The sequence below is a fragment of the Catharus ustulatus genome, chromosome 2, assembly GCF_009819885.2.
Source record: "Catharus ustulatus isolate bCatUst1 chromosome 2, bCatUst1.pri.v2, whole genome shotgun sequence".
NCBI classification, from domain to species: domain Eukaryota; kingdom Metazoa; phylum Chordata; class Aves; order Passeriformes; family Turdidae; genus Catharus; species Catharus ustulatus.
Window position 1 is genome coordinate 46383687 of NC_046222.1, and position 66272 is coordinate 46449958.

The 66272-nt window shown below is 40.8% G+C and overlaps 2 protein-coding genes across 4 annotated transcripts; both read right to left on the bottom strand.

The window, feature by feature from the left end:
- Positions 1 to 15474: 15474 nt before the first annotated feature.
- Positions 15475 to 27154, bottom strand: POGLUT3 (protein O-glucosyltransferase 3). The gene is made up of 8 exons (XM_033052757.1): positions 26938 to 27154; positions 22089 to 22286; positions 21407 to 21693; positions 20420 to 20636; positions 18873 to 19069; positions 18120 to 18314; positions 17065 to 17169; positions 15475 to 16204 (listed from the first exon to the last, which is right to left on the bottom strand). Exons 1-8 carry the CDS (start codon positions 27152 to 27154, stop codon positions 16079 to 16081), a joined length of 1542 nt encoding a protein of 513 aa, XP_032908648.1. The 3' UTR covers positions 15475 to 16078.
- Positions 27155 to 30276: 3122 nt separating this feature from the next.
- Positions 30277 to 65992, bottom strand: EXPH5 (exophilin 5). Of its 3 annotated transcripts, none has more exons than XM_033052443.1 (6): positions 65830 to 65992; positions 49694 to 49851; positions 45383 to 45527; positions 40766 to 40814; positions 39268 to 39394; positions 30277 to 37711 (listed from the first exon to the last, which is right to left on the bottom strand). In XM_033052443.1, the coding sequence occupies exons 1-6, from the start codon at positions 65946 to 65948 to the stop codon at positions 32376 to 32378; spliced, it is 5934 nt and encodes a 1977-aa protein (XP_032908334.1). In that variant the 5' UTR covers positions 65949 to 65992; the 3' UTR covers positions 30277 to 32375. The 3 variants fall into 3 exon arrangements, with proteins under 3 accessions (XP_032908334.1, XP_032908336.1, XP_032908335.1); XM_033052445.2 differs by lacking the exon at positions 65830 to 65992 and adding an exon at positions 65260 to 65358; XM_033052444.1 differs by lacking the exon at positions 65830 to 65992 and adding an exon at positions 61535 to 61664.
- Between the last annotated feature and the right edge of the window lie 280 nt (positions 65993 to 66272).

The window sequence follows — 66272 nt, forward strand, 5'->3', positions numbered from 1 at the left end:
AATACTAGCAAAATGACCACTTAGGATTTGTATCCATTGGAAAAAGGTCTTTCTCAGAGAAAAAGTGAACTTACTGGTCTTACATCTGGTCCTGATATGAAATCTGTTTCTCTTTCTTGAAAAGGAATAAAAGCTTCTGTTCCACTGGAGTTATAGTGTGGATATGGATAATGTTGTGAGTTAAATGGAAGTCTGAAAAATAGTGGAAATGTGAGTACATATATAATTTACATCTTTGAAACTACATTATACATATACCTGCTACATATCCTTATAACACTAACTTTAAAACAACCAAATAAAAGCAAAGCTAGAGACAGTTCTATTTGTGCTGGAAAGATGGAGATATAAGCAAATTAAATTTCCCTAAGATAGCACATCTAACAAAGTAGTTTCTGTAATTATGAGACATATCTGATATCAATGCTCTGGTGTTCAAGCCTCTTTTTTTTCTTAATAATTTCCACTTCATATTGCTCTGTTGTTTAAAATACAAAATTATTTCTCACATAATGTTTGTTGGCCGACTTTTTTTTCTAGACAGCAGTGTGAGTCCTAAATTACCTCTAACCATTTCAATCATCTCAGTGTAAAGGAAAGGAGAATCTGACTCTCTATATGATTTTGTTTTGGTTTTTAGACTTGCCTCACTACCCTAATCAGTTTATTATGTTAACACACCTATGCATTGCATAATGTGTAAGTAGAGGATACACACTAAGAGCCCCTTGGCTATGTCAAAACACAGAAACTGATGCCCTATCAACACACCGCTGTCCTACCAGTGTAATTAAAACCAGTTTTAAATCAATTTATTTAGGTCTGTGAAAACCACTGTGGGTGCAACCCTCCATGTGACACACATCTCATTATAATTATCTCTTATCTGTTCCCCTTAATTCTGTCTTTTACACACAAGGTCTAGTAAAACACTGACAATACACGAGGTATTGTGTTAAGGCATTATGTGCAGAAAGATAAACACAGACCTTTGAGCCTCTGCTTCTCCTCAGGATATGCAAGGATTACTTAAAGCAAAAGTGTCCTGTCATCATTCAGTTCCAAATTACCAGTTTTACTCCATGTAAAACATGGAAGTCAGCTTGTGGGCTCCCTGTTCCTCACTGTTCTTCTCAACCACTTTTCTTCTCACTCCTACGCTACTTTTTGAGCCTTTGTTCTAATGCATATAAAGTACACTTTTTTTTTTTAAGTTTCAAAACCCCTTACCGAATGTGGCTCTCAGCCTGTCCCTCCCCTACTTCTCTCATTGTTTTCTGGTTTCATTACAAGCATCTGCATTACAGTTGTAGCTGAGGGGTCTCTTTATAGCTTGTTGCTGTGAAAGAACTACTCATCTCTTAATTACAGGCATGCTTGAAGCTTTTAAAGTTAAATAATGCTTTAAGAAATTGCACATCTATAAAACCATTATAAGAAACTAACATGATTGTATTAAAAATATTTTTACATCTCTATTGCATTTTCCAGTTACTCTTTATTAGAAACATGAGTATCTCAGTACAGAAGTGATCCAATTGACTATAAACCAAGGAGTTTAATGGATTTCTTAGCTGGAGGAGGAGGCTGTTACAACACGTTCTCTATATAAAATAAGTAATTCACTTTTATTGCTGGCTGCCACAATGCATTTAATATAGCAAATTTATGAATAACTCATTATTTTGATATTGGTCTCCAAGTCTCTCTATGAGGTAACTAGAATTTACTGAAAATGCATTGTCATCCACTATGAAAAAAATCAGAGCTCCCTTGTAGAATTGCTCAATTTTTTATGATCTGAAAGTGATTCATCCTTGTGGATTAAAACAAACCAAATGTTTTTCCTGAAAGATTCGTGACACCACTCCCACATATTGATGTGTAGCCTTTGTCAGTTGGTTCTTTTTCTTACAAGAAGACACTGTTTCCTAATATTGGAAGTATTACATAGAAGGAAAGTGCTGCAAAGGACTGCATTTGCAGCCATTGAGGAATTTTTTCTCTTCAAAAAATAAAGTCAGAACCAAAATAAACTTAATTCTAAAATAACTAAGTGCACATGCAGGGGTATTACAATCTTGCTTTAAAAAAAACCCTATGCCAACAATAAAACACAATAAAACCAGTTAAATCCTTAGAGTAATTCAAAAGTATAGATGTGCCTAATGCTTCATTTTCCTTGGGCATAATTTAATTGAGGTATACTAATGACACATGTGCAGAAGGCAAAGTTAAATGAGGAAGAGGTTTGAGACAGAAACTAAGTCATAGAAGGAAAGCAGAAATTTAGTAAAAATGCCAGACATCTGGGCAATGAACTAGCTTCCTGCCAGCAATTTCAGGTGAGGTAGCCATAAAACTTAGTTAAATACCCTAAGAACATTACACATTTACATAGGACTATAATTTTTCAAGTTATTTACATGTTGTCAAGAGACAAACATTTTATGCCTAGATCAGAGTAGACACATGAACTAAGATACTACAAGTAGAAAGAATATTTAAGTACTTTATACCTTTTTTCCATCTCTCTGTAGCACCCAGGTCAGAAGCCTACACACCATAGTCTCCCTCAGTAGCTACCAGAGCTGCAAAGGGACTTCCCCACAGCAATTTTACAACAGCCAAGACATTATTTGCCCTGCAGAGATCCCAGTTTCTTCCTGCTAACTACAGAAGAACCTTCAACAGCTCTTGCTTCTTGGTGATATATCTCTACCAAGAAGCCAAAGACAGGTGGAATAAATCTGGCCACTGAAAGTCTGGCATAAGAATCAGATGCGGCTGAAATCAACAGAAAAAACTAAGATTGAGCTGGAAAAAATAACAAAAAAAAAAGCTGTGGTTTAGTAAGAGCAAAACCCCCACTAATCTCTAGGTCAATAACATTGACAAGTGGTTAGCACTGCAGAGATTATTGTGGATTTAGGAATCTAGTTTTATCCACTTTGACTTGCTTTGCTGAACACATTTAGTGAATGCAAATATTCTTAGTGCATTCATGCAGTGGCAATTTTGTGCATCCAGAATGAGTACCACAGAGAATACCCCATATGGTGAAGTGATACTTACAGTACCTAGCCTGATTTTGATGACAGTGCCTGATGCAACACCTAGCAACTCTGTCTGCAAGTGGAAAGATAATGATCTGTAATACTTGCATCCTAGAGAGAAATTAGGTCAGAAAGCACATTACTGTGAATATTCTGTTTCAATTACTTGGCAGTACTTGCAGAAACAGGCTCTTGATCAGGTTTAGGCCCTTTAGTAGAGAAACTGGAAAACTTGCAAAGCATAGTGAGGTTTTTAGCAGGCAGACAAAGCTGCTTAAAGAATACACCATCTATAGTGTCCCAAGAATAAGCAAAGGAAGTCAACTTGGCCTATAAATATTTTTATAATTGTCAAGCAGCTTTCAAGTGGCTTGTAAGAAATGAATTCCAGTCCATCATAATTAATTCTCAAAGCCTTCTGTGGGCTTAGTTTCTTCTGTTCTTCCTTCCCTTTAGTTTTGTCTTTACTTTGATGTTCAGCTTTGTTTTCCCTTGGATCACAGTCTCAGTTGTTTTCAACCTCACAGTGCATCCGTAACTGTGGGACCCAGAAAAGACTGGGGGGCAATCAAAAATAACTGTCCGATTTAAATTACTGTAATGAGCCTTATTTTACAGCCCTGTGCCGCATCTCTAAAGCAGTAAGACAGCCAGCAATGGAACCCAGCAAGCCTCTACTAGAATTTATCTTACTTTGCACTGCACTCCCTCACTTGTACAGCCCTCATCATCTGAGGATAAATGCTCCTCACCAGAAGAATAAGATCTGTTCCTCTGACACCTACAAGTTCTTTGTTATAAAGGAATATATGGGCATCCTGTACAGGAATGCAAATATGCAAGAAAAGGTCTTTGTAACTTACAGTTGTGGAAAAAAGCTGTGGACAGGTTCTCCTGTTCCAACCTTAGAGGATTTAAGAACTTGAAATGGTTTAATAAATTTCATTCATGTAAGGGAAACTGAGCACATTTTTAGAAGAAATAGTTTATTTTTATATTAGAGTAAGCTAACAGTGAAAAAGCTTTTAGAGAGAAGTATGTATGAGTATAAAATACAGTCCCACATTCACTACATAGAAAGTACAGTAATTTCACGACCATAAGGCGCACCGGACTATAAGGCGCACCCCTGGGGAGTCGGCAAAATTCACAACTTTGTAGATCAGATAAGGCACACTGGACTATAGGGCGCACTTTTTTTTTGCAGTGAGGCTCCGCCCCCAGCTCCCGCCGCGCGGTTGCTGGCCGAGGCCCCGCCTCAACCCGGCAGCCATTGGCCCCCGGCCCGCCTGTACCCAGCGGGGCTGGGCTATGCCTGTCGCTGCTCCGTGCCACCTCTCTGGGGCTGGGCTGTGGCCGCCGCCCCTCTGTGCCCCCTGCACAGGTCCGGGGGGTGCCTGTGTAGGGGCCGTGCCGCCTCCACGGGGCCAGGGTGTGCCTCTGGAGGGGCGGCTCCACCTCCACGGGGCCGGGGGGTGTCTCTGGAGGGGTCGTCCCGCCTCCATGGGGCCAGGGCGTGCCCACCGCCGCTCCGCCCCACCTCCACCTTGCAGCCATGGCACTGCCAGCTCCCCCCACGGCTCGCAGCTCTCACTTCTGGGTAGGCAAATTTCTGAACTTTGTCCACCAGATAAGGCGCACCGGACTATAAGGTGCACTTCCGGGTTTGGGGAAAAATTTTAGTCAAAAGGGTGTGCCTTATAGTCGTGAAATTACTGTAGGTTGAAACAGCATCTAGATCCCTACATTTATTTTTCCTGAAATAACCACTGGGTGAAACTCAGCTCTTTTTTCCCACCTTAGAATTTACAGAGATACTCTGAAAAACAATGTTTTAGTCCTACACAACCTTCTTTTTTAATAAAATTAGGTCATCATATCCATAGCCTTTCTTGAATTCTTTTCTAGCTGTAAGGAAGTACTTGTGAGCCTTGAATAATTCTTTTCCTCCTCCTTTTTAAGTAATGAGAGATTATATGTATATGATCGATGAATTAGAGCCATCTGTTGGACAAGCAAGCACGTAGGACAGGTCCTCACTTCTGGAAGAGTGACCTCTCTAAGTACATGATCCTGAATTAAAAACAAATGTGCATAGAAGGAAAAAAGCAGGAATAACAAAAGGCAAAAGAGGCAGGAGCAGGTTTGTGAATGGCCTTTCACAAGAGCTGGTCCAGAAAACAGACTTGGGTACCATGACAGAGCGAAAAGGAGATGAGAGGTGAACCTGAGGCTGAATGGGATACCCGTGAAAGTCTGGAATAGTTCTGTGATCATCCTTGAGGCTGGGACACAGACGATTGTGGGCTCTCAGGCACTGGGGTGACTCCTGGGGTGTCCTGCGCAGGGCCAGGAACTGGACTCAACGATCCTTGTGGGCCCCTTCCAACTGGCAGCTTTCACGAAGATCACAGAAAGCCATCAATCCTTGAACAATGAAACTACCCCCATTTTAGATTCCCGAGTCCATAAATCTTTCCGCAGTGCTTGCTCCCCCTCAACCTGACACTCAGGTGTAAGCTGCAACGCAAGCTGAAACTCATGTCATGGCTTGACAAATGTGCTTCCCACCAGCTGGGAATGAGCAGAGAAATCTGCCTTTTTCTTTGAGGATCAAGCCAGGAGGAGGGGGTGACTCACAGGGAGCTGGCACTCCCACAGCAAGCCCTGTCTGCTCCAGGCCTGGAGAGTCTGGTGCCTGCCAGGGAGTGACTCTCAGTCATTTTTAGTATCATGTTTAGTATGATACTTCTCTTACTGAATAGTTCTAGAGTTTAAATTAAAGTTGCATCAAGAACATTCAGGAAGGTATCCTCCCTGTCAGAATATCCAATTACTTAAATAATAGAAGAAAAAGAAAATAATACCTACTGCCAACAAAATAGATTTTGTCACTGACTTCAATGACAGTTGAAGACATGCAAGTGAATCTTCCAATAGATTCCTTTTAAAATGGATGTGTATGTCCATTTGTATTTTTATATAATGTCCATCAGTTTAGTAAGTAAGCAAAATCTTTAAATCTCTTAAACCAGACATTACCAGATAAGAAAATAAATATGTTTATTTCTGGATAGCCTGTGACCAGTCAGATATGGCAGCAGCATGTGTACTACTTTGACTTCCTTTGTCAATAATGTGAAGACCTGAGAGATGACAATCATATTCACATTGTTGATCCAGGCCCAGGTAATGGGAATTTTTAAATGTGTCAGAGAAAGAAGAAACTTCATTTCATTTTAATTTATTAATCCTTCTTATAATGTAGCATATTATCCTGCATTATTTACTTTATCACAGGCAAAAAATTCAAACAAACCAAACCCTAAAGTTTTTTCTTTTTATTTTAAAATAAACCTCTCAGTGCTGTTAGATCAGCTAGATGGATAAAATCAGGTAAATAAAAGAGGAGAATGCCTGTACTGATTAAGCCAGGAGATACTGTTCCACAAAACCTTCTGCCTTTTATATAACAAGAAGTTTCAAAATCCTTGATTGAAGAAGAAGGCATAAAGCACAAGAGAAAACACACCCTAGATTTGCTGATGATACTGCAACTTGATTTCAAAGACAAAGACTTTGAAACAGTGATCAAAAAGCTGTGAAAGTTATATAAAGTCTGTTTGAAAGCAGCCCAACTTATTCACAAGATAGTTTTTGAAACTACTCAGCCAGTTTTGAGAGCAGCTCTTGCCAGAGGCCTTCATCCCCATCAGTACTCCAAATTAAGATTTATTACAGAAAGCAATTACATGTAATTTAACATTAAATGAAAATGCAAAGCTAAATCCAGACAAGTATTAGTCTGACAATACAGGGAGAATACAAATGTAGGTGCAATATTATACAAATGAAGCAGCTATAACTATAAATACAGTAATAAATATAAATATAAATACATTACATTGTTCCATGAAAAACAGAGAGGACCCTGTAATAGGCATTGGTTTAACTGAAAATACAGGGGCTGATCTCCCTGCTTGATTCTGGGAAAGTGCCAGGAAAGCTATCACAGCTGTCAGACCTTGAGATACCAAGGGAGTACTGCTGGCTCCAGGACAGGAGCAAGTGTTCCTGGGAAGTTGAAACACTTATTTTGTAACTCATGATTTGTTTTCTTTGCTAGCTTTCTTTCTCAAAGGAAAATCTGTCTCAGCAATTGGTGAAACTACTGATCCTTCATGAATTGATTTTTTTCAAGAGGGGAAGAGGAGAAACTTATAGGTTGAGATTCAACTCAATATACAATTATTTTGTGTGAAAGAGAACCTCAGCTTAGTTTTTTTTTGTCTTCTTTTCAGGCAACCACTTTTAACTCTTAGAGCACTACCAGAATATATTTATTGAATCAGAAAAGATTTATTTCCCATGCAATTGCTGAGTATGGAAAATGTTAACCATTTATTTACTTGGGATAATGTAGCATAGTGATCCACTTTAAAATTAATAATATGCTTAATTAACACAGATTTGCAGTAAAAGCTAGACCATTTCAATGAGAAGCTCCACAAAATGTCTGAATTTTTTCTTACTTATCAAATTGTGTTATTTAAGTGACCAGTGTCATAACCTATTTTTGCTTTTTCCACAGAATTAAGAATTTTTCAGGAAAAGACTACAGTAATTTCACGATTACAAGCCGCACCATTTTGACCAAAATTTTGCTCCCACACCAGAAATGCGGCTTACACTCAGGAGTGGCCAATATGTGAATAATTTTCTGACATTTTAAACCCCAGAAGTGCAAACCGAGTCAGTGCAAACTGCCAAGTCGAGCACCTGCCAGTAAAACCCGGCATTTACACGATTGTTACAAATTGATTATTGTGTTGCGCGGAGGGTGGAGCCAGGCCCATGCAGGCAGCACAGGGTGGGGAGAGGCGGGGGCTCCCTCCTGCTGGCCCTGCAGCTCGGGGGGAGGCAGGGGGCTCCCGTCCCCGCCTGCCGCCACCGTGGGTGCCAGCAGGCTCCATCCCCACCTCCCACCACCGCGGGTGCTGGTGGGTTCCATGCCCCCCTGCCACCGCGGGGCAGCGCCGGGCCGGGGTGAGCGAGCCCAGTGGCAGCGGCGGCCAGCCCTGAGTGGCCCTGCCGAGCAGCCCCACCAAGCTGGGCCACCTGGCCCCGTTGGCAGCCCAGAGCCCGCACAGCCTGAGCTGAGCCAGTAAACCCTGCCATGCCGCGATTCTGTTACTATTTGGCAACTTTGTTGCACGCGGGTCCTCACTGCGAATGACAGAGCGACTTATAATTGGGTGTGGCTTGTGTATGGACAAAGAACGAAATGTTTACCAACACCCGGCGATGCAGCTTATAGTCAGTGCGGCTTGTAATCGTGAAATTACTGTATTTTGGTCTCAGAAACAAGTAGAAGAGTACAATCTGATGTGATGCAATTTTCAAGGGCCAATTTAATGAGTTCAGAGGGTGTTGCCTCTGCCCTGAAAATGACAGTTTATCATCCACAATTCATTGGGCTCTTCATATCTGGGCAGAGGTTGTTAAAATTTTACTTGATGATGTAACCATGAGAAATAAATCTAACTGACAAGGGACTAAATTTCATCTCCATAGCTTTTCCAGTTATACATATAATTTATTTGCTTTAGGGTTTTAGCTAGTCTTGACAAATTCAAGGGAACTGATTTGAGGGGACAAATTGTTAAGCTATTGAGTTCTTAGAAATAGGAGACTGCTTAGCTAGATTTAGATGTCCTGTGTCTTAACCCTAAAGGTAAGAAAACTAATTTTTCATTTGTCAATGAACAGTAGGGGCTTTTCCCTTAATTTTTTCATTGGATCAGGTACCTTCAAGACCTTATCTGTTGTTACAAATCTGAATGGACTCAGCAAAAATCCAGTGCTGTTTACTCTAATGGGACCAGAGTCTGGCCTTTCTATGTGAACATAATTTGTATTCCTCATCAAAAGTGATTTTTAATGGCCTCCTTAACAAGATAATCCATCAAAGAACTGGTGACAATTGCACCTAGTAACCTACTTAACAGATCCAGTTTGACAACAATTCCACACTACTGCATGTCATCAAGGCAGGGTGTAGCATGATATTAAATACAGCAAACACATTTGACAGTACCATAGCTGCCTGAGAAGGTTGACGGTGGTGACTTCTGAGCAGAAGAATTGTTGGCTTTGGGGTTGTACCAACTTGGGACTGGAATGGAGAAAACATCCACTGCATATGAGAGTAGTGCAATCATCACCAGATTCAAGTAAATGCTTGAGTTTTTGGATGGTACTCAGATCTGTGTATTCATGAAGGACTTCCTGAAGATTTTATTTCATTAGATTCATAGGACAGGCATACGATGGTAGAGGAGACCTCATTCAAATTGGCATCTTAAGTGAACATGAACATATTGCCTGTTCTGAGTTGATTGGTTCAAATTTTACAGGGAAAAGCCAATTTTCCCATGTCTCTCTCCATTTCTAAATAGAAGATCCAATTGATAGTGTGTGTTTCTGTGACTGGAATGGAACTGCAATGAGGGAAATACATCTATATCTATATCTATATCTATATCTATATCTGTATCTATATCTATCTATATCATATATATATATATCTTGCAAAAGAGTAAATAGCAATAGCCATTAACAATTCCAGTGAACAATTTGCTATACATATAGTATTATTAATATTCAGGAAAAAGTGGTTTTCTGGATCTTTGGAAATATTTTGATTTGAGACAACACTTTATCACAGAGAAACTTGCTGTCCCACAGGTAATCAGAATTTGGAAACTATTTCACAAGAAATACCAAGAAATATTCTGCATCTTATCTATGTACTACCCATATTTAAGTATTGCCAAATATTTACAATTGTTAGAAAGTCATAATCTATGTGATCTCTATCACCTTTAAATGTTTGTGCTTTTTTTAAAGAGCCAGAAGATAATTTAGTACAAATCAGGTATTTAAAAGTCACACCTACATTTCAGGTTGAGTTACAGGAAGTTTGGGATCATTGTGTTGGTTCCCTTATAGACACAAATAAATCTTTCAGGGAATAGAGGAAATACCAAAGTCTAAATAATATGGAATGGTTGCAGCATAAAAAGGCATGCTGGAATTTGTCAGTGAGGTTTAGACCACATTTAAAGTACCTCTGTTCCTAAGGCAGAAGAAAGCAGAATTTATTGGCAGAGATGCAGCTTCTAACAGTAACATACATTCCTGACATTTTCTAAATAACTCACCTTGCCAAAAAGCCTAAATAAACTTAAGGACATTTGGCACAATGAGTTGAATCTCTTCACTACAGGATTTTGCTTGAGTGCTTATGTCAGAGGCGTAGTGTCTTCTTGATTCTTTTGTATCTTATGTTTCAGCAAATAAAACCTTACTGTATAATCTAGGATCTTATTTTCACTGTTTTGAATTATCTATCTTGGATACCACTATCAGTGTAGAGTAATAGAGGATAGCCTGTTCCTAAAATATCCCTTCAAACTCATTTTGCTTATAGAGTTCAGTTCATGCTTTGCCTTCACTACAAAGAACATACCAATGTATCTGTAAGAGGTATCTTTTTAAAAAGAGTAACAACTTTTACCTGCAGAGTGTTTTTTGTTTAGTTTGGGATAATAATATTTCCTTTATTCATTCATCAAAGAAATTAACTGTGCTGACAAAACTACCTTCTTCCTAAGGTAAAAACTGATGGTCCTAAGCAAAAAAACCCAAACCATCATTTGGAAGCAAAACCAGTTTTCATTCTGAACTATCTCACTCTGAGAGCAGATTTACATGTTAAAGTTAATAAGATAATCAAATACCTTTCTGTTGCAACAGTGAAAAATTTGGTGAGAGTGACACGCAAGATGAAATCAGGTGTTGGACCTGCAGGATATTAATGTGGTAGCAACCATTTTGGTTTATCGTGGGTATCAGTATGAGATGGCAGATCTCTGCAACTGGAGTGGAGAAACAGCTTGGCTGGGCAGTTTGGGAGGCAAAGAATAGCTGAAAGTGTGGTTACTGTTCACCCAAAGATAGGCAAAACCATCTGCTAATGGTAAATGACCTCCCTGAGTTTCATAAGCTCCAGGGGAAGTCAAGGTCTGACAAGCACAGCTTGAACTGATGGTCTTTCAGACAGGTTCCATCCAGGATAGTGTAGTTTGTGGGTTTTCAGCAGGCAGGTTATCAAGTTTCACATGTCTTGTATGGATAGGTCCTCCTGGCATTCTGCTGAGCTGTCTTGAGTCTCTCCAAACTCTCCTGTGAACCTGTGCTACAGAAGAATCCTGACTGATTTTTTTAGTGCTGGGAGTGAGACAGGGATATGTCACGCTCATTCACCAGTGGCCTACAGAGTATGCTGGCATTTAAACACATGTGTAACTTATAAATACATTTATGTTCTCATTGACTGCTTAAAATCAATTACTTTGATGGTTCATAACTGTATTCACAATATTTTACAATTGTCTCATACCTGTGAGGTATATATTCAGCTTCTTGAAAGAGCAGGTCTTGCACTTTCAGTCCAGGCCTGTAATGCAAAATTCAGTGTATCTCACTTCTGTCAAATCTTCTGTGTACTGCATGACTAGGATAAATTGTGATAATGTGTATTACTAATTATTATGTTATACCTATTAATATTATAAAAGTGTAATTAAATATTAATATATAACTTCATAGCCTTACAAGCCAACACAAAAATAAATGCAAAATGTTGTCAATATTATCAAGGGAGACATAACCATGAATAGTGTCAAAAGTGTCAGCACAGAAAGGCTACATTGCCTCTTGGAGACACTCAAGATCTTGGTTCATCCTTCTGCTATGTGACTAGATAAATGCTTGCGTGACTGAAATGTAGGTCATAGAATAATGAACATCTGGAGGTTGCATAGACCAAGCTTTATCTCCTTGGGGATAGCAGTTCAGGATTCTTTTTCCCTTATCTAATTGGAATTTGTGTCTGTTGTTAGGATTTCTGCTGTGTCCCTGTGAGAAGTCTTCTCATTCTAAGGCTAGCCTAACCCTGCTCACTCAGCTTTTCCTCACACACCACGGGCCCCACTGCCTTTACCACCCTGGTGGTCCATGTCCAATGGATTTCTTGCACAGGGGAGCCCAAAACTGAATACAGGACTCCAGCTGCAGTCTCACAACTGCCTAGCAGGTGGGAAGAAACACCTGCCTTGACCTGCTGGCCACACTTCTGCTAGTACACCTCCTGCTTATCACTGATCACATGATGGGACTCAATTAAGCAATGTGCTACAGATGCCTAAAATGACTTCAAACAAACATGAAAATGGTCCTTTTCCCCTTATTCTCAGAGCAAAATCCAAAATTAGTGCCAAAACTGCCTGCAGTATAGATTTTCCTATTAACAACTCAACACAGAAGCACTGTACACAAAACTCAAGCATTATTACTCATATAGCCTCATCAAAATGCTATAAAACCTCTCACAGGCAAGAAGATTCTAGCTGTTAAATCCTGTGAACTTAAATCTTGCACTTCATCACCGCCCTTACAGACAAAATCTTTGCAAAACTGCAGTGCTAAAGGAGCTGATAATATCATAAGTTTATATAATGCTTCTTTTCCTTATTATAGTTTCTTTGCAAGCTTCTCAGACGTGCTCCAACAGGTGATGTATGTTTTCCCTGTCAGCTCTCCTCCCTAACTAAATAATTTACTTTGTAATGTAATAAATGTCGGGCGTATGCTTCCCAGTGTGGATGCTGGAATCTAACATTCCATCAGATGAGCCGTGATTACAGGGTTTTTTAAAATTATTAATCTACAAGGCGGGCCTGGCACAATTCTGTCACGAAACCAGTGTGTTGGTGATCTTGAGGTAAATGTAAAAAAAATACAGTCTGAAAAATATATGAAACTGTATCTCCTTTATGTCCCACAGATCGGTTCTCATCTCAAGATGAAATTGAGGTTGGGTATTTCCAAATGTGCCTAAATATATTAGGACATACATATGACAAAATAAAAGCAGTGTTCACTATATGAAGCTACTGTTAAGGTTAAAGAACCCTAGGTAAAGAGCCTGCCTTCCCAACATTTCTGGAAGTCAAACCCCTTCTCTGCAGATTCCTGTGTTTGAAAACATTGCCCCTGGGCTTTAGGACACACTATTTCAAACAAATAAACCTGTCTCTGACATCACTGGTAAATCCCTGATGAAAACAGAGCAGGTTTTACTCTCTATTTAAAAACTGAAATGACTATAGCAAAATTTAGTACTGTGCTACAGTAACAGTTTTCCAAAATTACCAAGAGATATTTACACCTCTGAACAGTCGCTGTTCAAAAACTACCACAGAATAATACAAAGTCCAGTCCATGTATGCCACTTACAAATTCTGTTTAATGTACGTATTACACTTTACTTCCAAAACCAGGTTTTACTCAGTATTTAGCATTTCCTGTAACACAGTAGGTCAATGGGTATCATCCTCTCATCATCAAACTCAAATATATCTGACATCTTTTCTGGCCTGATGGGGCAATTGTTGTGATTGTTCATTCCAATTTAAATTGCATATAGTAGCACCAATGGAAAGAAGAGAGACTATTCCTTATCTTCTTTTACCTTTGGAAGAGTTATAGTTAGAAAATGAACAAGATTTTCTCAAATTTCTATGGACTTGTAGTAAAAGTCCACCATCTCTCTCCTCTTTTTAAAATTACAGCAAGAAGATGAATGCAGTTGTATTTTTCAGGGTATTTCTTGCCTGTAAGCTACAAAAGCATCTGTAAGGCACTCTGTTGACAAACTAGTCTTTGATTTGAAGTGATGCTTATTACAAAAGCAAGGACTTTTTTTGGCAGAAAAGAATTAAGAATAGTTTCTTTCCCTTTTTATGAGGGAAGAAAGGAGGGATAAAATATTCATGTTTACTCATAATTTAAATTTTATCTGATTCTTCTTTCAGTTTGAAAGACTTCTGTTTCAAGCTAGGCAAGTTTTCCTACATAGGTATTTCCAAAGAACCATGAAGTATGCGTCATTACTCCCCCTATTCTCTCCCATTTAAAAAAATATAAATTAATCACTTTTGGACTCCTGATTTGAAAAAAAACCTTGAAACTTTGTTGTTCAAATGCTTACTTGCCTTTGCTGAGCACACCACCTCCGTAAACACTGGTGAATATAAAAAGCACATAGCATAATGGGTAATTTCCTAAAGTAAGACATGTAATACAGTAAAAATGACTGTACACATAGAAGAGAAGTGGAGCACATACTCTGTCTTAAGGGTCAACTTCAGCAATGGAACGCTGTTCCTGAACTTCAATGCAGAAAATTTTGTGTCAGATGAGTGGAACATATATTTGTAGCCTGAAGTTCCGATTTTCATGCTAAATCAAAATAAAAACACTGTAAATACAAGTGTCAGAACCAGAACAAAGAGGATTATGGGTAGAACAACATGATACAGTTTTTTTTCTTAACTGGCATAATGTAATAAATGACTGATGGACAGTTGCATTGACCTCCTTAGAAAGCCAAAGTTATTTCCATATTTAGCACACTGCCTTTCTTCCTATTCTAATGCGGACATTTTATGTAATTTGTAGAGTAGAACCAAGAACGAAGCCTGCATGATGTGTAGAGCACTAAATTTTGTGCACCAGATCAATCAGACAAGTCCACTGTCTTGAAGCCATCTCCAGTCTTTTTAGTGTAGGGAGAATCTGGTATCCATGAAAGCTTTTACCTGACTGTAGTGAGTCAGGAGCTGCTCAGGCAGGCTGCATTAGCCAAGATGAAAACAGAAATGGGTGCTTGTGGGCACTGGTCTTGGTATTGGTCCTTCCAGGACTATTTATGCATTTTGAAGTAGACAAACTTGGGCAAAAATCAACACAGTTATTTGGAGCTGCATCCAGGACTAGGATTCTTCTTCTGCCCCATCCAAAGGCAGACTTTATCACAAAGATATTACCAGATCCTTCTGTCCTTGTGAATTTTGCATTGCAAGCTTCACAACTGCACATGAACTTCAGCAGAAGACCTAAAAACTTCTTGTCCAGTCTGGAGCTAAGGCACATTCTGGAAAAAAATGGCTTTGAATTAAACCAAGGAGGACAACCTGCTTCCCAACTGCTTTACATGGACTCTAACCCCTAGACTACTGAACAAAAGTTAAACCTAGGTGGTCTAAAACTCTGCTAACAAATTTCAGATTTCACATTGTCTAGAATACTGCAGACTGTACGGTTGAACTAACACACCAGTGTTTCCCATGCCTGAAATTCCCAAGTACTTTTGTGGATCTGTGCCTACATTCACAGTCAAGTCACTGTCAGGGAACAGGTCTTCAGTGTTGACTTGGCACCCAAAGCACTGTGATTGTGATAACTACAGAGTCTGTTTTAAAGCAGCATTTAATTCTGGTGATGCACAGATTTTTCTAATCTATCCCCCTCCTCTCCATTGTCCTCTAAAATTGATGAGTGTTGTATCATATTGTCTGTTACCCGTCATAGACTAACCCCAAAATAATCTGAAAGCATGATCAGATTTGATATCTGTAAATCTCAAATATTCATTTTGTCTAGTTCGAAAATTGTTTTGTATACAAGAAACAATCTAACACTGAGGTAAACATTATGAAGAAATCATAACACTGTTTCAATGTATCACAAATGCTCCTTTAGAATAACTTGCACTGACTCATGGCAAGATCTTCTGCGGTGACTAGCTCCTCATAAAACTTTGGTAAATAGGTCTCATCTGGAACACAAGCAGTTCTGTGCTCTTCTTCCTGATGATGCAGTACATCAAACAAATCCCCCAGACTGCACTGCAGGCTCAGTGGCTGTCTGGTGGTGGTCATGGAGTCAAAACTGTGAGAACCAACATTGTAGATCAGAATGAGCGTGAAAAAGGGTATGAAAATACAAGAAGAATATATAACTAAGCATGTCTGCTACTGCATAAGAGTCTTAGATTTCACAGCTTAATTCCTGTTCTTGCATTTTAAGTGGGTAATTTTCTCCATCCAGTACAGTTACAGATCTTCCCTTAAAGGCTTTTTCCTGTGGCAACTGCACACTGAGTCCCTGTCATCAGGCTGAGGTACAAGTTCCATTCCATCCCGTATTTCAGGTTTGCTGGCTTGGCGCTCGGCATATTTCTGAAATATGTAAACAACATTTAAGAATGCTTTAAGCACCAACATATAATTCATGAAGCAGAATTTTCCTCCTCCCTTCCACTCAGAAGCCTACCTTTATCCAGGTTCCTTATGTCATTGTTTACAACCTCTGCACAAGGTGCCTTTGTAACACACCTACTAATAGGCTACATTGCCTCTGAAAACCTCCTTTCATGCTTCTGCCTATTATTATGGTAACTTGAACATTGTCATCATTTGTGCCTCACCACTTCATGCAGATAATGCATAAAAATGCCATTTTTGTACACTCAACAGAACTATTCCAACCTTTATGTTAACCTGTGGCTCATGAAGGTGACATCTAACAGCACAGCAGCACAGGAAAAAGAAATCCATACTTTCAGAGAGGAGAAACTTCTTTCACTAGAGATTTGCATTTTCTAAGGAAGAAATTACTACTGGCCTGCTTTATCTCCTACACTACTAGTCACACTTCTGGAACTTATTTTCCATATATTCATTGTTTTGTAGTAGAGTAGCTCATGATGTAAGTGTGAGAAGTAGAAAGGGAAAAAGAAAGAAAACTGGATACACAGATTATCTCCTACAGAGATCTACTGAAAACCAAATACCAAGTGACAATGAAAACAGAACTGACTGGGAATGGGAGCAAAAAAAAATCCTGACTCTGTAAAATAACTATTATGTCAGGCAGCTTCTTTAATGTGGAAGCAGGGTTTAGTAAAGCTCTTCACGCTGATCTCCTATGAATAATATGTACCATGTCTGCTATTGATCTAAGTAAGGACTGAATATGAAATTTGCAGCATCTGTAGGAGTAGATGGGGGCGACTAATAAAGTGATCTATTGTACTCACCTGGAGCACTTTATAATAGTAGCAGTAAAACCTGTGAGGCTGAAGTAATTCTCTTGCCATTAGTTGTCCTTCTTTAGCAATTTTTCTTGCTTCCTCATCATTTTCCTGGAAAATTCAAATTAAACAAATTAATAACAGAGCAATCAGTGAGCTACTCAAAGCCTGACTAGCATTAGAAGTTTTATTAAATGGGCTATTCAAATCTGAAAATTTAATGCAATTACTGGTAGATTGCAAAGGCATGATTAAAATTGCAGATTGTTTTAAATACTGGATTGCTTTTTACTGCTACCTTAGGGCTATCAATAACAACTTTCATGACTAACTGTACAATATTGAAAACTCAGTTGATTACTGCTCTAATGTTTTGTCCAAGCCACAAGCCTCCTCAAAATCAGTTCTGATATCCCCCAGACTGACTTAGTTGTTGGACAGGTGTTGTCCTGTCCAATGCAATGGAATTCAATGTCTTATTTTTAAAAATAACTGCATGAATTCATGTACTTACTCTCAAGCTTTTTAGGTCTATGTTTCAAAGCTTCTAGTAATCTCTTCTGACTCCTCAGGCAGAATTAGGGTACTCTCAGGAGAGAAACTCCTGTGGTTTTTTTAACCTACAAATGGCGTTTTCGATCACACAATTACATCTGTTTGCTTACAGGATCCCAGCCTCTCACTCTGGGCACGTTACAGAGAGCAGCACATTCAAACAGAACAGTAACTTCTGGTCTAGTCAGGGTCTAAAAGAGCTATAACATTAATTAAGTAGTATCTAGGAATCTGATTGTTTCTTTCACAATTACCTTACTCAGTATACCAAAGTTCTGACTCATGAAGTCTTCTGCCCATACCTAAAATGAACACTTAAGTATTGCCCTAAATAGAGATGGTTACATCAAATAAGGCCTTCCCATTTTATACTAACAACAAAATGTACTTCCTTTATTCCAGGATCTGAATAGCATTCATGTGTAAATACAAAAGAAGAGACTACTAAGAGAAATTGTTTACGTGTTTGTTTATCACTTTGAACTTGAATCAATAATGGAACTTACCTTAGCCCATTTTATCTTCTCTAGCAAGTCCTCTAAATTTCTCTTAACTGGAACATAATGTTTCCAAGGTTTTAATCCAATATAAAAGTGTTCATAGTACTGGGAATCTTGCTTCAATACCAGGCTGTCACCCAGCAAAAGGTATGGAAACCTGTAAGCTGCTACGGTCCCATCTACATTCACCTGGTATTTGTACTACAGTATGTAGAGAGAGGAAAAAAGGGTGAAACGTTTTGTATCAGAACGGGAACACTGCATAAAGTATTATTTTAACAGGCAAGAAATAATCATGTTTATTAAATTTAATCTTCAAACTCATTTCAGCATTAAGCACATGTAGTTTCACGGTCTTCTGGATAACATAATGGAAAAAGGATTTGTTTTCAACATGAGACTTCAACACAGTCAAGAACCTTTGTGTCACAAGAACTGCCTGATGGGTGTCCTACTGAAGAGTCCTGGGACAATCTTCATATTTACCCCAAATAAAAGAAACCCTGATGGTGAGAAATCCAATTTCTCAGTCTATTAAAAAATAAAAACAAGCCAAGATGTCTCTCTAAAGGTCCTTCTTGGCTTTCTTTGCAAGTGTGTCACACTATGACATGGTTTATCTAGCCTGCATGGACCTGTGCGCCCACAGCAGCAAAATTGTTTTGTTTACTGAAATGAATTAACAAAAGTAAGCCTTGTCTTTTCAGTTGGTAAGAACTCAACAGCAAAATTAATCCAAAACTGTGATTTGATTGCTACCTTAAAGAAGTCAAAGAAGCCCATCAGCTGAGCTTTCCCCAGCTCTTTTTCTTTTTCTCTGAAGAAGAAATATCCAGTTATTCCAGCATCTAGTAGTTCTGGATTCTCCTTGGATAACTTGACAAGATGGAGACGTTCTTCTCGGCTGTCTCGACCTCTGAATAAAGCACGCTCAGTTTTGTTTTCCCAGAAGGGGCCTGTGAGCAGTGAGTGATAAGGCAAAAGCAAACAGCAGTGAAAGGTTCAGGATCTGTTCAATGCAAATAAGAAACCTGGTTTGACAGTGGCATTACACTTGGAGACATGGTAGGAGAGACATGGTTTCCTGTCACCACTTATTAATCACAGGGTTAAACTCACAATTCTGGTTTGAATTTTGGAACGAGAAACTCGTAAGAGAAAAATCAGAGAATTGCTTTTCCACTCAACAATTTTTTACTTCAATAATTTCAACTATCTTGAAAGCTACATAAGGAAGGGATTATAATAAAATATGTAAGGAAAACACTAATAATTAAAGCAATTCTCCATCCATAAAGTCTGCCACAATAAGCAAATTTCTTCAGTAAAATCCACTTACGTTACCCAACAATTCAGAGAACCACTTAATGATGCCCTAAAAAAGAAAATAAATGGCTATGTTGTGTCCTCTAAACATTCAGCAAGAGTCTGAAAGATTTAATCTCTGCTTACTGCCTGCTTTTAAAAACATTAACTATGCCCTTCCTTACCTTTCTGCTGAAAATTTCCCTAAAGGACCTACTAAATCGAGTAGTCTCTTACTGTCTCCTAATTGGAAAAGCAGCTGTATTAAATAAGTAAACACACAATGCCTCAAACTAATCATTTAATTGAAATATTTAATTAAAAAACTAATAAAGAAAAGAGGAACTGAGAACTAATTAAATAAAAAGAAATAACTTTCCACTCCAGTTTTACTCCTTAGGTATTGCTTATACCATTTGTTTGATCCCTAAGTACTCTTTAATTTCCTGAGGGGTAGGAAGACACCTGTCAGTAAAGCTGACTCTTCTTTCCAAGCCAGAAAAGCAATTCAGGAGATCTCACTCTGAAGTATTTTTTCATATAGATAATGTTTTCTCATTTGAAAGAGGCTGCAGCATAGCCTTACTTCAGCTTACTTCTTTCAGGATTCAAATTAATTTTTTTGCAAACAGAACACTGGGCCACAACACAGTCAGGAAAAGGGTTACTATTTGATTAGAAGAAACATATTTGAGGAGGAAGGAAAAAGGCCTTTTAATTACATTTAGTTTTCCTTTGCCAGGTCACAGTAGGTATCTTCTGGATATCTTTAATGTAAAATTCATGTTTATTGCAAACTGGACTTCTTAAATTTTGGTTCTAAACGATATACCTGCTTAGTGGCAGCGCTGAAAAGTGTTTGCAATCTGTAAAGACTAAGCTGCTTGTATTGAGAGATGTCCTAGGGCACTTTGAACTGAAAATTTTAACACATTATTTGAATGCAACTTGCTTCTTCGATGGAAATCACAAATTCCTGTAAAATCCAGTCTCTAATTCACCTGTATTTCCTTGAATGGAAAGGAGATCATTGGTGACTCCACGCAGGGTTTCCAGAGTGGAGTGGGTTACATCATACGTCGGCAGGACGATATCTCTGGAATCCACAGAGCCACACCAAGAGATGACAGGTACAGGACCAGGTGTATCATTAGCTTTCCGATGCTCAACTGGCCAGTCTCCAACATTGAGATAAAATTCCACGTCAGGAAGGTGAACCTAAATGTGTACACAAGAAAGAATAATAACACAGAGAAGCTGTTTGTCACTCTTACATACATTCTTCAGCTCTTCTATGTCATGCAGACTCAGTGCACCTACTGGAGAGTTCACAGATTTAGCTGTGCTTAATGTATGAATTCCAAGCTTCTGCCCTGCAAACAAGAATGAAGGAGCACCCTGAGGCCACAAAACAGCTCGCAGCTGGGCCTTAGCCCTTGGAGCTGTCCAAGCATTTTTATTACTGCTAGGGCCAGCCCTCACACAGTACTCCTAACACAGAGTCTTGTCTTGATGGAAAAATGAATGTCACATCTTATTTCAGGAATTATACATCTGAAAATACAACAGCGGCAGTACTGCCATATTTAAATGTGTTTAGACTGGACAAGAGATGACTGAGAAGGGATTGTATCAATGCTTACCAATATCTTAAAGGTAGGGGTCAAGAGGATGGGGCCAGACTCCTTCCAATGGTGCTCAGCGACAGGACAAGGGGAAACAGGCACATACTTAAATACAGGAAGTGCCATCTGAATATGAGGGAAAACTTCCTTACTGCGAGCATGATGGAGCCATGGAGCAGACTGCTCAGACAGGCTGTGGATATTCAAAACCCACCCCAGAGGTGATCCTGTGCAACTAGTTCTGGGTGAACCTGCTTTGGCAGGGGAGTTGGACTAGATGTTCTCCAGAGGTCCCTTCCCACCCCAACCACTCTGTGATTCTGTGATACTGCCTTAACAGTCTGACATGATCCAAACTGATACCTTCCTGGCCAGTGACAGGAACATTTCATCAGAGAACATTTTGAAGTCTGTGTACTTCCCCAGGGAGCGCCGGTAGATGTGATTATCCAGAATAGTGTAATGAACAATAGCGCCTCTTGTTTGGCTGAACTTGGCTGGGATTTCCTTAAGCATTCGCTGCAGGTCAATGGTGGGAAATGAAATGAAATCTTCTGCAATCTGAGGTTCTTGGGATGGACAGGACATCAGGTCCTGCCAAACCTCAGGGTCTTCTTCAGGACAGTCACAGTATTCATGATAAACTGGTCCTGTGGAAAACAAAGCACCCAGAGTCTGTATTTGTGATTTTACAGCACACGTAATTTATACGTTACACTGGTTTGGCATTTTTTATACCACATTTTCCTGGGAAATCATCCTTCCTATAATTTCTGGAATGTTGCAGTGTAACTGAGAAAACAGTAACATTCTTCTCTTTTCAGAAATACAATATTCTGAGTTATCATTATGATAATGGTGAAATTACTCTGCTATATTAAGCTCCACTTCTGTGGAACACAGACCCCCTGCCTCCCCCAAAGCACATGGGGGATTCAGAATTCAGAACTGTGTGAGCTCTTCCACAGCTACCACAGCCCAGGTATTGCAGTTTCAAATATATCCCAATTCAGAACTTTGACGTTATATCAAAAAATATCCTTACCTTTCAAAATATAAGGTGACTGAGCCACATGCTGATCACCATAAAGTATCTCAATTTTTAAGCCTTTTGTGACACTTCCATACATCCGATACCGCATAAGGAATGTACCATCATTTCTATCCAAAGGCCGAGGGGTGTAAATTCTGGTGACTTCCTTGGGAGAAAGTGCTTTAATTATCACTTTAAACTGTGTTCTCCCTGGCAAGAGGAAAATAAAACCAGACAAAATCACTTTAAGCTATTAGAATCACTTCTAGTAAATAAAGGTAAGGAGCAAACTCCACTGAATTAAGACCATGGAATTTAATTTATTTTTCGCTACACATTTTTAATTATGCCAAGTTGGTAAAATTAGTTTCCAGCGATGAAATATCATCCTACCAAATATTCTTAGTCATTGCACACCTCTAAATGGAACACCTCCAGGTGTAGATAAAAAAATTAAATATTTGATTACAAGACAGAAAGAAAGGTTAACAGTATTATAAAGATAAGATTAGGTTTTATTCTAAGTTTTCAAGTTAGTACTCTGAGGAACAATATTTTCCTCTAGAGTAAGAAGGACAGGAAACCAAGTTAAAGTAACAGGAGAAAAGAATACTTGCCAGCTTGTGGGAAGGCAGTTGCAGCATGCAGGAGTCACATACAAATTGTTCAGCTTTGGGCTGCTGCTGACTGTTGCACATTTAAAGTCCCAGCTACTGAAAAGCAGGGATAAGAGAATGATAGTAGAGATGTTCCCTGGACATTTGTCTGACCTGTGCTTAAAGATCACCAGCACTTCATCATTAATGCACTAAGATATGGAATAACTTATGGAAAATATGAGTATACATAAACATAAATCTGTTATATTCTTTAATTCTATCACAAGTGGTCACTGTCAACTTTACTAATAAAAAAAGAGGGGGACATATTATTCATGAAGCGTGACAGACTAAGCATTGTGAACCAAACAAATACAACAAATGCTACCACCAAGTAGTAGACAGAGATAAATGAAACTGAAAAAATCCAGACAAAATCAAGATGTTACTAAAATCTGAATATGTCCCAACAGCACTAAATAACTGAGATGTCACAGTTAACTCTATACTTTGCATCCACAGATAAATGCACTGGTGTGGTAAGTACCAGTCTTTTAATGAGCAATCATGCCTTCCTTAGATCACTGGATCTTGAAATTGAATTAAAGTCAAACACTGTACAAGAATATTCAGATTAAATGTCTCTACTGAAGGAATGAACAGCTCTGCTTCTAAAGGTCACTGCAAATCATAATCACCATTGTAAACTTGCTTCAAAATAGCTGACTTAACCAAGTACCCTCTCCCTATGATTATTACCTAGTACTACTTGGATGAAGAAGTATTCAAATCCAGTGCATGTCATGAGGTTCACAAAGAAAACAGTACCACATCTTTGCCTCCTTGTACCTATTTTATTAAACAGCATTTTTACTGGGTATAGTGATTTCCCACCGAAGAAAATAAGTTTTCAGTTGTGATAAAAATGAGTCAATATTGAGAAATCACAAGTCAAATATTACTGAATTTTATATCCTTGTCCTCACCGATAGAAAATAACTATATGAGTCTTTTTCCCTGCTGGTTATGTACATCCTGCTCTAGACATGAGGGGCCCTTGATCTACCCAAAATATAGGTTAGTTTTAGTTGGTGACACTTTAGACATAGGACTTACCTGGTAACAAAGCTCTCTGGGAAAAAACTAAAGTGAAAGTGAAGAGGAAGAAAAGTGAAGAGGAAGTGAAAGAGGAAGGAAGCGAAAGTGAAGAGGAAGAAAAACAAGACCGAGTATTTAATGTAAGTACAAATAATTCAATGGAGGCAACAGACTTCTTGTTTGTAACTTAGAACATTCACTGTGTAATGGGGCCAAGGCCTCTACAGTATACTTAATCATAATAGCTTTTCGCTGATTTTTATTTTTTATTTGGAGGAAGTTACCATGGTACTTTCACTCATGTTTTTTTGTTTCTCTCCATCCAAAGAAATCATAAGAGAAAAATGTGTCCTTGTTGAATCAGCACTGCTGTACTTCTCTGTTACCCTGAAAACATGTCTAGGACAGAATTTTAAGTAAAAAATAATTTTCCAGTGTTGAAGAGAGACTGAAATATAGAAACAGTCAAAATGGGATATTTTCAGAAATCCAGATAACGACACCTGCTTTATTTTTTTTTTCTTCTGTGCAGCTTGCAAAAGAGGTATGCCACATATGGAGGAACAAGTGACGAAATGGAGGGACAGAGGGAAAAAGTAACGAGATACTGATTTAGGCAAATTACTAGGGAAGAACAAAAACACCTAGAAAACCTGTTTCTGATATGTATGCTGAAGAGAAATTAAAAGATCTGAAAAGAAGATTTTTGGACTCAGTTGTTTTACTGAAATTGTTGCTGGTCACTTTCACAGATGGAAATCACAAAATGACAGAGTCACTAAAGAGACACAAATTCATAGCCTATACTTTCAGAGAGTTGGATGCAAGAGCATATATTCAGTAATAAACAAATACAGGTCTTGTGTGTGACCATCACAAAAGCCCAGGGATCATGGTCAACCAAAGACCCAAAGGGAGGTCCTGCAGTGCCCAGGTAAGAAGGTGAGGGATCTTAGATGTACAACTTTGTCAGCACTGGAATGAGAGCTGAAGAAGCATGCCCTGGTCTTTGAAAGCATTTAGTGAAACCTGCAAGAACATCTGGGAGACCTTGAAAAACACTTGCTAGGAGAGTATGTAGATCACCTGAACAACAGTTAACAGTTGATTTATCACGGTCAATAGTATATAAAGACATGGTTGGCAGTTGTTAAACCAAGGATTAAACCTAGTAGAAAAGAAGGATGAGGCATAGCCAAAGAAAAAAAATTTACACTAAAAATTTTACACTAAAAAAAGTTCTGTATTTATAGCAGGGATTTTCTTAATCTTTGAAATAATTTTTCTAGGGAAAGAATGAATTCTGCATCATTTGACATCCTCCTGCAGAGGCAGGTCAAACAGTTACAGCCTCTGGGTTGAAATTCCAGTGTAATGTGCTATGGTGCATATCAATTCCGGTGAACAGACTTGACATTCAGGAGACAAATCTGGATTTAAAATCTTCTAATTATGCTATACAAGTTTGATAATGGATCCTAGTAAGTCCTGACTCACTTGACTGAAATTCTAATGCACACAAAAAACAATTTAACAGATTTGGACAAATTTCACAAACTGCAGCTCTGCAGCTCTGATCACAGCATTCCTGTTTTGCAGTGGAGGTGATAATGTGGATTCTTTGCTATCTCAACAGGTATATTTTGAGATGCATTTAGTTTATATTGGAGAGTGATGCCCAAATAAATATTGTTAATTGTAATTCATAATGACATTTTTACAGATTTGTAGATTTGAAATAATTTGAGAACAGAAGTTTATAGCCAGGGTCTCCATGAATACTTGAAGCAGTGCTCATGCACAGGAACATGATCAACTCTACCACTATTTCTTTTAAGGATCCTTGGCACCTCCAAACAATTCTTGGCATGGGACAGCAGTTAGCACAGGCTGAGGCAACAGCTCTTCCCTGCTGGCAGCACGCATGCTCTGTCTTTGACTGGAGGCACAGTAGGTCATGGGATGAATGGAGATCACTCCATGCCAGGTGGCACTGGAAACTTTCCTGGGACACTGAATTTATTAACATAAATATGAACACACACGAACACACTGCAATCAAAACGAGGATCTCAGTACCCATGTCCTACCAGTTTATCTTGGAGGACTTACACTAGCATGAGAATCCAACTGAACTTCACACCTTTTCACCTTTAGCAACCTGTTGTTTGAACCCAAGGCTCTCCCTGTGTGCTGGCAGTGAGTGTGCAGTCGCATTCTGGGCTGCAACTACAAAACTGTGCTGACACCCAGCACCAAGCTGCAATAGCAGATGGAGAAAGTTCAGACCTGAAGTATCTGAAGAATCCACGTTTCTGTTAGACTGAAGAGATATATATATGTCTACTCTTTAATTCTGCATTTTTCTAACTAACAAGACATGAAGAGGCCATGCATACTTGGAAGCTGCCCTCTCAGTACCATCTCTGTGAACAGTAAATAATACACAGCAAATTAAGTAGCTTCTACTCTACATAAATTAGCAACAGAATTTTCGCTGGGGCTATCTCAGGGTTATCTTCATTATGGAAACTGTGACATAAAAGTCATTATTATTCCAATTTTAAACTATTAATATAGAGCGTGTGGAGTTAACCTGCAGCAGCAAACAGCTGACTGGCATCACACCACTGGCCTGCAAGAACAAACCAAATTCCCACCCCCCAGGAGAAGTGTCGGGGATGATCGCTTGTGCTTGTGCTGAGTAAGCAACAAATGAAAATTACTCCTTTACGGAGCAGCAGTAGGATAACAGAGCCTAGAGGGCTCTGCTGACTGAGACAGAAATTTTAAGCAACTGGTGTGTGTGCGGCATTAAAAACAATTACATTACCACTTCCCAGCAATGCTCTGGGATTTTGCGTCCACTACCTCCAGAAGCACTGGTTCTTTGCTGTAAATTGCACACTGTTTAGAGGAGGCACTGGGCAGTACCAGAACGCAGGGTCTGACCATGTGCTTCGCTTGCCATCCTGCGTGTCCGGGCGGTGCGGGACCGGGAACAGCCACGGCACAGCCACCGCACGGCACGGGGAAAGGAAGCAAAGAAGGAAGGAGAAGGGGAAGAGGTGTGGGCACCTCCAGCCGGGTTCTGCGGCGAAACCGCAGCCCGGGGCAGGGCCTCCCTTCCGCGCCCTTGCCCGCCCGGAGCACACGATGGGTACCTGGCGGGGAGCGGGAGAAGTTGTGTCCGGCAGCGCTGACCGCCTGGATGAAGAAGTACCGCACGGGCACGGTGAGCCCCGCCTCCAGCCCGGGGCCCCACGCCAGGCTCCGCTCGGCGCTGACCGGCTCCGCGGGCTCCGCCGACTCCGCCGCCCGCAGCAGCGGCCCCGCGGCGCCCAGCAGCAGCACCAGCACCAGCATCCCGCGGCTCCCCATGGCCCCTGCGGCCCCCATCGCCCTGCGGCCCCACCGCGCCCGCTCCGAGAGGGGTCCGGGCCCTCCTCGGGCCTGCGCGGCCCCCGCCCGCTCCCCGCCCCGCGGGGCGGCCCGACGGGCCCGGGGCCGGACAGGGCCGGAGGCAGGCGAGGGCAGGGCCGGGCTGTCCCCGGGCGGCTGAACCCGGCACCGCCTTTCCTCGCTCAGTCCTGCGGGCCGTCCATGTCCCCAGGGCGGTCGGGGGGTGAGAGGCTGCCCCAGCCCTGCCCGCGGGGCTCAGGCACGGGAGCGGGCTCGGACCGAGCACTTCTCCAGAGCCACGGGAAATACAGCACAGCCTGTATAAATAAATACAGCACAGCGATACAGCCGCACCCACGCCCCGGAGCTCCTGAGGTCTGTGGGTGGGATGCTGCTGAGGGGGGTGGCCCTCATCCGTGCTGTGATGCTTGCTGAGGGGGAAAAGGGATCACAGTACCATACTCTAGAAAATGTAACAACAAAGTAATTTCACGGATTTAAAATGTTGGGATTCAAGTAAAGAGGGTAGAACTCCAATGATTCGTCTCCTAAGGTTGTTTTATAATTTTTACCATTTGCTGCTACTAGGAAGTATTTCAAGGTATGAGTAGATGAGAGGGCTTACAAGTCTACAGGAGAATTAAATCAAGCCTCTGGGCAAGCTTGGATTTTCACATGCAAAGCAATTAGGGCACAAATGAATTCTGCTTGGTTTTAAATAACATGAACTTCAAGTCTCTGTGCATACTGACCATGAAAAACTGGTTCCTTGAAGGGGGAATTACCAAGTCTGGTTTCCTCCTTGCTTTTGTCTTTAGTCTCCTCAATTCCCTCACTTCAGATAGCCACAGATCTCCACTGTCATACCATGTGTGATACTCCCAAGAGGTGAGAGAAAACTTGTGTAGTGTTGCAGGGTATAGGGCAGGGCTGAGATCAGGTGAGGACATCAATCTGCAGGTCGGGATCAGTCCCTGTGAGAGGAATTGGGGGCAGACTCTGCTCTGGAACAGCTTGTCCTGGGGTTGTCAGCCTGTACATTGTCCAGACTCAGCAGGCAGGGCTGGCCAGGGAGGGCAGAGGGATGGAGACCAGTGACCTGTGCCATCACATCAGCCATGGGCTGAAATGGTGTCATGAGGCATGGCCAGGGAGATCTAGGGGATCCCTGAGGAGGTGGGGGGATCAGGACCTGATGGTGCTCTTGGGCCCCTGTCCCTGGGATGGAGCAATCCCTCTTCTGGTTTGGGCTGGGAGCAGCTGCTGGGAGCAGCTCTCAGGGAACGGCCCTGGGGGTCCTGGTGGGTATGGAGGGACATGGACCACCATGAGCCCTGGCAGTAACAGTGGCCAACAGCAGCCTGGGCTGAATGAACAAGGGCAGAGCCAGAGGTCGAGGGGAGTCATTATCCACCTCCACTCAGTACTTGTTAGACCACATCTAGATCCTACATCCAGCCTTGTGCTCCCCAGTACCAGACATCAATAAACTGGATCAAATCCAGGGGAAGCCACTGAGATGGCAGAGCTGGAGCACCGGCCCTGTGAGGAGAAACTGGGGCAGCTGGACTCGTTAAGCCTGTTAAGAGATACTTTCAATGAGGGGGTGGATCTCACAGAAGCCCCCAGGAAGATCATGAGATATTGCAGGGCAGAAGGATGAAAGACAACTGGCATGAGTTGAAAAGAGAGATGGTCACCCTGTACCTTCTCCATGTTATAGGCTGAGGCGCAGGTTGCCCAGAGAGGCTGTCCAGTCTCCAGAGATTTTCAAGCCTCAACTGGATGAAGCCTGAAGAAGCCCTGACCTCAAAGCCAATCTACTGTGATCAGGAGGCTGGACCAGAGACCTTCTGAGGTCACACCCACTCTGACTTATCCTTTGATGAAACCATGAATTTTCTGTCCTTTCTTTCAAATGTCATCAAGATGGTAGAATGCTCAAAGATCATCTGTGTACATACATGACCTACTGGGTGGACAGAGGTCTAGACAGAAAAACCACCTTAGTTCATAAACCACATTTCCTTCTGAAGCCAGGCTGAAGGACTGCATCACTGAGCTCAGGTACCACAAACACTGGCTGTAGTAATTAAGGCTGAAAGACCATGATGAGTCTCACAGTATTACACTGCACGTGGCAGCCAGGTTTCACTCAGGCCTAATTGCAGCTGAAGGAATTTCCACGTGGAGCTCATCACCTTGTAAAACTACTCATCAAACCTTACCCTTGGCCCCTCCATGGAGTATTGGCACCTCAAGGCAAGTTGTAGGCATATGGCTCTCTAGGCGTTTAATATGTCTACTGTAAAGATTCTATCAGAGATGGAAGACTATTTGTGTGCTGGAGACTCTTCAGCAGGCAGGACAAAGAGAAGGCAGCACATCCTGCCTGTGCAGGAGACAGGCCAGAGCCTGGCTACTGATGTGACCGCTGGCTACAGCTGCAAGATGGACCAAGGCTGCCTGCCCTGCTCAATCCATGGCTTTGTTGGCCATCAGCACCCTGACAATGTTGGCAACCATATTAAGATGCTGGATGTTTTTTTTTATACTCTACTGCCTTTCACAGTATGTGAAAAACAAGTACAGTACCAATACATTTTTTCATGTAAATGCAGAATGTATTTCAAATAGTTTTAAATGTGAAGATCCTGTAAATTATCAATATTTATAGAATATATTTTTGTCAAAGAAAATCTTGGAAGAGTGGAAGTGCCAAAATTTGGCTCTGCTAAACTGAGTGGAGCTGATTGTTATTCAAAACGTATTTCTTTCTATGTTTTCATGCAATTGACCATTAGAATACTGTTATTCAGTTATTTTAGTTTACAGAGCCTCAACAGCCTGCAGTCTTCCACAACTGATTTACAACCAAAAGCAGTTTTTACTTGCTTACATTAAATCAAGCCACCTAATTTCCTGTTATACACAGCATAGCAAATGAAAAAAAATTATGTCTGTAAGGTGACCACCTAATCCAACTACTGTTGAATAGGTAAAAAATATTTACAAATAAAAATGGTATTCCAAACCATCCACATCTTGTCAAGAAAAACTGTATGACCATTTAATTACTTTGTACACGTTTATTTTATTATTCTTTACCTTATATAGGCTGGTAAATCCCACATTTTTGGATTAATTTATTTTGCAGAAATGTACAACAGCAGAAATTCCGCACAGATACTCAGCTGATTTTATTGTCTTACTCTACAGAATCCTGTACACACACAGAATAGATTCATTCACAGAAAAACATAATTTCTTCTTAGAATACCACATTTTACAAGACTGCAATTATACAGTAGTCATTTCCTTCCAGCATTGCCTATGTTCTTATATCCTTGTGAAACAGGCATGTCTTAAAGATGAATTCTGACTATAAATATACAGTTAATGTTAGTCCTTCTATGTACAACAAAAGACAAATTACCCCAGCAAAAAGTAATAATACTTATATATCAGTACAGATTTGAACTCCAGACCCACTTCTTTAACGAAGCTTACAGTATGAAAAAATAAGGATACCTCTTACCTACTGTAGTATTTTCATCTTTTAGTTTCTTGTGGAGCAGTCAGTGATACAAGCATTGCTTGTTTTATGTAAAATATATTATTTTAAAATACCAGTACACTGTCCTTCGAGTTAAAAAAATATAATTATGTCCTACAGAAATTTTATTGGATTAAAAAGCATATAAAAATATGGACCATCATTTTAGACCATATATGAAATTAGAAATAAAGTAGAAGAAATATTAAAATATTTAAAAATATCTCTTCTGGCTTAGTGAGCCACTTCTGATTTTTCATAAAAAGAGAACAAAGCTTAGTTAGAAATTTAATGGCCAGGGACAAGTTTTGGCTACTGAGTAATAATGAGTAATAATACTACATTATTGTTGTGGCTGAAGAAGACCCAATGGAACAGGCTTACACCCATTCAGTTTAGAGGATAAAGAGTACTGTGGTCACAGCAGGAACAGTTGAAAAGCACCAAAAAGGGATGGTAATTTAACAAAGGGCAAAGAGCCTTTGTGACTGGTGTTATTTACTTTCCATGTAAAAAGCCACCAGTCTGTATGGAGCAGTGGTGCCCCAGCCAAGTGCCCTCTCAGGCTGCTCCAGGTGCTGCTGCCCTGAAGGAGCCCAGTGCCTGCAGATGCCTCATCCTGAGACCAGCCAAGCAGAGGCAGCTGCAGAACTTTGGGACCTCACAAATTATTTTGGTTATCTTCTCACAACTAGGACAACTAGGACAAATCAACCTATGAGGTTAATATAGGAAATCAACAGGCTAAATCTTTTTATATTTCGAATTGTTAAAAGTGTCTGACATTTAATCCAATTGACCTGTTTCTAAGTCAAAGGCAGAAATCTGGCCAATCATGTCAACTGTAACCAAAGCTGTGCTGGTTATGAATGTTCCATGTCTGGAAAGCAGATTTCCATGCTCAGTTGTCTTTCTTTTGGTCAGTTTCTTGGTGCTGTGCCCTACGTCGAACTTTTTCTCCTACACTAGAAGTACTTCTGCAACTCACATTGCTCACTGCTCTTGCAGTGCTGAAAAGCCCTGGTGTGGAATCTGCCTCAACAGCACAGCAGAACAAATGCCACCAGGGACACTGCTGCTATGCTTCCCAGGAATGCAGAAAAAAACATTCATACAGCAGAATACACTGTAAAGATTTAAGAGGTTTCATTTTGTGAGGATATTTGTTCAGTGAGAAGGATTAGTTTTATCATGCTTGATAATGAGGAAGATCGGAGAAACAGCAAATTATCAGCAAAGTAACTGCTTGGTTTTCTGTTAAGTTCTGTAAGAAAAAGCAGCTCAAGCTAGAATTTATCCATTCCAGCACTGCGTAGCTGGGAGGAACTTAACTACTGCTTGCTGACTCAGAGGAAAGCCATCCCTGGGCTAACACTGCCCAAAGCTCCACAGCTGTCTACCTTCTATTGTTTGGGGAAGGGATTTTTTAAACATTGTTTTTCCCTGCTAAGAGAAATAGGAAAGGTGAAGCCACACATTCAATACAGAAGTCAAATGCTCAGCTAATATAACATACAAACTCCCTTGAAACTAAGGAAGCTGTACCAACTTATAGCAGCACAAGAACAGACTCAGCATATTTGACATTTTTTTGCCTGCCCAGAAACTACCATGTTGTTGTGCCCTCTCAGTACCACAGTCCCTTCATAGCTCTGATTCTTTATCTATCTCATCTAGGTAATATTCATCATCAGTGGTGGTATCACTGTCTGAGTCTGAGTAAGCAGCTGGGTCTTCCACGTAGGCATCAGTCAGCTCTCGGGGGGACGAAGCAGCTGATGACATTTTGCTCCCAGTAGAACTCGAGCTCAGAAGCTCAGCTCTGTTTATAGAAGAGCTCTCTGTATCCCTGAAAGCACTAGGGTTATTAAGAAGACACGGTCTCCATAATCGCCCCTCTGTGAGTGACCTCTTGATATTTTCCAGGAAAGCCAGTTGTTGCTCTTTGCCAAATATGCCGAATTCCACAGACGGATACATTAAATTTCTAGTGCTGTAACATTTTTCATCATCAGACGCCCAGTTTTCATTCTCATCACAAGACAACAGCTCTGAGTAAGATTTAAATCTCTTCCCATGTATGCCATCTTTGGGTAGCATATTGCTTCCTGAGGCAGAGGTCTCCCCGAGGGAATCCCGAGCACAAATGCCCTCGGAGAGGTGACGCTCACGCTGGCTTTTCGCGTGGCTCTTGCGCAACTGATAGCTATTGAGGTTAGCGTTTTCTAAGCCGCTAGGCTGAGAGGTATTTTGATGCTGACCAAGCACTGTCTGGGAAGTCAAGTTTTGCTCTGGACGTGTGTCTGCCTGCAAGCAGCTATTTACATAGGTGTTGGAGTTTTTGTCAATTAAAAGTGTCGAGGGAGGAGAGCAGGCATGACTTCTAGCTCTTCCTTTCTCTTCATCCACTGGGTATGAGGTAGTAGCACTGGGAGCGATGGGCTGGCTTTTGCCTTCTAACCCGAGATCAAATGTTTGGGAATTCTTATTTCTTGGGGTTACTGCTTTATCTGGAAATAGGGTTGTGAGCCTTGGCCTGTTTTCCACTTTCACTGCAATTTTTTGAGGACTGATGGCTTCCTTCTGGGTGTATGAACTTGTAAAAGGTCTCCTTTTGGTGTTAACAAGCAAAGAAGGATCATTCTGATTTTCAGTCTTCTTATTATCAGCTGTTCTTGGTCTTGGAGTATTCTTGTCATAGTTCAGACTGTGATTCTGATTTTCATTGTCCAACTCCAGGAATGGCTGGTGGGAATCCATTGAAACCAACGAGTCAAGGGACATGTTGACCTCTAAAGAAGGAGCACTCCCATCATTCTGTGAAAAAATGTTGCTTATATGCGGTTTGGGGGGTAAATTTTTACTTGAAAATTTACGACTTGTTTTGTAAACAGCTGCCAATCTATTTTTAATTGAAGGTCTGTTTTTCCTTTTTTCTATATCTTTCACTTTGTCTCTTGTGCAGTCAGACAGAAGTTTGTTCTCCTCTTCTGCACTCTGTGTTATGCTCTGATCTTGTGTAACCCTGGGGACTTTAATGTTCAGGTTGCCCTCACTATGCCTCTCTGATTCCTGAAAACCACTGTAAACTTTACCCATATGAGAACTCTTTAAGTTTTGCTCTTTTTTAATTTTTGAACTCATTACTTCATCTGTATCTGTGCTAGCCACTTTGTCTGGCTCAAGTAATGGATCAGTACTGGAAGCTGTGCGTACCTCAGGTGCTTTGCTTGGAGACTCTGGAAGCACTTTGCTACAGAAGTTTAAACCATTCTCTTTTTTCCTAGAACTCTCAGCTCTTAATTGCAGCCCACTAAATTTACTATTACACAGAGGGGTGGTTCGGTGTAGGACATCTACTCTCTGTTTAATTGGGGTTCTATCTCTGTACACATCTCCCTTGGCATCTCCCTTGGCATCTTCCACGGGAGTAAGTGGCACATCAGCATGTTCTGTGTTACCACTCCTTCCAAGGGAACTCTTCTCTCTGGAGCGGAGGAATAAACTGTTCAGATTTTTCTTGTTCACTTTTGGGGGCTGAGAGCAACTTTCAGAGCTTCCCTTCTGTACAATATTTTTGTTTGTTGAATTAGAATACAAAGGATTCTCTAAATGTCTGCCTGGCTTGGGAGGCGTTGATAAAGTGGACATCAGTGGTGTGGCTCTTGGTAAAATGTCCTTCTTTTCTTTCACATGTATTTCTGCCTTTTGGCTGCTCGAAGCATCAGAAATGGCTTTACCTGACGTAGCCGCTATTGCAGTGGACTGTGGGCCACCAAAAGAAATGTCTTTTGTCACCACATCAGAAAGCACATTTTCTGCTAAAGAAAGATATGCTGAATTATCTTTCTTGTTAGGTACCACACTCATTGACTTCTCAGAGCTAGGGGATAAGTGAGAATTCTCTTCTTCACTATCAAGAGCAGTTCTTAAATTCTGAGGTGCGACCAAAACTGAAGATACTTGGTCAGAAGAATATGAAGGCACCTCTTTTTCTGAAGTAGTAGGGAAAAAAGCATTTGCTACACTCACATGACCTTCATTTTTCTTGTTTTGTATTCTTGGTGACTGAGCATTTTCTTTGGGACAAGGTAGATCTACATCCTCTGAATTATCTCTAAAGAGGCTACAAAATGTTTTTGAATGCCTCCGTGGTAGTGTGTAATAAATTGAAACTAGTTCGTGATACTTGACATGATCTTCATCAACACAAACTGTAAATGTGCTTGTGGTTTTATATTTCTGCAAAAAATTTCCCCCCTCCTTATAATCTGAAAACACAGAGGATTCTCTTCTACTTAGATGTTTACATCTGTCTGTCAGATCAACTGATGTACTACTGCTTACTGAATCATTATTATTTTTGGTTAAAGGACTGTGGCAATCTTTGTTACTTGTGGCAGCATTTAATGATGCTGATGATAAAAAGGAACATTTTGGGTCTAACCAAGACACATCTCTTTGGTTAGAGTAAGAGGTGTCAGCCCTACGCAGAGTTTCAGACCTCAAACAATCGTATGTTGTTCTACTTTCTCTAGGTAAAGAGATGGGCGTCTCTGACATAATACTACCAGCAATGCTAGCTGATTTTCTAGGCAAAGTGTAATAAATAACAAGGGGGTCAGAAGATTTGGAGCTGTTTCTGCCAGGGGAGCCAGTAATGCTGCAGCTACTGGTATGCCTTGGTGAGCTGTCTTGCTTGTGAAACCTTCTGATACAAGGTGAAGTACTCCTCATTTTTTCAGTTCCTTTTTCAAGGCAAAAATAACTTAAACTATTTTCAGAGGTATTGGGGTCTCCATCAAAGCTATGCATATAAATATTTCCAGAATTTTCATTTTGTGGAGGACTAGTGGTGAATTGTCCATTACAGTCCTTAGTAACTAAAGTGCTTGCATTTTGCAGTGTTTTCTGTGAAATCTCTTTGCTAATACCTGTTCTGCTCACTTCAGCTGTTTTCCTCCATTCTGCTTGAGATTCAGTAACAGTGCAATTTACTGAAGAGCTAGTTAGTGTTCCTAAGCATTTAGCATTGTCTTTATGAGAAAGTGCTTGTGGAGAGTGTTGTGAGAAACTAGATGAGCGCTCAGGAGGACAGGACAGCACGCCTTGACAGTTTGCTAGTTTTTCAGTAGATAGTGCAGCAGTAACATTCAGTAGTGAGGACTGTCTCTTTGGAGTAGCTTTGTTAAGGGCTTCTGCATTCCAGTTATCCTGTTTGATGCTCTCTCTTTGTGCTCCATAATGCAGATTATGTTCCCATTCTTTCTGACTTGGAAAAAAAGGTTCCTTCCTGCTCCCATCAGCTGGCAAAATACAGGGAGGCTCTCTGAACACACTGTTGGGTGGGCAATCATCTTCCTTCAATTCTACATTTCTTTTATCACCATTTGATGTATAAATTTTTGCAGTATCTTCTCTGACAGTGGCTTGGGTTTGTCTCTTTGATGTCATTGTGTTAAAGAGAGATCCATCTCTTTGCCACGTGGCAGAAGCAGGGCTGTTAGAGGAAAATCTCCGTGAGTTGATGTAGCTTGTGTCTGCTTGTTGAGGAACTGACTGTAACAGCATGTCTTCATCTGGCTGTTTCACACCTCCAGCCTTTTCCAGGTGTGTAAAGTCTGCCTTAGTACTCCTTTGGGTAACAACAGCTGAATTCCTGTTCAGTCCTGTAGGTTTTGGTTGGTCCTTTGAATTAGGAAAGACTGACTCATCGGTTCTGATACCAGATGAAGAAACAGAAGAGTTACAACTTAGCCAAGGCTGACAGCCCTCAGTGAATTCTGGAAAATTTCTGTTTGCACTTCTTGTCATCCTTTTGATAGTTGTAGTTTCTGGAGAGTACATGCGGAAATCATTCTGCAGGCGCTGTGTACCAAACTTGGCATTCTTTGTATGTGCCCACTGGTGATCATTTAAATTAGCCATAAATGCTTCAAAGCTGGCATCAGGGGAAAGAAACACTTCATCACTGTAACACTGAGGAATATCAGCCCAAGAAGTATAGCTGTCTTTTCTTCCATAGGAATTTTTTTGGTTTGCATACAACTTGCCATGAGAAGAGGTATCTCTATAGTAGGATCTAGAGAGATTATTTTCTGATTTGTATAAAGGATAGTTTTCCCAGTTATCAAATGGCAATGGAGAAGTAGCTTTGTCAGGGCAACTAACTCTACTAAAGCAATTACTGCTTGAAATAGATCTTCTATAGTGGTGTTTTGAGTGGTAACTTGGGTATTTCTTAGTTTCTTGTAAAGAGCTGGGATATCTACCATGGTCTGTGGCATGAAACTCCATCAGTGATTGAGTTCTAAACATTGCTTCTGGAGCTTGTTCTGAAGAGTCTGGTGTGTTGTTCCATACGATGGAAGACAGAGGAATTCTCTTTGGGTTCTGCCGACCAAACCTTGGCACAAAACCATTCTTGCTCTCCCTTGCCAATGGATGCTGCAAACTAGATGCTGATAGCTGATCAGAAGATACTGATGATGGACACCTCCGAAGGGAACACACAGAGTAACTTCTGCCAGCTGTATCCCTGCTCATACAGCCCTTGTGCCGAAATCCACTGTTGTGTGTCACGGAAGGGGGATATAAGCTCCCTTCCGAAGACCGTCCGAAGGAAACCGCAGACAGCCTCCTGCGGTGCAGACGAGGATTTCCATCGGCTGCATCGCCGTAACTGCAATCTTCTTGAAAGGCTGCTTGGTGCCAGTTCATATATGCACTGTGCAACTTCCTTGGTCTGATGAAAAGCTTGTGTTCATCTTTGGCCCTTAGTGTTCTCAGTCCATCTGGGAAAAATGTGCTAGGTATGTCACTCCAGTCGTTCCTCTGTTGCCCTCTACTAGCAGCATGCCTCTTTGAAGTAGGGAATGCACTACTGCTTTGGACATTTGATGCACTGCTAGTAGAAGCTGTCCTGTCCAAAGGGTCTTGGGTTTGTTCCTGGGCCAGCTGGTCATCCAGATCACTTAGAACTGCACAGGGAAAAAATAAAAGTTACTTGGTTTTGTTTTCTTTAATAATCTTCTGACTGCTTATGTTTAAAAGTATTACAATAATAATCAGAACTGGCTTTGACAGGAGTCAGCTTCTCAGCATTCAAAACCCTTCCCAAACCACACATTCTTCCTCCATAGGACCTTTCAGCAGTCACCCATTATGACTACCAAAAAAAAAATGCTCTCCTCCATGACTGCTCTTTATGTAAATGTTAGTCTTTATGCTATTTAAAAGAACAAAACAAGTTGAAGTCTTGAGTTCTCACTCACACACTGTACATGTGTGTCTGTGTTTGTCTGTGTGTGCATAAACCTTCCAAATATAGTCTGTAAACAAAAAAATTCCTGAAAAGAATTCACTAGGCAAACATGGACTTTCTGTGTGTTCATAAAGCAGTTATAGTTATAAGAAAACAGAATCCTGCAAACCATAAAACAAGCATATTCAGTAGTCAGGCATGTCCACTGTTTGTTTCATTCATAAAAGAAGTTCTCTTCTGAATTGTATGAGCACTGAAAATGGCATTTTCTGGATAAGAAAGGGTAATTAAATAGTTAGGAAGCTGATTCAATCTAGCAACAAATATGTATTTATATAAATATGTGTACAGACAACCTAATGATCTGGAATTAAACACTGTTTACAAGATATTCAGTCAGAAGACTGACAGCAATGTATTAAAACTATTTTTATTGTCAAAACCAATTATGCCTTTGCTAATTGTATTCTTCTGCTATTTTGATAATACCACACACAATATACAATGGATGTGATTGTTTTGTTACAGAATTTCCTAATCCACTTAAATACGTAAGACTGAGCGATCAGTCATTACAGACCCGTGCTAACACTAAAAAGCATTAAGAAAGCACTGATAAGCATGTATAGTTGGAATAAAATGTGATCCAAAGGTACTAAAATTCTCCATTTTTCCTAAGTTTCTCTTCATCACACAAAAGTGAAGACTTCTGAGAAACTCAGCTTAGAACAAGAAAAAAGATGAGTTGTTTCTGAATCTTCCATTGGTAGGACATGAGCCAAGCTAAAAAAGAACCTTGAACTTTTGACTGGGGGTATAAAAAAGCTCCCAGAAAACTTACTGAGGCCATAACACCTCTTGCTTCTGTGGTTTGTGGCTTTACAGTTTATAAAACCATACCCAGTAATTAATCATTATCAAAATTATGCATGCAGGAAACTGGGAGAGAATTCTCACGTAACCATACGTCTGCATCTAAAGGGTGCAGTATGGGCTCCTGGAATGATAGCAGAGAGAACTGTGCACAGTCACATGGGATTTTTTTGAACTGTATCAGTATGAGATGAAATGCATTCTGAGTGATCACTGACATCACCTGAAGTCAGTGTTGGAGTAGACATTCTGCTGTCAGACAAAGACAACAAAAAGTAGCCACTCTGCTAGAAATGAGCCATGTTTTACGGCCTGTGCTTCTGCAGAAAATTCTCTCAGCCACAGTCACTTCTGGTAACAATACTATCAAACAATACCAAAATAAAGACACACACTTACCACTGAAAATCTCCTTCTCTAGCTGTTCATCCCATTCCAGTGTACTTTTCTCCATTGTTTCATTTTGGTTTGCATCAAAAGAATGACCTCTTATTTCAGTTGACATTGAGGAATTACACATTTCAGCCTGTTAAAAATTGTAAGGTAACCTGGTTTCAGTTCTACATGTGGATTCAAATCACATTTCACATGTCACATCACAAATTGTATCACAAGTCCCAGAGGTAAGCAAACTCTATCAATCCATTAAATAATGTATTATTAAAATAAACAACTGAGGGTTGTAAAATTGCATGCATTTTATAGATTTCTACACATATAATAAAGAGAATTACTCATCTTGCCCTCATCCTGTAACATGTTTTGGATAAGGGCATAGTTTACTTATTTTATCCAAACGGGAAAATGTCATCCTATTCCCCATCAGTGTTTGGATTACATGTTAACCTGAGAGGTTCTATCCCACCCATATTTCTCTCAGCTCACAGTCTCAGATGGTGGAAATGCAGGCAAACTGTTTAACTGCTGAATTATTTTAGATGAAACTTTTCCTCCTTTTCTTCAAAAAAACCCATCCTACTACTTTTTTGCTTGCTATATTCATAGTATTCTACTCTTCTAGCTATAATATAGCTTTATATAATATGTTTATATAACAAACAGGATTCTCTGATAAGATCTTTGCTCAATCACATATTAATATTGATTATCCCTTTGTTTTTGAAATATGAGACAAGGGAGGTGGCCAGTTTAAATCCTCTGTGCCTCTGATTATACACTGTATACCTTCTTAGTCCTCTCTGTGGTTATACCACCCAATTGAAGATGAGGAAAAACATGTCAGTAATGCAGGCCAATAAAGTAATTAAGATAGAAAATATAATCCTTGGAAGAAAATCTGCTATTTCAATAGCATGCACTTAAATTACAAAAGAAATAAATATGTTGTTTTATCCTTAAAATGAGCTTGTGCTTATAAAATGGAACATCCATCCATCCAAAAAAAAAAAAAAAAAAAAAATCATACTTCAAAATTTACATTTACGCGGTAACTCTGTGCATGGAAATGTTGCACAAGAGGTTCTAGCTTACTGCCTGTCCAAGCCAGCTTCTCTTTTTTATCCTTGTACAAATAAAATGAAAATAAGCAATACACTAGGTTATTGTTTAGCATGAGTTTTGTTCTATTTTCAGGCTGGTTACAGTTGCCAAGACACATGAAGGTCTTGACCTAGAAAAAGATCCATGCAATTATTCTGTCATTATGAGAGAACTGAAATCTAACAGAGCCAGACATAGGGCCTAGTCAGGAAAGCTTTGGATTTAACAGACAAGCTCAGTCTACTACATTCAACAAGTTCACAACACAGATACTTTACTCAGCATTTAAAACAAGAACTGCAAGAATACTATGTAAACAGATGTTAAAGCAACAGGGACTAGTTTTTGAAAAATCTGTATTTAAACATTGCAGACAGTAAATTGATAAGCTACTTACCGTTGCCATTTCTTCCACTTTTGAGGATGGGCTAGCAGAACTGTCATATCTGTAGGCAGAGGGATTCAAATGTTGGCTTTGAAAAGGAACTTGATGTAATTTCATCAGGTAATGAATATCCAGCAGCTTCTCATTTCAACAACTATTGAGAAGCATCTGAGGAAAACTTACTCTATGAAGAATTCATCCTTACCTCCCCCCTGCCAAAATCCTGCAAAAATAAAGTGCTGGGAAAATGAACCATTCAGTTTGGCCTTGTCAGCTTGCAAACTTCGTAACTGCACAGCCAAAAATTAACTCAACCTACTGACATCTCAGTGTCTGCAACAGCCATAAAGTAGTTGTTTCAATCCAGCATTATGGTAAGATAGTATTTGTTCTTTTTCCAAACAACAATAATTTAGTGGGTGCTACTCATAGCCTAAGTTATATACTTGTTAATCTTTGAGTGCTTTGCATCTGCAATACTATGTTTTTTCTCTTCCATTTCACCCTGCTCAGCTGCAGAGCTGTGCTCTGTCCCTGCAGAGGAGAGACAGACAGCAGATTGGTTTTGGTGTGAACTTTGGAACTTGCTGCTACTCACCCAAAATAGCCTTCATTTACCAATTTTTAAGACATGGTAGAAGGCTCATCTGCTTTCCTAGGCTATTTAAGGCTGCAAGGGCTTGGCAGAGAATGGCTCGAGTGTCCGTGAGTAACGCCGTGGTTAGAACAAGCCGAGAAGCCCTGAATGTAGAAAGTACTCTGTGCGATGAGGTGGCTTCAGACAAACACAAAATAAATGAAAGAAACAAGAACAGGAATAGACTTCACTGAGTCTATTCGAGTCTACAGATCCTTGTTTTACAACTAAGCAAACCCAGTCCCTTCAAAAGCCCTGAAGGAAATGTCGTTCAGCCTGTGCTTATTGCCAGTTCTTCCTTGTCTCAGAAACTGCTTTTTCCCAGGAAGTTAATTCTTGCGAGAAAATGAGGTAGAGAAAGATGGTTCTGCTCAGTCCTGTTTGTCTCAAAGTCTTTTTGAATGACCTTGTTCTTAGGCTCTTAAAACCTCCCTGTGCTCAGGTAGACTACTTTATTGTGCTTCAACAGCAAGTATAAACCGGCTTGTTGGCAAGTTCTTTGTGGCCCAGCCTTTCCTCCTGAAGTGCTTTGTCATTTGTTTGCAATGTGCTTGCAGGCAGGGAAGAACAGTTGAAAGGTGCAATTTGTTTTTGCTTCTGTAATTGTGAACTGTAAAACCAGGATTCCTCTCTGACATGGGGTCCAACTGAAACCAAACAAGCCTGTTGACTTCAGCGGACTTAGGATTTGGCTAGACAGTCTGAATCTGAAATTCCTAACTTTTCCTTGTAGCTCTGAATAAAAACAGTCATCAAATCGGGGGTTTCTTCTCCCTTTCAATGAAGTTTGTAGAACCAGAACTCAGACATGTATGTAGCTTTTCTTTTAAACTTAAATAAAGTTGTGTTTTAATGCTTCTAAACAAATTAAGAACAAAACTTATGTTTCAGAGCTTTTACAATGATTTCCTGCAAATTAAGTTCAGTAAAATCCTGCGGCTTAGCAAGTTACCTTAATTTTACTTATATGCATAACAAAAATGCAAAAGCTTTGTTAGAAGCTTTCTTCTTCAGCTTTGCTGTGCAAAGCCACTCTTTGGCAAAGCCCAAGAGCGCAAAGCTCTCCCCACTTGATGTTGTATTAATTGCTCCTTGCAATGAACCTACATGAAGTAGACATGTTAGTTAGAAATGTCAGTTAGAAATGTCTTCTGACAGTCTAGGCAGAATTTAAATTTTCATTTGCACCTCTGGCACTATTCTAAATTCATCCGTGTCTTTATTGTCACTGTTCTCTCAGAAATAACTGGCCATTGCATCCTGCTTTATTTTCCTCCCTGCTACCTTATACTAACAAGGCTATTTTAATCTTTTCCCTATGCCAATCTCTCAATTTTCCAAACTGCCTTATTATTTTCTATGAACTGTTTTACATTTTTCAGCATTTCAAAATTAAAGTTTTTCTTACTTTCAGAGAAATATTGCTTAATTTAAGGAAACAGTAATTCAGTTTCTTCTTTTGTTAATGACACTGAGCAATGCTTGCATTATTTTGCACACAATGCATATACATTATACACATATTTGTAAATATTGTCTATTATTCATAAACAGGAAAGAAGCTAAATCGATGTTCAAGTTCAGAAATATTTGCCATCTGGAAAATACTCCTCAGTATGGAAAATGAGAAACTATATTTAATACTTTTCCACTTACATGCATATGTATCTTTTTAATGACGATCAGATGTAAGATTAAAAGTAAAAGATGACTATCAATACTGGTAACAACAATAAAAATCTGCTGCGAATTAATATTTCCACAGACGCAAGGCACCTGTCTTCCCCAGGCTACCACCAAGCTGTCTAATGTCAGTATAATACATTTTCTTCAATACTATTCTTATCATTACTACGTAAGAAAACAACTAAAAACTAAACACACAACTCCCATATGCTGAAAACACAAACAGCAGTTTTGTCCAGGATGAATCACACTTACGTATTAGAAAATAGTAAGGATGAATTCAAGAACACTGAGACCTCTGAACCAAAAGTGATCAAATATTTCACTGCCTCCAGACTACAGCTACAAACCTTTTATTAGCATCTTCTGTATCTCCATGTAGGTGCACTCCTTCCTGCAGCATCCATGGTTTATTCTCACAGTAAAACACTGCCGCAGCTGACGAAACTCTCTCTCCAGAACTGAAAGGACCCTCTAACCAGCCATTAATGTTTAACCACTGAAAAGCTTCTGCCAGTGAGCCTTACAGGATTTACAGTACTGCGTCCTATAGTGTTTCACTAGCTCTCCAAAATAACTCTACCTGGTGAGAGGCAGATTATTTCAGCGCCTTGCCTATGCATACAGCAAACCACATGCCACGGCAACACCTAGAAGAGGGTGGGGGAAGTTTTCAACAGAGAGGCGTGACTAGAAAATGTAGCAATCAGCTCAGTTACACGTCAGGATTGACTTGTTTATTTTTCAAGTTATGCTCGGTCAGAAATCAAAGGCATCTGAGCCTGAGATACGATACATTTTCCATGGAAAAGCCAGATAAAGCAAGAAAAGCTGATGTAATGAGTAGGCACGGTTTGGTTTTTTTTTTGCCTTCTTAAATTAAGAAATCATTTCAGTGCTTAGATTCTACAGGAAAGCCTCAACCTTCGTGTGTGCATTGGCTACCTCACTGTGCACCAGGATAAAGCACCCTTGAAATCTGATTCTCAGTTACACAAGTGTCCCTTTATTCTTCAGGGCAGACCGTGGCCCAGTGTTTCTGTGTTCCAGGATGAGGGGAATTACCAGGTCACACGAAAGAGGAAGGAGAAGATGACAGCTACAGAGCAGTGTCATATTCTTTTTCTATGTTATGTTGTTATGTAAGAGAATTGTTACCAGTGAACATCAACAAAGCCAACCTCACAGCCTCTACTCAAACCTCTCCTTAAATCTCCTGCTTTGATACAAACACTCCACAATAGCAAGCTGCTGTTACAAAACCTACATATCAGACTAATCATAATTTCTTTAGAGGCTTGCATTCCCTGTCATTGTTTATTACAGCTGTTCCTTGTCTTACCATCATGCCAGCAGGCAGCCCCAGGCACAGACCAGAACACCAACCTGAGACTCACTGAGTGAAAATCAGCTTTTTGTACCAAAGATCTTGCACCTTTATACTTAGATCTCACAGCACTGCACAGTGCAGCTCTAACCTGTGATTGCCAGTGCCAAGCACTACGGTAAGATGCACACAGGAACAGTAAGACTTCATTCACTTGTTGCTGACATACAGGACAGAAGGTACGAGAGAACAGGCAGCCCAACCAGCCTGACCGTAGCTTCCCCCCATCCCTTTCCCTCTGAACAGCAGCTACACCCTGAGAATGGCAAAGGAGGAGGATGCTCTTCAAACAGCAGCTCCAGAGCTGTGTATGACACCATCTTTGGTTCAGATCCAAAAACCAAAGCAAACCAAAGTCTTGAAACCAAAGCACGGACAAAGCGCAGAAGGCAAAAGCGCCAAGAGCTGTCCGGTTTTCCTGGCTGGAGCTAAAGCTGCAGGGCTGCCTCTGAACTGCCTCTGGGCTAGAAATGGTGGGAACTGATGCAGCAGAGCTGCCTGGGGCTGGTGCTCTCTGCCATGACTTGGAAAAGCTATGCTTTCCTATTGTCTGACAGCCATAGGGCACCAGACCCCCATGCACCTTACACCGTGTCCTCTTGAGAGGGAATTAAACACGACGCAGCTGCTCCTAAGTCGATATACTTCAAGTCTTTTTACAAAACCTGAACAAAAGAGGTTTAGCTAAGAGACTCTACCTACTACTTGTGACTTAGTCCACTTTCTTCTGAAACAGTACAGATAATCTGTCATTACAGAACCAAGTAAAATCCCGGTCTTCCCAAGGAGGTAAAAAGCAAGAGACTGGAAAAATAATTTAATAAAGTTTTCTACGACTTTAGAATTTTGTTCTAAAACACAGAAAAACTCACAGACTTTTTTAAAGCTGGAAATAATGTATGTTCTGATTATAGCTCACCGTGGCTGCTTCTGAGTCTGGGTTTTCCTTGACTTTCTGAAGGAGGAAAGCCAAGCAAAAGGTGATCTGAACCCCAGAAAGGAAGCTGAAGTGTTCTTTTGTGCTTGAGGATTTGTGCGGGATGACATTTTTATTTCTTTGTGATCTGAAAATGTAATAGAAAGTAGATTTGTTTCAAGTTCTTAATAAATACAGTATTAAAATATACATAAATGTTATGTCCTCATAAAAAATTTTCTTTTGCTTACCTTTTATGTCAGGAAAATCCAGTTTTGACATTTTTGGACAGACTATGTGACATACTGGTTTATAAAGACTAACTAGAAGACAGAATAAGATAAACAGGTTCAAAGTTTCAAAAGGTATTATTGGTTTTGGATGATGCACAAGAGATACATGATTTTCACAAAGCAATCAGCACTCAATCACTTGAAAATCATACCTCTTTTAAAATACAGGCAAATCAAACATTTGAAAATTGAGGCACCCACAATCATTACATACTTTTTTTTTACTTTTGTAAGAAATGTAAATGTGACAACCCAGAATATACAATGACCTAACTGACTGTAATGTAACTACATAACACTAACTCAGACTAACGTGTCCTCTGTATCACAGAATTCCTTACAATGGGATTCCTGTGGCCACTGAAGTACCTTTTTTTTCCTGCTACAAACTGCATATCACATCTCGTATTTTCAATGCAAGATTTCATGAAGGATTTCTTTGGGAAGGTTATGACTTGTTTTCTTGAAATAAAACATAAATTCAGTCTGCCTGTAAAAGCAGCTAGCATGTGGTGGGAAGATGAGGATGAGTACTGTTTATAGATAAAGAAAAGAAACTGTAGGATCTGCACCACACCACAGTGAACTGGAGGATACAAGGAAACACAACATCACTTAGGAGTAAGTCATTATGGTTTTTTTTCCATTTAAAGCAATGCATGCCTGAAACAATACAGCAGCTTGAAAATGGTTTATTCAATGACTGTAGGAGAAAGCAAACCCAGGAATCAGAGTAAAGTGTCATTTATAACAATAGCAAGGGGCAGCATTTTGGACATGGTCCAAAATGAAGTGAATAATTCATGTCATGTGATTTAAATCCCGTGTGTAATACATGGCTTTCCCTCCACTGACAATCTCTGTGTACTTCAAAATGCTGCATTCTTTACCCGTTTCAGAGCCTTATCTCTTGGTGGCATTGACTTGACAATGCAGATGACATCAAGAGATTCTTAATAGCACTCTGCCATAGCCAGGATGGTCTAGAGATGTAGACACAGCAAGGCTTGCAGGTAGAAGTAGTACCTTTTATTTATTTATACAGTTGGAAATATCAGATGAGCCTCTGAGGCATACAAGCCCTTCTTCAGATCTGAAACAGAAACAGGTGCTTTCAAAGTTAAATACCAGAGAACAATTACACAGAGTTTAGTCAATCAGATGATCTCTGAAAGAGAAAAATAATGGGTAGCTGAGGACTAGAGGGGATGTTGGGAAAAAAAGGTCATCAAAGACTGAGATCTGTGCTGTGCAGGTCTGTAGTATCAGGAAAATGCTTAAGGTTTCACTTTTCTTTTGAAATACATTACTCTGCTTCCAGTTGCTATGAAGCCCAAACAGGAAGAGTTCAATGAAAAACATGCAGAAGTGTGAATGGAATAAAAGCATATATTATGCATGAGAACTATCTGGATAGAAGATAAAAGACAGTACAGAATACCATGCTTTTTATAGAGACACCATGTTTCTTGTGCATGTTCATCAGAACCTGTGAAATGAGATCTCAAGAAATTGCTTCCTGGTCAGGCCAACTTTTCAGGCTTTGGTACTCACCCTGATAAAAGCACTGGCATGCCTTTTAGTACAGTGTTATCAGAAAAAGTTTTCCACTGGTATATTCAAACCTTTCTCACCCAAACTCATCTACTTATTCCAAATGTCATTTAGGTGCTTTTAGTTTTTAAAGAAAACTAGGCAAAACCAATTTTTTTGGCGCTGGTTTTGGCAGTTATAGTTTTTTCCCATAGTCGTTTGCATGGGCTATGTTCTGCATATGTTGGAAGCAGTGTTGGTAACACAGGGATGTTTTAGTCACTGCTGAGCAGCACTTACACAGAGTTAAGGCTTTTCCTGCCTCTCACTCCACACTATAAGCAAGTAGGCTCAGTGTGCACAAGGAGCTGGGAGGGGACACAGCTGGGACAGCTGATCCCAGCTGACCAAAGGGACATTCCAAACCCTACAGCACTGTGCTCGGCATATAAAGCTGAGGGGAAAAGAAGGAAGGGAGGATGTTCAGAGTTTGTTTGTATTTGTCATCCCAAGCAACCATTGTGCATGATGGAGCCCAGCTTTCCTGGGGACAGCTGAACACCTGCCTGCCCACGGGAAGTGGTAACTTAATTCTTTGGTTTGCTTCCTCATGTGCAAGGCATATCCTTTACCTATTTTACTGTCTTTATGTCAACTCATGAGTTCTTTCACTTTTAGCGTCCTGCCCATCCTGATGGGAGTCAAGTGAATGAGACACTGGGGGTGCTTAGTTGATGGCTGGGGTCAAACCACAAGAGTCCTTTAGGATGCCCAGTATAGGGCTCAAAGTGTTTGAGATGAGGCCAGAGCTCAGTGGAATGTGCTAGGCTGAATTTATCACTGTTCTTGCTGTTCAGCTCTTGCTGACAGGCTCCTGTGCTTGCCATGGGGCTTTCTTGCCAGGCTGCAAGTTAGAGCCTAGTGCTCCTTGGTGGAGTGGTTATGTGCCATGGTTATGGTGTACCTCTGAAGGGACTGTGGCCAAGAATAAGTCTGTAGAAGGTACACCTCAAAGCATCTGTGGCTGTGCACGTGGTCATGCTGGAGAACCTCAAAGTGTGTGCCCATGGACAGGACCACGACAGAGCAAGTACTCCCCTGCAGGGACTGCAGCCATGTAAAGCCATGCTGGAATGGGTGCATTTCTGAAGGCATTGTGGCCCATGGAGGAGGCCATGCTGGAAAAGGTGCACCTCAGATGGGCTGGGGCTGTGGACAAGTCCTTGCTGCAGCAAGTATATCCCCAGAGAGACTGTGGCTCTACTTGGAGCAGGTATACCCTGAGACACTGCACTATATGGGTAAGTTTAAGCTGGAGCAGAGGCAAGGTGAAGGGGGTGGGGTGGTTAATGGGGAATATACTGGACAGTGTGGGACCTGAGCGTGATGTAAATGGTATGGAATAAGGAGTAAAGAATGTGCTGGGTTTGGCTGTGATAATTATTTCCATGGTAGCTAATATGGGGCTATGGTCTGGATTTGTGCTGAGAACAGTGTTGATAATTCAAGGATGTTTTCCTTACAGCTAAGCAGGGCTTACACAGAGCCAAGGCTTTTCTGCTTCCAACCCCACCCCATCAACGAGTGGACTGGGGGTGTGCAAGGAGGTGGGAAGATACACAGCTGGGACAGCTGGCCCCAGCTGACCTGATGGATATCCCACCCCATATGGCATCATACTCAGCATATAAAATCTAGGGGAAGAATTGGGAAGAGGGGGATATTCACAGTGATGGCACTTGTCTCCGCAAGTCACCATTACATTGATGGGGCCCCAGAGATGGCTGAACACCTGCCTGCCTGTGATGAATGAATTCTTTGCTTTCCCTTGCTTGTGTGTGTGGCTTCTGCTTTGTCTATCACTGTCTTTACCTCAAGTCACTTCTAGCCCTCCAATTCTCACCCCCTCACACAGTGGGGGAGTTTGTGAGCAGCTGTGCAGTGCTTTGCTGTCAGCTGGGGTTAAACCACAACCTTCTTGTACAATGCAGATTTCACTGCTTTGATTGGGAAACTACTATTTACTATAATCATAGCAATTTCATTTTGATTAATAGAGACATTTTTTTACAGTGAGAACAATTAATCACTGGAACAGCCTCCTCAGGGACATATTAGAGTCCCCATCACTAGAGATTTACAAGATGTGACTGCAAACAGTGCTAAATAATCTCATCCAGGTTCCCCTTCCTATGAAAAACTGGACCTGAAGATCTTCTGATGTCCTTCCAATCTGGGCCATACTATGATTCTAATTATGGCATAATAATATCGGGGATTTTCTGCTGTGAATCCCAGCTCTGCTTTTAACAGAATCTGCTTAAAGAAACATACTCATTTCAAAAATATATCTTTGGTAAAACTATGATATGAGAAGAAGCTCAGTGCAATTTCAGAAACTCCTTTACTATTACACTCTGACATTCCATAAGACATTGGTTTGATGACCATTATTATATAGATAAGGAAATGGACAAATGCAACTCACTGGTGTTTTTGCTCTTCCTTAGCTGATGCTCTAATGGTGGTTTTAACATTCTATTGACATCAATGTAATTCTGAAATTTTCTTCTTTTTATTTCTTCAAACCATTCTCCAGTCAGTCCCTGCAGTCCTTTTTCAGACTTCTTTCTCTTCAGAAGTTTGCTAAAAAGGAAAAAAATATTAAGCCATTTTAGATATTACTGGTGCATCATTAGGAACTCACCCTATTGTTCATTAAAGTATTTACAGCATATCTCTACATATAATGACTTTTACAAAGTCTGTGAGACATGATACATTCACAGCAATCACATACAGGTTTTAGTGACAGCAACATTCTACAGTTTAACAAATGAGCTTATGGGACCAGTTTAAGTGGATGACTCATATGTTAGCATTATTCTCTTCCTTGAGGAAGTGCATCTTTTTTCCTTGCAAGAATAAGGCAATCCATACACATTCTAAAGCTAATTGAAAGTAAAATTAAGTTGATCCAGTAAGCAAATTATAATAAATAACACTCTAAACAAAGCAATTTTTGAGATATTTATTCACTCATTTAAGTAGAAGCAGTAACAAGATTATTTTTATTTTCTAGGGGTAGATCACTGATGCCCTGACAGTGAGGTATCCACAACAGATCTTCCATGCAAAGGAGAACAGTAAATGGTGAATTCAGCTAATAGATATTCATGCAACATGTTCAACAAGTTTATCACATCTTCCTCTTTCCTTGATGCATAGTGATTCTGCCTGTGTTCAATATGGATGGAGGCAACTTATAATGAGTATGGATGTTCTGCCACACTGAGGTGCAGCCTGAGCAAGCTACACACATGTGGCTGCAAGTGAAGAAGATACTCAGTAGCAAGTTCAGGTTTTAGACCAAGAGGTCATAGGAATGAATGAGTTCAGCTGGACAGAAAAGAGCAAGGTACAGTTGCAAGGGAATGGGAATAGTGCAAGGGACATGTAAAGTTACTTGTTTTCAAATTACATTACACTAGTGTCGAAAGTATGGATGCAAATACACCAAATCCACACCCCAAACGATTCTGATGGCAACAAAACAAGACTTCGTGCACAGCCTGGAGATGTAATATCAATGTTTGAGTGAAGCTTTCATGTAAATCTGCCTCCTTAATCAACCGTAAGAATCTGGGTCTAGGAATACAGATGGTCTCAGAGAACACAAGTTGCTTCAGTAATCAATTTAAAGCAAAACTCATCTGAGACAATACTACTTCACAGAACAAACTTAAAATTAAACATCTGGTCTGGAAACGGATATGTTTTGCTCTGGAATTTATGGAGTTCATTGTCCATACTAGCCCCTACCGCGCATTTGGTGGCATCTGATGGACAGGAAGGCTGGAGGGAGACATTTTTGGGAAATGAGTATTTCCCTTGAAGAAGATTACACAGCCACACGCACGAGTACTAGCCATTCCAAATAAACTTATTACAAAGACAAAAATGTTAATGATTGCAGATATTACCGCACCACGGGAGTGACTAAACACCGTAAATGCATTGTGCAGCCTGGAACGCAGCCTAGCACTGATGTGAAGCAGGAGGGGATAACAATGTGCTCTCAAGAGCCAGCTCCATGACCTCATTCCTGCGGCCTTACCAAAGGGGATCCAAGACACTGGGAGGAGTAAAAGCACAGAGAGGACGGAATGGGCTGCTGGGGAGCGGCTGCAGCCACAGCGACTGCCCGGGAAACAACACCTGGGCAGTTCTGCTGAAGCCCCGACAGCAGCGAGCATCTGCAAGGATGAAGCCCCGCGGGCTTCCAGAACCCAGGCGGGCCGAGCCGCCGCTCCCGGGGAAAGAGGCCGGGACAGCCGCTCCCGGGGGAAGAGGCCGGGACCGCCGCGTCCCGGGAAGGGGAGCCGGGACCGCCAGTCCCGGGGAAGGGGCGCTGGAATCGCCGCTCCCGGGGAAGGGGAGCCGGGACCGCCGCTCCCGGGGAAGGGGAGCCGGGATCGCCGCTCCCGGGAAGGGGAGCCGGGATCGCCGCTCCCCAGGAAGGGGCGGGCGCGGCCCTGGCGCCCCCCGGCGGCCGCAGCCGGCATCACCGAGCGCCCGCTCCCGGACAGCGCCCGCGGCCGGGAAGCGCCGGGACGGACAGGGAAACTGCCACTTGCTGCACATTTACGCATTCCAGAGCAAAGGGAAATATGAAAACTCCACAATCACCTTAACATCGACCTACCAGGCATTGCACGAACATGCTTTGCACTGAAAAACGTCTTGCACAAACACTGACTCCAATGCCTAAGCACGTAAAGTCTGTACGGGCACGTGCTTGGCATTATATGTGGTCGTTATCTGTGAATATGCTGCTTTTGAATTGTGCTGTCATGCCCAGCTCATCAAATAAATCCTATAAACTGCTTGTGCATATTTATATCGATACACACACACACGTACATATATGTAAAACTATACATATATATATATATACACATATATGTATGTAGTACATATATATATAGAGATATAATGTAGTTATTTGAGTAAGGAGTAATAGTTAACGAGCACGATACACGATACGTAGTGGCAATACTGCACGGCTATTAAGTATTACTCCTTCGCGATGACTCCCAGCCAAACCACATCATTTCCCTACATACCTGCTCTGTCAAGTTTACGTGCCCCCTCACGATACTAATGAAGGACAGTTGTGAGCCAGAAGAAAAGCCCATCTCAAGAAGCAATTACAGCAGGAGATGTTATCTGCACTCAGTATTGCAATGAACCTGCCTCTGAGGCAGCACTATTGTTACTTGGATTGCACATCATGTATTGAGACACTGCACCTTAGGAGTATCAAAACACCTACTGCCCTCTAAACCAAGTGGACTAATCCTGCTTCTTAGTCTGCTCCATCTGTCCTTACTCCTCATTTGCCTACAGCTTCTTTGTACACTTGGAGCCGCTCCCTTTTGAGAGTAGACAACATCATTGTGACTGGGAAAAGTATCTATAAACTACTGTGGGATTGAAGGCAAATCCATTCCCAGGATTACTTACAGAGACTGCTCCACAAACCAGTGCAGGCAGCAAACCTAAATGACCTCACAGGTTCATTATCTTTTCCCATCTATTATTCTACACAACATCTAAACTAATGAATCACTCAGGAGCAACTTCTTCACACTGTTTTTAAAAACATCTCTTCCTTATTGGCACAAGGATTTCTTACAGACATCTCCAGGGAAAAGTTAACCTAAATGTTTGTATGCACTGGACTTTCATGTGGGTTATCATAAATACTGTCAATAGATGTGTAGCCTCACCTGCCACTTCCTGTTAGGATAATAAGGAGCTTTAATTGCTACTGTAAGAGGAAAGGCATTTTCCTTACCCATCTTCACTCTGAATATAAAGAGCAACACGTGTTCAAGGTAGTAGAAACTGGATTGCCAAATAGGACATCTGGGGACAACACTGTTGTTTGCAGAGGACAGAGGATTCAACCCCATTTTTGCTAAAGCAGAAATTATTATTCCTGTTGAATTTAGCAGAGAAGGATTTGGCCCTAAAGGACTCTCAGCACACACCTCATAAGAGAACAAATAAACTACAAAGAATGAGGAATTGCACCAGGTGAAGAATAAGCAGATCATATTTGTTCATTGGATCAAAGCTCTCAGTGTCTGAAAAGAAAAGACTGAAAGGATTGCAGATAAAAATATTGTTGAAAACATTAGATAAAAAATACAGCAGGACTGATAACTTGCAGTAACCTAAACCAAGCTTTTCTCTTTACTCTGTTCATATTCCTTGCTTTGTCAGGAGGAAAAGGCTAGAGATGTTAAAAAACAGTGCCTGAAGAACCTGTTCTTTTCTAATTTTTTCTTTACTTCAACTTATCCCTTTCCCACCACTTTTCACATTATGCTGCACTGATGAACAGTACAACTCCATCATTTTTATCACCATCTATTTTTCTAGAAAACTCGGGCTGTTGTCACAGCCACAAGTAGCTCTAAAACTCTGTCCTGGGGTCACAGGTATCCCCATTCATCTGTTTAGCCCCTAAATAAGTTCTGCACCTTTAAAACTAGATCTGAGAGCGAAGTGGGGGGAGAAGGAAAAGGGATGGATCTTTTTTTGTGGCTGTATTCAAAGCAGAGATAGGCAGTGCTCTTGGAGTTCTCTGCTCTGCAAACAGACAGGGAGTCTTCCCTTGCTCTTTTCGCTGGTTTTTCTCTCATTAGCTGAGGCCAGAAGGGTTTTTTTTTGTAACTTTTCAGTCCAGGAACACCAGGACTATTGTCGAGGGACTCCCCAAGCTGCACTGAGGCCAGGACACCGGACCCAAGCCCCAGAGAGGATGAGAGAAAGCCGAGCACACACCCACAAAAAGGACTCTGAACTACAAAAGGACTCTCTCTCTGAATTTGCCATCTCTTCAGAACAGCGAGACGTTCCATTGTTTAATTTTCTCATGTTTGTCAATACTTTGCTTGTTAAATAAAGAGGTTTTTTCCACTTTTCTCGAAGGAGGTTTACCACCCGAACTGGTGGGAGGAAGGGCTGCTGAATTTTTGCCCTTTAGGGAACATCCCTTTGGAAGTCCCCTTCCAAATTTGTCCCAAACCAGGACAAATGCAAATGCAAGTATATTTTCTTTATCTTTCTATTTTATGAAAATAATTTAAAGACATATTTCCAATTTGTCATCTTATTTAGAAAAAAAAAGGGGAAAAGAAGTATTACTGACAAAGGCAAAGGCTACTACAGCTGAAGCAATTAAAAAAAAAATTACTATCTGTCATTTCCCAGAAACATATAATAGCACTAACAACAACATTCTGGTTTCCAAGGTGCCAGATTAACCTGTGGCAGGTTAATCCTACCGGGAAGGAAAACAATGAGTCAACAGACTCTTTCCTAGCATGGCAGACACACAACAGGTCTGTTTTCTGAGGCAGTCTTTATTCTTAGTAGCTAATATACTTTTACTCACTTTAAAGCATGTTTTGTTTATTTTTCTTTCTTACTGTTGTCTGTTTGGCTAATAAAAATGAACCAAGTCAGCGTCATAATTACATGTGAGACATTATGCACAAGTGGATGAATCACAGAGGAAAAAAGACTCCCATGTTTTGGTTGCATACACTACAAGACAATGTAAAAAGATCTAACTGAAAAATCACTTATTTTTAAATTTGATACTTATAAAATTAAGCATTCCTGGAGTAATTATCTGAAAAGCCAAGGTCTCCTCTATTTAGATGAACAAAATGCGTTGCCAATAATGCTTGAATCTAACCTGCTAGGTTGTTGCCAATCAAACGCTCAAATTTAATTTTCTTTTCCCCTGAAATAATAGTTTTCTATTCAAGTGTTCATCCTTTTCATCCTTCTGTCATTTTTGTTACTATGTATTCATTTTATAATGCCCATTAACCCACTAAGTTGCCCTCAGGTACGTTTATCTGAGTATGTGACCAACAGACTAAAGATGTGCATGGGCAAAGAGGACCTGGCACAATAATGCAGAATAAAGAGTGAGTGGGTTCAGTGTCTGTGCCTGCCCAGGACCCAAACACCAACAAATGCAATGGAAGGACTTTCCCTCCTGCAGCCTGACCTGGTGCCTGTTCAGGAGAGTTAGAGTCCTCTAGTGGTGACATCCCTGCATGGAAAGGAGCAACTGAAGTGCCAAGAAATATTCTCCAGAAGGCCAGGGGTGCCCAGCTCTGAACTGTACAGCACATGTTTTCAATTCCACTTTAATGGTCGCGTGACATTGGCAGCTCATACTTATCCCTAAATATTTAGATTCCAGTAATGTGCAAAACCAAGACACAGAAGGCAGAGGAAAGTGAAAAGGGAATTCATCCTCTAGTTTTTCCTCCCAGACTGTACATTTAATAGGCAGAAGTACTTAAAACACAAAGATTACACTTCAGCACATGAATTTGATATGTAGCCTGAAGTATCCTTTCAAACAGCAAGTAGGGCTACATAAACAGATACCTGCAAACAGAAATATAATTTTGTCCTTAGAGCACTTTTCTGACAATAGGTGTCAGATTCACACATTAAGGTCTGCTGTGTGTGTCAGGGAATATGTGAGTTAAAGGCAGAACATCTTTTCTGTGCTTACTAAAGTTCTACCTTATCTGCTCATGAGGGAAAACCTTCCATTTCCACCTCTCCTCTTCTTAATTAAAAAGTAGAATAAATCACAAAATCTGACATGATTACACTATCTCTATTCAACAAACTTATTATTTTAAATTAAAGCTGATCACTTGCTTTGAGACAGCCTAATCCAGTGGCATTGTGTGCATTCATTACACACAATCCACAAAGACAGGGAGACTATGAGCATACACAAAACACCGGACTCCCAATGGACATCAAATCCTTCTACTCTATAAGTCACAATGACTTTTGTGTCTAGAATTCTTTAACTTCAACACCATCTGTACAGAGACTGAAAGTTACCTCTGTTTTCTCCAAAACATTACCTTCTCATATTAAACTATGTGAAATTAATATACTGACTTACGCTAGCTGCTGTTTTCCTTCATCAAGTCCAACACTCCTTTCCCCTTGAAGCTTTTGTCTGCTTTCCTGAGCAAGAGCACAGAAGGACACTTTCCTTTGAAATGGAAAACTAGGAATGTTGTAAGGGCAAGAACAAAGGTTAATTCTCATGCTGACTGCATAACTCCTCTCTGTTCTGGCAGCTCAGGAATCAGAAACTTTCAGTTAAAGCTCTGAAATGAGAAGCTCAATGACTGCCTTCAAAAAGTTAAGTTTTCAAAACAAAGCATTGAAAACTGAGATCACGGGAGCTGAGGGTGATTAATCATGTATCTCAAGGTGTAACAATGCCTCAAAATATTCCTTGTAACATGAAACTATTTCTTTAGCAGATATCCTGCTTACAGTGAAAACATAATTTAAGCTCTGCTGGAACAAACAGAAAAGTCTGTAAAAGCAGATCTGTTAGAGGTTATACATACTTAGAAAATGAAAGGTTTTAGTCCTTTGGGCAGCTGTGCCTAAGCCAATGAGGTGGAATACCACTAGGAATGTCACAGCTCTTGGTGACTCTCCAGCCTGGGCTGACTCTCTTCACAATGCATCCAAAACAGGGGGAAGCTCTATTCTGTGAATATTTTATTGATTAGTTACAATGTCTCTGTAGGCTACAAAAGTCCAGAAAAAAGGGTGTTACTTTACTACACTATTAATACTTGCATATGATAATAACAAAACAAACCCATGATGTAATGGAAAGAAAAGCCACCTATCATATTTAAAATGTGTCACATAGCTTCTGAATGGTAGTAATTAATGTCTCTAATGAAATTACTTCATTAATAGGAATTTCTATGAATATTAATACATGCTAATAGAGGCAATGGATATAATTATCCATACAAAGATTCTGATCTATTTGCAGTCATAGATATAGTCTCAGTCCAAAAACACTGCATGCCAGGAATAAGTTTTGAGCTCTTGAATTTCTCTCCCAGAAATCTTACATGGAAACATAAGATGTATGCAATGTATACCACATGATGGGTTGAAAGGCTGAGGATCAGATCTCTCAATAAATCTGAAGCTAATGATTAACAGCAGACATATTTACTCTGCCAGGGTAGAGCTGCTAGTTGATTACAATCAACTTTTATAAATACTGATAGCATGCAGAGACAGTTGTCTGTTGCAAGTAATTTACAGCTCAGTCATGTATTGTAAAGTTAACTGCCTTACAAAGATACACAATGCAGACTCTATTCCTCGTGTTATTGCTTGACTTTCTTTATACAAAACCTTTCCTAACAAACGATATAAGAAAAAAGGCCCAAAAAACAAGAAACAAAACACAGCCAGGTGAGAACTCTGAAAGAGGGGAATTGGTTTCAAATTAAGAGCAAATCCTCACCTCTACAAGCGGGTTTGTGTATGATGGCTCATGGGTCTGGACAGCATTCTGAAATTGAGAGGCTCTAAACAGGCTTAGACTTCTGCTTGTACAGAGCTGAGCCTGAAACTCAGGGATCTCAAAATACACCTTTGAAATCTCAGATAACTGCGCAGAGTCTCACATTGCGCAGAGTTTACAGTTCTGGACAACAGAAGTAAGACAGGTCAGTGTACCTGCATACAGTTTATGTGTTACTGCAACACAACTCATTTACATTGCTTTCAATTAAGGAAAGAGGTCATAAGAATTAATTAAAGCTTTAAAAGTTGACACAGTGGGTGTTTTTCGTCTGGAAATATAATGCTTAGATACATGTATGTAATATATACTTACACAGAGATCCTCTGTTATAGTACCTTAGACTCATAATTTATCACAACTCTTCCACTGGAAATTGAACTATTAAAGTATAATAATACTTCAAAATATTATATTTACATGTGTATAATTTTACATTTATTAAAGAACACACAAATACACACATATAAATATGTATTTAAGAACACAAAAGTCTATAATGGAGAAAGAGACTGCAGAGCACCCCAGACACACTTTTCCTGACTGCAGCTTTTTGCACTCAGACCCCTACTGATCTAAAAATCCAAAGACATGGCAAGCAGAAATGCTATAGTTCCTTGATTATTCCAACAACAAAGTAAATTCTATGTAATTTACATGCTATAAAGTGTAAACATACTGTACTTTTCATCATTTACTCTTAGCTTTTGTGGCTTTGATGTGTTTGTTCACAGTTAATATGGTACTAGTATATGGATCTATTTATTTCTGAGGTAAGACTGAGAAAAGGAAGATAATTTCAGTTAGAATTTTAAAATGCAGATATTTAAATACACTTTATCATAGTTAACAGTATAAGCATATTAATTTAGCTGCAAAGAAGGATTAGGAATACATTTCATATGAACTTTTAGATGCACGTGTCCTCAGAACAAATCCCATCTTTCCCTACTTGCTCTAATTAATTTCTTGCATTAAATACATAAGTAATGAATTTTTTCAGGCTGTAAGATCCAAGGAAATTAGTAATTTTTCAATTTAGAACAAGTACAGCAAAGATCAAACTGAGGTCAGGTCTTAGTTTATATAGTCCTGTGTTAAATTTCTGGAATGGAAAAGAAAATGGAGTCTCTGTGCCCAAAATTCAAAACTCCAGTGGGCCAAACTCCACTTGATTTGAAAACTAGATTCAGAGAAAAAAAAAGATTTTAAAGGATAATTAAATTCACAAACCACTAACAAAACCCAAATTTAAAAGAAGAAAAGGAGATGGACACACACAACAATTTCCCAATGTCATCAAAACAGTATGGGACAAAAACCAGTGAACATCAGCTGGATTTCTGACACACAGCCCAAGTAGCTTTGATCCCAGCTGGTAGCCAGGCTGAGACAGCCAGCCACTCTGAGCATGGACCAGACGTGTTTCTGAGAAACACCTTTTTGAATTACTGGCATAGCCAATTTATTATTTCTGAAATAATAAAGCACTTGAAGGTCTTGGGACACAATGTATAGAATCTGCCAGCATGAGAAAATCATTCTCTTCTCCTCATACAGGCACCTCAGTGACTCTCTGCTTGCTTAGTATAGAAAGCTGTCTTCTTCTGCCTGACAGCAATTTCCAACTCCAACTAATATCAATTATTAATTTAACCTCTGCACCTGATTTGTGGAGGAGACAGAGGGTGTTGAGAATACAGAGACATTACTATTGGAAAGGTTAAAGCTGGGAAGTGTGCAGACTTCCTACAAGGTGCACAAGGCTGTAACTGGGTCACAAGATCATGGAAAACCTAAAAAAATTGGACTGTCTGCCTATGACTTAACAGTAAGTCTGCTTAAATCTCATCAATTTTGAAATTGATCCTACCATCACCATCCTACTCTTGGCAGTCATAGTGACATCAGAAAGTGAGCTCAATAATAGCAATTACAATCTTTGTGATTTTCACTTTTACACTGTTTGGTCACTTGAAAATGCAAACATTAGTCTCAGTAGTGTGAAAGACCTGACACAAGGCCTGGGTTTGAATGAGCACGGGTGAAAGTGTCCTGAAAATGTCCTTCCCACTCCTGTGGGTCTGGCTGCCTGGGAGGAAACACAGGGAGGAAAAATCTTGATATGCAACTTATCAATTGCATTTGGTTACAATACTCTCATTTGAACAAGGGAAGTCCCAAAATGGGATTCTTGCAATAGTAATTGTTTACCAAACCAAGCAAAGGTTTTTTAATCCCTGACATTTTTGCTTCTATTGGCACTTCTTTATCATATTAGCCCTTCAGGGCTTCAAGGACCTATTTTCATTAGTGTTTACAAACCACTAAACGCACTGGTGGCACAGTATCAGTGGTAAGTAATAATAGTATCTCCTCCACAAACAAGACACAATGGAACACTTGCGCCCTGAAACATTCCCGGGTGGAGTATCTCTTATGAAAGAATTTCTTTATTAATGCTTTGTGTTCAGGGAGGGAGCTCCACTGGAACAACAATATACCCAAGTAATGCTGTCCTGGTATCCTGTGTGCCCTCCTCACCCAGGCAGCTCATGTATTTTGGAGCTGATTTAAATACTTTTTTTTGCAATTATGAGGACTTGAGCCCTAAATCTAGATCTCTAACACCTAAGGAGTTATTCTTGGTCTCCAAGAAGGTAAACAGGACTACTTTTGTGATTATGACAAAATAAAGCCTGCAATGGCAGACCCTCAAACCGTAAGCAAGAAAATATATTGAAACCCAAGTATGAATAAGCTCCAATACATACAAAACTGAATGTGTCCACACTTCTGCAACAAATTCCTCTTCCAAGAGAAGAAGGTGAAACAATTTTTAAGAAATCTGAGAAAATAAAATCTACTTTTATTTACTTTTATTCCCACCTTCTATTGCCAGAGCAATAGAAGAGAGAGCAAATTTGCTCTGTGAGAGCAAATGGAGTTACTTGGAACAAATTAACTCAGTAAATGATCTGCCGTGAGGCAATAAGAACAGCTGTGTGCCTGTAACAAGTAACTACATCCAAATGATTTATTGTAGAGACTGTCTAGAGCACTCTAAGGAGGAGATTCATCTTTCCCACAACACTCAAATGTTGTTAATGGGTCAGCAAGAGTGGGGCACCAAGTGGCGCTGACTGTACCTCGCAATTAATTTTATATGCTTTTCATCTTCAAATTTGAGGGTAAATTGAAATAAACCTTTGTTTTGCTGCCGTCTATTCTCATTGACATCTGCAAAACAAATCTATTAAACCCCCCCAAAAAGCATAAACCAACCTGGAAAAGAGCAAAATTAATTAAACCAAATAGAATGAGTGCTCTCCTTTCCCAAAAGCTCCATTTCCTTTTCCTCTTTTTTTCAGCTCCTATTCATAGACAATGGCTGATGTGCCAGATATGTTCTAGAGCTGGAAATTAATTTTTTGCCATTATTCCTACTGCAAAAAAAGAAAAAAATCCTTAAATAATACATGCAAAATTAGTTCTCAAAACACTATCTGGAAACTAAATTGCTGTTAGGGAAGGTAGGTTCATTTCCCCATTCTGTGGCTCAGTCTCTCAGTTGTTTTCAGCATCTCATTTGAAAGTGAAGATAACAGTATTTCCCTTTTTATCAAGGATTAGTAAACAAAAATAGCACAAGACAATTCCATGCAGTTGTATAATAGGAGCATTATATAAAACAGCCAAGTCTCCTAAATAAAATTATTGAAGAACACAGAGCTTTTGTGCCTTTTTACATGCATTTTCTATTTATCCATAGCTCTTCTGCTCTATCTTCCAACTGTTCATTTTTTTAGACAACCTGCAACTGTAGCAGCTACCTGTTCCCACGCCACGTCCCCCTACCTGCTGCCTCTTTTAAGTGGCTGTCCCCATGTCTCCTGGCTCTTCTCATCTCAGCTGCTTTCTCTGGGCCCTGACGCAGTACCAGGGGTGGAGGTGCATCTCACCACCAGTGCTCAGACACTGTGAGACATCAGAGACCCAAGGCTGACTGGAACGACACCTGCTTGGGCACTGCCTGCCTCTCCACACTCCGCAGAGGGAGGAGCTGCCTTGGAGATAAAAGGCATTAGCTCCACCTCTGTATCCCAGAGCTTCATGCTCTAATGCTGCTGAGACTTCCTACAGGGACTGCCAGTTCCTCTGCTACCTGCCAGGCTCTGAAGTGCTGTCCTGAAGAAGTGGAAAGCAGTCAGCCTCTCTTCACCCTGCCTATTTGCTTCATCAATAAAGGACAGAAAAGAGAAGCATCTACAGGTTTGTTTAGCCTTTGGGAGCTATCTGTGCAAATATTAACTGTCAGTTCTTTTTTTCATTTCTGTCCCCAGCAGCTGCAGAACAAAGCTTAAGAAGATGAGCTGAGTGCATCCTGAAGTCTTGAAACCACAAATCAAATAGTATCTTGAATGTTTTTATGTTGTGATTTTCAAGCCTGTTTCATACATACGGAAAGTTGCTCTGTGATAGTAATAACTGTGTCAGCATTCATTGCACTCTTATGGAAACTGAATTGTTGGGGAGCCATCTGAACATGATACTGCACTGTGAACATGCTGTATTCCTCCCTGTCTTCTCCTGGGCATCTAATTGTAACTGAAATATTTGTGACAAGGAACCTCCTTCCACAAGCATCTGTAAAATCATTAGTTTCATTAACCAGGCTTATTAAATAGCATTTCATGACTTGAATTCGACCTCTGCCTTAATACTGCAGATGCTACTATGGAACAATGCATGTATATTGATATAAAAAAACCTTAAATTTCATCTCTCTTCCATGCTAACACTTATGATGAATGAAACTGGATTGGATGAGTAAAGAAATCTGAAGGCAAGTGTTACTCAACTAATACGTATCTTTTTCTTTTACATTATTCCACACGTGATTAATAAGTTTCTGAAGTATTTTTGGTGCATAAGCAGCCATATGAGTTACACCAAAGCTGACTGTTGCTGCTTCTCTGAACTTGTTTCAAGGAGAAGGAGGCAGGTACGGCAGGTTTGTGGTGGCTGCTCAGAGATACTGCTGACAGGAGCCACGAGAGGGCACTGGAAGGAGAGAGCACGCCAAAAAAAATGCAGTCCTGGGAACCAGCAGGCCAGGACACGGCAAGAGATCTGCTCCCTGCCCATAGCAAGAATAACTTAAAGTCCAACAGGACATGTAGTTCATTTCTGTACAAAAGCAAGAGCTATACTGACAGGTGTCCCAGGTTAGAGGACTGAAGGCTGCCAGGGGAGCCAAGAAAGCGCCAATGGTACCCAGAGAATGTGCTGGGGCATCAGGAGCAACAGGAGGGGAAGCACCAAGCAGAGCTGGGAACTACACAAATGTGCACAATTGACAACCTAACTCACACGTTCCTGCTCTACACAAAGGCTACAAGGAGAAAAGGAGATGAAAGAGGCTGTATAAAGCAAACTTTCCCCAGAAAATATCCCCATCATACACTTCATTTCACAAAGGCATGGGCTGACTGGATGAAGAGAGACCCAGTTCTACACAGTGTAGGTAAGCAACAAGAAAAGAGAAAAAATGTATTTGTCAGAAAACAATTGCAAGCTCAACACATTTGAGGAAGCCACAATAAACGACAGAGAACATCAGATTTCCTCATCTGATTTTATTTTTTGTTTCTTATTTCATCTTTCAAAATTAACTGATGTGAACATTTTTCAATGTAACAAATGTGGCTTGTTCCTGCTTTTTGGATTCTAGAGTTACATCTGGGAATGGATTTTAATTTCTCATTGATCTTTTAAGAGACTGGCAGACAGCTATGTGCTTGCTTGTATGACATCAAACAATATGGACAAGATCAGCACCATCGTCAGAAACTGACTTTGGTCTGCCAGCAAATGCTTCATTCCCTCTGTCAATCCAGTCTAGATTGGTCCATACAGGAACATGCTATATTGTAAATACTGATGGTCACTGAAGACACATTACCAATTTGTTACTGACCACGGGTTGTAATTGATTTGCTCCCTGGCCCTGCCCAGCTCCAGCTAGCTCTTTTCAAAACCATGCCCAAGAGCATTTTGAAGGGCAGCTCACTTCACTAACTTTGTGCAAAAAGAGTAGTTTTAATGAAATTGTTCCTTCCATTCCACAGTGTCTCCTATATGCCTTGTTTGATTGATAGCATTGCTAGCTTCAAAATCACACTTCAAAAATGTCCCAGGAGTGGGCTGCCACAGTTCTCAGGCACTCTTTTAAAACTTTTAAACTGAGAAAAAATGTCTATGAAGTTAATTATCAAAATAATAGTAATAAGAATCACAAGGAGGCAGGCATATGGGACAAAGGGGAACAAATGCAATTTTGTTTAGAGCCTCTGAAGCTCACTGTGGTCATATAGGAACTGCAAGATTTGGCCCTCCAGGGTGATCACTGTTATTACTTTGATTATAGTAGCACAGGGCAACACCACACAGACTGGAACCTGTCTGCTCCTGATGGGAGTCTTCTGGCCTGAAGAGCTTACAGTTTAAATAAGACCAGGTAGACAAGTGGAGTGAGAATGAAAGTACTTTTATTGGGTCCAGGGGAGATTAGGAAACTTGCCCAAGGACACATACCTTTGACAGATCCAGGGTTTAACCTAGATTTTCAGTATGGTGCCTTGGTCATAAATGCTTCACCTACCTTCTGCTCAACTTGTGAATGCCTCTTCAGCTGAAACTGAGTACATTTAAAATTAAATTTAAACAGACTACATCTCAGTGATGCATCACCAGAAACATCCTGTTAGACCATGTTTATTTTGACAGCTTTCACATAGAGAACATTTTCTATTGGCAAAGTCCTAAATGCACAGATGAAGAAACAAATACAAATTTGGGGGCAAGTGAAAGCCTCAAGCTCAAGAGCAGGCTACTGCTTCACAAAGCTCTCCACAGAATTGGAAGTTTCAACACATTTGCTTCAGCTTTAGTCCCAAAAACTTTAGAGTTAAAACTTACAGCTCTCCAGCTATTTAATTCCCTATATCCAGCAAAATAGTCATCCTTTTTGGGAGGGTAATAATAAGACACATGGAACAGAAATTAATCAGAAAAAGGAAAGTAATACCAAATTATGGAAGAAAGAAATTGCCAAACTTAACTCAGTCCAGGTTCACATGCCACAGAAAACCAAGACAAGTTTTAGATGTAAGTCATTGTTGACACAAAATATTTAACCATGCTCATCATAAAATCCACTTTACTGAAATAAAAAATACACAGTACAAGAATCCACTTGACACAAATGTTACTCATTAACATTCCCTCTATATCTTACGCAAAAGCATTCACACAAGTGTGAGAAGTGCCCACACTGCCTCTCACTTCACAATGTGCCAAAAGTCATACCTGTGGGAAGAAATTATAACCTTTAATAATAAACGGCTCATTTTCCAGCCTGATTTCTATTAATTCCTCGACCTTGCTTTCACTATCAACACAAACAGCTTTGATGATTGCACAAAGGAGAAATACGAACTAGAAGTAAGGGCAAGGTATCCTGTATCTTGAAAAGGCGGAGAGAATTCAATTAAGTCACTTTCAAGAGTCTTGTGAGCTACCTTTCAGGCAGGTGAGTGCCTGGCTTTATTTCCAAAAGCTGCAGGGATGGACCCAAAAGCCGCAGAACTGCCGCGTTTCCCTGCAAGGTCCGGCACAACTTCCCCGACGCCGTGGTCTCCCGGGTACCGGTGTTTAGCCCACACCCCTGCCAGCGGCACGCTGAAGCACAGAAGCGGCTTCCTCCTCCTCCTCCTCCTCCCCGGGGAAGGAGAGGTGCCACGGGGAGCCGCAGCCGTGACTCAGAGCCGTGTCTGTCACAACACGCATTTCCCAAACGTCCCGATGCTGCAGGTGCCCGGCCGGACGGCTCCGGCGGCAGCCAGCGCTGGCGGGAGGCACTGGCGCTCCCGATGCCCCGGCAGGACCGCCGGGAGCTCAGCTCTGCCTGCCCCGCAGCCCCTTCCCCGCGGGGCGCCTTTCCCGCTCTCCATCCCCTTTCCAGCTCTCTCCCCGCGCCGCCGGGTTGGGGCCGTGCGTCCTCCGCAATCCCATCCCGTGCCCTCCGCAATCCCATCCCGTGCCCTCCGCCTCCGCGATGGCACCAACAGAACGGCGCCGAAAGCCGGTACCTGACTCTGTCCTTCTCTGCCCGCCGGAGCTCCGCGTCCCTCTGCAGCACCTGGAAAATCGCCCTGGCTTCCTCCTCGTCCAGAAAGCTGAGATCTGGCCCCTGGGGCGCTGCGCTCATGGCTTGGCTTACCGGCGGGCGGGCAGCGCAGAGCCCCGCGGAGCGCGCAGCCACAGCGGCATGGCCGAGCGCGCCGCGCACGCCGGCACCGCGGGGCCCCGAGCGGCCACAGCGCAGCGGCCACCGACGGGACCGCCCTGGCACGGCTGGGCAGCTCCTCCGGAGCGATCGCAGCGCAGCCCGGCGGGGCGGGGCGGGGCAGGGCAGGGCAGGGAGGAGCGGGGAGGCGGCACCGCCGTCGGGACCGGAGCCGGAGCCGGATCCGGTGTTGGTGTTGGAGTGGCCGCTCGCCCCGCGCTCGTGTCCCGCCGCCAGCCCCGCCGC

What these genes read in the sequence shown, in the direction of transcription:
- EXPH5 (XM_033052443.1), bottom strand. Translation starts at nt 65,948, where the DNA reads ATGAGCGCAGCGCCCCAGGGGCCAGATCTCAGCTTTCTGGACGAGGAG. An exon ending in AAGGAAGAGCAAAAACACCA is followed by an intron (nt 45,528 to 49,693) that starts GTGAGTTGCATT and finishes TTACATTTTCAG; the next exon opens with ATCACAAAGAAATAAAAATG. An exon ending in AAGTGGAAGAAATGGCAACG is followed by an intron (nt 39,395 to 40,765) that starts GTAAGTAGCTTA and finishes AATTTTTAACAG; the next exon opens with GCTGAAATGTGTAATTCCTC.
- POGLUT3 (XM_033052757.1), bottom strand. Translation starts at nt 27,154, where the DNA reads ATGGGGAGCCGCGGGATGCTGGTGCTGGTGCTGCTGCTGGGCGCCGCG. An exon ending in CTTCTCCCGCTCCCCGCCAG is followed by an intron (nt 22,287 to 26,937) that starts GTACCCATCGTG and finishes TCCTCTTGCCAG; the next exon opens with GGAGAACACAGTTTAAAGTG. An exon ending in TCCTGTCACTGGCCAGGAAG is followed by an intron (nt 20,637 to 21,406) that starts GTATCAGTTTGG and finishes GTACACATTTAG; the next exon opens with GTTCACCTTCCTGACGTGGA.